This window comes from Lactuca sativa, chromosome 9, assembly GCF_002870075.4.
Source record: "Lactuca sativa cultivar Salinas chromosome 9, Lsat_Salinas_v11, whole genome shotgun sequence".
In the NCBI taxonomy this organism is placed as follows: domain Eukaryota; kingdom Viridiplantae; phylum Streptophyta; class Magnoliopsida; order Asterales; family Asteraceae; genus Lactuca; species Lactuca sativa.
This window is the reverse complement of record NC_056631.2, coordinates 80,425,489-80,497,577: the sequence shown is the minus strand read 5'-3', so window position 1 is coordinate 80,497,577 and position 72,089 is coordinate 80,425,489. Positions and strand designations below refer to the sequence as shown.

The following is a 72,089-nucleotide window of genomic DNA, read 5'->3' as shown; positions in this document are numbered from 1 at the left end:
TTCTCCCGTTGACCGGCGGTGGTTGGGCAAAAGACGCTACTCGATTGTACGGCGATGGCGCTGGAGCTGCTGGTGGTGGATGCGGATGAGGTGGAGCGTAGTGGTGGTTGGAATAAGTAGCATAAGGTTGAGTAGGCAACGGCGGAGGGAGGCTCCGGGGATCAGCGACGCGTGTAATGGCTTGACAGAGGGCGCACCTTATGGCCCTGGCTCCCGCCGGTAACTGTAATGGAGTCCGGCAGTTCGAACAATCAACGAGCATCGACATTTCCTCCACTTGAAATTTATTCCGGCAATTGAAGAATTCCGGTTAGAGAAGGGTTTGTTGATTGTTTGGTGAAGAATTTCAAAAGTGGTGGGAGTTGGTAAAATAAAAGTGTTCTTACGGTATAGATAGACCTCGAGTACGCGATAACGCGAAGGCTGCCATTTAATTTGACCAAGTTTTCTTTGTGAAATTTACACTTTGCCCCCATGTGGTTTGAACATATTACCAAATATGTTTATAACTTTTTCCAACATATTTGTCGACTATTTTGAAGGTTCCGACTTTAGGAGATGCAACATGATGTGGAACAAGTTATTACATCTTTTATGCAAAGCTAAAATCTTTATTTTGGTTTATATAGATTTCTAATAAATAATCTTATCAAAAGAACTAACAAAATTTTGAATAATTTATAAGAATAAAGACCAAAAGACCTTTAGCAACTTGTTTCATGAGTTGGGGGATAGGTATCCATCAGCCAAAAACTGAGGTTTAAATCCTCTTGGGGACGAAAGATATAGATTTAGGAGTAGAGTAGTGGATATGTGTAACTTTAAAAAAAAATGGTAAACCACATCATCTGATGTCTGAACGGACAACATCAACCCGCCACAAGACCAATGTGAGAGGTCAATCAAGGAACACTAACAAGATATTGGGTATGTCAGGGTTTGAACATTAGACTTCATGTGTGAAATTACACTTCTCAACTCCTAGACTCCCATCGCGTGGGTGTACATGTGTAGCTTTATGCTACCAAAGTAACATGTGCATTCAATGAAGAAACGTAACTTTATGCTACCAGAAGGAATCAGGGCATCGTTGGATTAGTTAAGAGTTAGGACAATAATTATATTTTATCATTTTTTTAATCTTTTGTATATTGGATCAAACTGATGGAAATTAATCGATAACTCTAAATCTTTTTAAATATAAAAAATCATTATTAAATTACTAAATTACTTATAAATTGTTGGTAATTTCATGTCCTTGATTTATATTCTCTCTCTATCATATTGATGATACATTACATATTGAAAATTGAGTGATGTTTTTGATGATATATGCATGACAACATTAAATGTACGTGGGGTCATTATGTACATGAAATGAGTGATTCGCACAAATCAAGAGAAAATAATCTTTTAGGTAAGACATGGACCAAACGTGTAACAAAAACAAATGATAGGGAGCAAGTACGTAACAAAAACAAATAATAAGGACTTTTCTAGTTAAAATAATAAGTTAAGAACCAAATATGTAAATTATCTCAAGGACCATTCATGTAATTCACTCTAGAAATATATGCCAACTTACACCCACATTGACTTCGTACATTGTGTCAAATGCCAACGTTGACCTTTAATAGGCGCGTGAAACGAGGAAGGTTAAAACCCTTCACTACATATTCAGAAAAACTAAAACACGTAACATGATGCACACAATAATTTTGAGAACATGGTGTGTAGTTTCATTAAATCTTTGTATTATAAAATATACATTTAAATTGAACATTTAAGGGTCAAAGTTATAGTTGGCTATTTAAAATATAAGGTGATATATTCATCATTGAAATTTTATTTTATTTTGGACAATCAATATCTCCTAATTCTTTAGATTGAAAGTATTAAAGTTTCTTTCGGTAAATTTCCGTCCATGTGTATTAGTTTTCAACATATGGTGAAATTAAAAAAATATTATTAGCAATGATATGATATTAACTTTTTTTTTCAAAATTGTCATAAATAAAAATAGAGAAATGAAAAATCCTCAAACCTTCTATTTATTTTTATCTTCATATTCTTAAATGATAATAAATGTTACATTTAATAAAAATAATAATATTTTAAAATATTTGTCACTATTTGATATGAGTAGAATGATGAATAAGAAAAAAATGTAGAAGAATAATTATTTTTATTTTGTTTGTAGATCTTGAAGATGAAGAAATGAGTAGCAAATCTAACTCCTACCACCACCACCACAATCACCCGCCTCCCACCACCTTCTTCAATTCATCCATTGTCCACCTCCCAAACAGGAGCACTATGAATGGACCAAAATAAACATCAAACAAGAAAAAGGTCAATGCTTCAAAAGAATTCCAAAAAAATAACATAATCTGAAACAAATCTAAAAAACATTATTCGAGTTCTTCATCTTCCTCTGTTCTTTCACTGATGAACATGATGAACACTAAGTTTTCTTGGAGCTTGTGTATGTAAGACAGGTTGGTCCAAAGAAAAATGATTTAAGAGAAACACACACACAATAATCCCTTGACAATTACCTGTAAAAAAAAGCCACCACCATTGTCTCTCCGTTACAACCTACCCTTCACCACCTCACAACCCCTTCACGTCTTTCAAACACCATCAACAACACCCTTCTTTACCCTTTCCTGAACAATTGAATAGACATCCTTATTTTCTCCATACAATCATCATCGCCATTTTCAACCTCTTAAATATTTATACCGAAAAAAGTAGGATTTGATTCCTTGCTACTGAGGATTCACGTATATACACAGAAAATTTATGTAGAAAACGCCATGAAGGATGGTACCTACGATCGATCAGGAAGGAAGAAATGGGGGTTTCATTCTTTAATTGTGTCAAAATTACAAAAACGTGATTTACCCAACATCAACAACTCTTATATCAATTGAAGATTAAGAGTCAGAAGGTTTTCAAGAACATACAACGGAAACCTCACTACAAAACCACTTAATCTATTCTCAATATAGCATACTAAATCCTAATCTACAATATCAACAAGAACATATCAAAATAACATTAACCCTAACTGAAGATATTTTGTGTGATAGATGAGAGAGAACAGAGCTATTTGTATGTTAATTCAGGAATAATTACCAGAAAATGAGCTCCTCCAACAACTTATACTCCAGGTCAATGAGATCCGAAGATCCGTGTGTAAACCCAAAAACATGTACACTTGACCCTTGAAGATTCAACCAACTGCCTACACAACTTGCATAATACAAGAATAGAGAAAATACAGAAACTACCCCATATAACAAAATGTTAGTTTGAACATTAAACTACTTATTATTTTAACAGCCCCCCTCAAACTAAATATTTTAACAAAAACTTATTTTGAGGAAAATGGATCAGACAAACACAATTTCTCACTAAGAATCTCATGTTCAGATGACACAAGAGATTTAGTAAGAATATCAGCAACTTGATTAGAAGCAAAAATTTTTGACAAGTTTAATAATTCCTTTTGAAATTTTCTCCCTAATGAAATGAACATTAATTTCGAAATGCTTTGTTTTATCATGAAAAACAAGATTTAAAGCCAATGTGATTGCTGACTCATTATCACAAAACAACATTTTTAAAACCAATATCATACAAAACTTTTAGTACCCAAATAAATTCACATGACAAGAACCAAGAGCCTTGTATTCCAACTATGTAGAAGATCAAGAAATAGTAGCTTGTTTCTTACTTATCCAAGAAACAGGAGAATCGCTAAAAAAATACAACATGACCACTAACAAATTTTCTAAAAAATAATCTTTTTGCCCAATCTGCATCTGAAAACCCTCTCAGGACAAGAGAATCAGATTCAGACATCAAATAACTAACACCCTTATGTTTCAGATACCTTAACAGCCTTAAAGCATCCTGTAAATGAGCCTTTGTGGGTTTGTGCACATATTGACTTAGTACTTGGACAAAATATGCACTATTTGGCCTAACAATAGTGAGATAGATGAGTTTTCCAATAAGTTTCTGAAAATCTGTTACATTTCAAGTATAGTATCATTATTATTATTATCAAAAATAAGATTTGACCCAATAGGAGTTTTGACTGGCTTGTAATAATCATGAAGTAATTTCAAGTAGTACTTTCTTTAGGACAAGCACACACCATTTGGAATTTCAAAACCTCAATACCCAAAAATATTTCAACTTTTCTAAGTCTATTATAAGAAACTGAGATTTAAGAAAGTTTTTTACTTTACTAATTTCAAATTCACAATTTCCTGTCATTATTATATCATCTACATAGACTAACAAAATTATATCTGGATTTCCAACAATTTTAATAAACATAGAGTAGTCATTAAGACTTGGTTTGAACCCAAAACTAGTTAAAGAAGCACTTAACTTTTCATTCCACTTTCATGGAGCCTGTTTTAAACCATACAATAACTTTAACAACTTACAAACCCTATTATCATTTTTACTGTGATATCCCGGAGGTAAAACCATATAAACATCTTCTTCAAGAGAACCATAAAGAAAAGCGTTATTAATATCAAATTGATACAAATTCCACCAAAATTAACTGCTATAGTAATAATAATACGCACTGTAACAATTTTGGCTACAAGAGCAAAAGTCTCCTCATGGTCAGTCCATTCCCTTTGATTGTAGCATTGGCTACAAGACGGGCTTTATATCTTTATATTTCCCCATTAGCCTTATATTTAATCTTATAAATCCAAATACAACCAATGGGTTTTCTGTTTTTAGGAAAATTAGTTATTATCCAAGTGTTATTCCTATAGAGAGCCTCCATTTCTTGATTCATAGCCTTAACCCATTCAGGATTAAGGATGCCTCATAATAAGATTGAGTTTCAATAGTTTTATCTTGGTTGGAAACAAAACACTTAGAGTCAACACACAAAGAGGAATAGTTAAGAGTTTTTTCAATTCCATATTTATATTTACCTTCTATAATATAATCACTAAATCTAGAAGGAAGACGAGACTCTCTCCTAGCAAGTGTATGAAGGGACTCAGAATTAGACTGACTGGTTTCCTCAACCCACTACTAGAAAACAACCCTTTAATGACGCGCAAATAATAACACGCGCTGATAGAGGACGCGTATTTGTGCGTTCCCTAAAAAATAATGTCAGCTTTGCAAAATTTGAAGGATAAAGGACACGCGTTTTTGTGCGCCCTAAAATTAGTGTCCAACAAAAAAATTAAAAACACAGAGGGCACCTATCCTAAAAAGCGTGTCGTGTTATTGTGTCGCTTTATAATTTTAGTATATGAGCACGCGTTTTCGTTTTTTAATAGCCAAAAAATTAAAAACCCCGCCTGTTGCGTCTCCTCCTTCCACAGGAACGCTCACCTCACCTCATTCCACAGAAACGCTCACGTCATCAGACTCACCACCATCTCTCTCTCTCTCTCTCTCTCTCTCTACAGCTCCCCTCCATGTTACAGACCACCACTATCTTGCACCACCACCATGGTCGTCGCACCTACATCTCACCACCTACAACCTCAACACAATCGACCATCACCACCATTCTTACCATCCATCGCCGCCCTACCATCTTCTCCATCACCACCTCTTTCTTGTTCCATGTGAAACCCTAAAATTAGTACCAACAACTAATAGGGTTTGGAGAAAAAGTTGATCTAAGAAAAATCAAAGCAAACGACTTAGAAGATGCTACCATATACTTGTACAAAGCTACTCAGGTAAGTTATTTACAAAATTTTGTCTTTAATTCTAAAGATATTTCCTTCGATTCTAACACTCTTTCGTTTTGCCCCCCTTTTCCTTCGCAAACACACATGGATTATGAGTTCCTTATATGTTGTTGGGGTTGCAAAGTTATTCATTCATGACTTTGTAAATGTTTGACTTTTGTAAAACCCACTTGCATGTGGTGCTTTAGCCTTTAGACCCATTTGTTAGAGAGTGAGAGAGAGACATGTAAACACCTCTATAAATAGTGGGTTCATACCACTTGTAGAGGTGTGCTTGAGAGATGTAAAAGTGAGTGTGTAAGTGTGTGTTATTTATGTAGTCTAGATCTAGATCCTTTTTGTGTAACACCATATACATTCAATATATCTCTTAAACACCCAAATCACCATGTTCAATTGTGCAAGCTTTAATTCCGCATGCCAAACCATGTTCTTTGTCACTACAATTGGTATCAGAGCGGGTCTTCAAGATCAAGGTGATTTTTGAAGAACGATTCTCGGTTTGGCAATTTTTGTCACAATTTGGAGCAATTTTGGTGAGTCTCTCTCTATGATCTCTCGTAATATTTGGATTCGTGCTTTGCGTTCTTGTTTTTTGATCGTTTTGATTCATTGGATCTAATTCGTTTCAAACCTCATTGTTGATCCAATCAATTTTTGTTTAGATCAAGTCCAAACCAAAAATAAAATCAAAATTTGTTTACTATTCATTGTTCAAATGTCCAAGCCCAATCAAAATGTCGAAGGATACTGTTCATATTGTGATTCAGCCCAAAAAGTGGATCTTACTGTTCATGATTTTTATTTGAGCCCAAATCTTAAATCGGATGAGATAATATTGAGTCCATAAATAAATTTGAATGATCCGATGCTTGTATCAATCTGACTTGTACACAAGCTTTACAAGTTGTACCATTGGATGTTCTGTTCTTCATCGTTCCTTCATAGATTCATCTGCTGCGTTTTAGTTTTTGATTATCGATTTCATTTATTCATCTCTAATCATCTTTTGTGGTTGATTGTCAACCTGAATTTTGAATATCGATTCATAATTGTTGATTTGAAATCGATAGATCGATTCTTGATTTGTCGAAAATCAAACTGGAAAAGTTCAAATTTGTGATCGATTGAGGTCATTGTTGTTGATTGAATCTGTTAGGCTGACCTGAATCGATTTGTAATAATCTATTTTGATTAGAAAGTCGATGTCAACCACAGAGTATTTCTTTTGTTCTTGAGTATCAAACTCGTAACAATGATGTCAAAATTGAAAACGAAATCTTGATATCGATGAATTGCTGAATGAAAGGAGAAGGATCGAAAATCGATTAATGAACAGATGATGAAAAAATTGATTTTGATTTCTAATGTTTCGCTTGATTTGGATGGAAGTTAAGAACAATCAGATGAAGAAATTGAAGGAGGATGCGAAAAGATCAAAAATTGGGTTCGAATTTCTGTGATTGGAGTCGATTTTGGGGTTAGAATTCTAAGGTTAGTTGATCGAATTGGGTTCTTGAATGAAAAGCGAAGTTGATTTTGGAGTCGATTTTGAGACTTGGGGAGTACTGTTCGCAAATTTGGGGTTGTTCTTGACTGAAACGCGAAGCTTGTTACTAAGAATCAATAATCAGGATCGGTTTTGTGCGTGATTATGTTCGCAAGGAGTAAGGAAGCTTGATTTTGGGTTGTTGATTGTAACAATTTTGGATTCGCATACAAAATTTTGGTTCGCATTTTGGAATCAAATTCGCATTTGTGTAACTGCACTGTGCATCTAGTGTTTAGTTCGCATTTGAAGCAGATCACATGTAAAAGAAAAAGGCTTCGCATTTTGGTGATTGAAACATGCGAAGGGATGCGAAGGGTATAAAATGCGAAGCCTGTTATTACCAGTTCAATGAAGAAGAAAGCCAACAGTTTCGCATTTGGTCCCTGCTCTTTTCAAGAAATATCAAAAGCTGACCAACTTCGCAAATTTGAAGATCATGCAAAAATTGTCAAAACGAATACCTGTAGTTTCGCATTTTTGATAGTTTGTACCCAACTTCGCAAATGGGGTCATAAAATGCTGAAATTGCAGAATTTTCAAATCTGGTCCCTGCAGTTTGTGCGAATTTACACATTTTACCCAGTTTCGCAAATGGGAGTATGTTTCGCATATTTGGCTGTTTTTGGCACAACGGGTCACTGCAGAATTTTGAAATTGACGATTTCTACCCATTTTTGAGAAATTTTGTCAAAGGCGATCCGTGAACGAAGCTAAAAATTCAATATTTTTTGGATTTTTCGGATTGAAGCACAATGTTTATGCCACATGTTAAGGGGGATTTTTGACATGAAAAATTCCGAATAGAGCACGTTCTTTTTCCATGGAGTTTTATAATCAAATTTCGATTATAAAAAGGGGGAGAAGTTTTATATGGAAATTCGAACTTGAATTTTTCATATTACGCGGATTTGAAGACCGAAGTGATCTTGGAGTTTTGAAGCCACGAGATGATGCAATTGGAACTTCGGAAGTGATGTATTTGAAATGGGTTTGGTATTATTGAAGATTTTTGGGGTGTGTTTTTATGCGCAACTTTGGGGTGATTATTTGAAGTTAATCATTCGTTGCTGCTCGGATTGTATGGTCTCACATCCTAGAGCCCAAATTGAAGAATCATGGAAGAATTGAAGATTGAAGTTTGTTTCGACATGTGTCACCTTTGAGGCTCGAACCGCGTAGTGCTTGATTTTGGAAGATTTGAAGTGGGTCATTCATTCCTAACTTTGAGGGGGAGAATGTTGGGGTTGCAAAGTTATTCATTCATGACTTTGTAAATGTTTGATTTTTGTAAAACCCACTTGCATGTGGTGCTTTAGCCTTTAGACCTATTTGTTAGAGAGTGAGAGAGAGACATGTAAACACCTCTATAAATAGTGGGTTCATACCACTTGTAGAGGTGTGCTTGAGAGATTTAAAAGTGAGTGTGTAAGTGTGTGTTATTTATGTAGTCTAGATCTAGATCCTTTTTGTGTAACACCATATACATTCAATATATCTCTTAAACACCCAAATCACCATGTTTAATTGTGCAAGCTTTAATTCCGCATGCCAGACCATGTTCTTTGTCACTACATATGTTCCTATGGGGTTCACGAATCGCGGTTTATACATCTATGGTTTTTGAATTTCGAATATTATGCACACAAATGTCAGAAGAAATATGGTCAACCAGCTCAAATATGGTCCGATTCCAATTCTCAAAGCCCTCAACTCCTATTGACGTGTGATCAAGGCTGAACCAGTACCACAATCCTTATTTTTCTATTTGTATATCTTTGTTTCTTTATTTACATAATGTGTGATTATATTATGATTGTACTGTCACAACTATAAATTTTTGTGCCTTGTAACTACAACACTTAAGTCAAATTGTGAATCAAAGACATAAGAGCATGTATGATGCATACTCTATGACAACAAAATTTCAAACAAACACCCCATGCAAGCATTTCAAGTAGTCAACAAGCAATTGGAAACCCTAGGAGTTCTTGTTTAAGTCCATTTTGGACTAGGACTTCCTTATTGGGCCCAATGGACCAATAATCTTCCAATTTGACTATCTTGGGTTTAGAATTCTTAAATGGGCTCTAATTGGACCCACTTCCATGTATTTCAATATTTTGGGCCATATTGGGCCTAGAATGAAATAAATTAATTATATGAACCATTTTGGGCCATGATTAACCTAATTTAGCCCTAAAAGGTCATAAGACTCACATTTATGATTATTTGGACCAAACATCACTTAACATAACTATAATATAGGCTTAGGGGCAAAAAGCCCAAAAATCTTCTCTTTCCCTCTCCATTCTCGGCCCAAGCCCACAAAGAGGAAGAGTTGACTTTGTGTGTGTGCCACCTCACAATTGCCTAAAGGATTTCCATGCATTTCCCATACTTCCATGCAAGCACTCTCTTCTTCTCCCTCTCTCTCTTGCTCTCGGCCGAATCCAAGCACACACACACACATTTCACTCACAATTCTCTCAAGAAACTCTCTCATTTCTCCTCCATATTTTCAAGATCTAAGAAGTGTTCAAGGGACTTCTTCCATAAAAATCATCATCTAAGGTAAGATATTGCTTAGATCCATAAGCTAGCTACTTCATTTCATTCAAAAATCACCTCTTTATTTATTCAAACTTATGATCTAGCACCTAAGAAGCATCCAAGTTCGAGATCTTCCAAGAAAGGTGCTAGGATCGAATTCTTCTCCTCTTTTCCTTCCAAAAACCGAAACCACACCCATGGTGAGCTTCATACCCCCTCTTTTTTGGTTTTTATGAGTTTTTATGGGGGAGAATACAAGCAAATGTGTAGATCTATGAGTAAATGTATGCTTTGTGTGATTTTTATGCTTGTATGTATGATTTTATGTGTTTTGTGATGAATATGTTAGCCAAAAAGTACCTAAAAACCGAGATCTACAACATGAGGAATGAAATAAACATAACTTATACCATTTTTCACTAATCAAGTCAAGAAAAATAATTTATTTGGTTAGGATGAACATTTTTGGACATAAAACCCATTTTTGGGCTCAAATTGTCAAAAATACAAAAACTAAGGGCCCAAAACAACAAATGAAAATTTCTGGAGGTTGAAAATGGTCCAAACAGTTTCTAATATAATTTTTCTGAATATCAACACTTTTGAGGGGCTTAAAATGTAAATTTTGAACATAATGGGCTAAAAATGGGCTTTTCGGCCCAATAAGCCCCAAATTGCGAGATTTTTGAAATAGAGGGGCTGAAAATGCAAGTCTCTGTAAAACAGGGGATTACAAGTGTATTAAAACTATTTTAAAGGTCAAAAATGCTTTTCAAATTCAAAAGGGATCAAAAATGCAAAAAATTTCCATTTTGGGCCAAAACTGTAAAGATTGCGAAAAATGGGGGTTCCAACCGAGAAAACTTCATTTTTGAAGGACTTAAGCTGTTTATTAAGTAAATTTGGGCTAAAAATGTCTTATCAATAAGTTTTGATACTAAAGTGTCAAGAAAAATGGTTTAAGGACTAAAGTGGAAATTCTTTTATATAAGGGATTAAAAGTGTAAATTTTTATCCAAGAAGGGCCATAAATAGGTAAACTCTTACTTATAAACAAATAAATCCTATAAGATAAAATACGAGCACTACGACTACCGGCGAAACGTAATAACAAATACACCTTCAACACCAATATCGTTGCCAAACGATTTGATTCGGTCTCGGATCAATTACAAAACAAAAATCAGTAAACGTTAGTACTTCAATAAACACGCGAAATTTACGAGAAGTCAATATTCAATCTTTGGGCTTGAAAGTTTCAAATCGTGCTTGTTGGGCCTAGCTAGCCCAATAACATGATCTTTAGGCCCGAAGGGAACGCGCTTACATGTTATTGGGCCTTCTATGACCTAATTCCATGTAAGTATTGTGCTGTTGGGCCCAAGGGTCCATTGGTACTGCTAGCAAAGTCGAGAAGTCAAATGCGAGTCGGGCCAAGTGCCTTTCGCATTCACGATAGCCTTGAACGACTTATGGAAATAACGGGGGCTTCGTACCCTCCTTTCTCCTCAGTTGTAGGGCTATGAGAAGTCAGGGTGGTTGGATTAAGTGAGTAGTACGGACGACGCCCAAGGGATCGTCTGTATTTGGTAGTTATAAACTAGTCATTTTCATTAATGCGTGATTATAACAACTCACAACCCATAATTAATCCAATGTCACCTGGGTAATCATAAACAATCGTCGTATCGGTATAACAATAAATAAGACATGTAATTCTATGTATTGGGAAAACATCGGGTTTTCCCGAGAAGTCAACACTTACCTATGAAATGTATACAAGGTTTACCAATTATACACGATTACAAAAAAAAAATCGACAAGCATACTACGGATCTCCACACTTTTTCTTATATACAATACTTGTTTCAGAAAATATCGGATTTTCTGGGTTTTCAAACTTCACAAAAATCATTATTTTTCAAACATGACTTATGAACTCACCAACATTTCATATGTTGACATTTTCCAAAATATTTGTATTCTTAGGTAACAGGTAAATAGAAGAACAGGTATCCAGTGATGTCATGGTGTTTTGTTTAAATTAGTATTGAACGGTTTAAGTTATGGAAATGTAATGTTCAAAACAATGTACTGAATGTAAACAATATCTGTTGTAATATTTCAATGCATGGTGATGAATGATGTTATGATTCATGTATAATTATTGTGATGGTATTCAATTGAGTCACAATAGCCCTCGGACGTTTCCGCCGTCTGGTTTGAGGGTGTGACAGGTTGGTATCAGAGCTCCGTTTATAGTGAACTAGCATATCTAACCACACATTGATATGCAACTATAAACCAAAAATAGGGACTAACACAACTCTGAACAAAACAAGTAAAACACAACAATAAAAACATCCTTGCTTGTGTTAGGAAAAAGAACATAATACCGAACCAAACAAGATAATGCTAGTATCTCGGTTAAGCCAGAACTGTTCTAGTCATATCAAGGGGTGGATGTAGCCTGATCAACTACATTCCCTCCAAGGTATAACTATCACACGTTCTGAGGAGATCGTGATAGCTAGGGAACCTAAGAACATACCTCTTTATCACCAAGAAGAGAACATCTGTTTAGTCTGTACAATAGTTGTAGCATCCTAGGGATAATGTTAGCATATTTACACACTCTCGCAGACAGCATGGCTGGTTTCCATCACCCTAGAAATCCTTACTTCACTAACCAAGGAAATAATGGATGGTTAGACGAAGAGCCTGAGGAAGATCCCGAGGAGGAATCCGACGAGGAACCGGAGGCAGGAGTCGAGGACGAGCCTGCCGAACCAGAAGAAGAACAGGAGGAGGAAGAAGATGAAGGAAGCTTTGAGGAGGAACCCAACGACAGTGAAGGGGTGATTCGGACGCGGAGTCCGAAGTCATCAACCCCCCTTACCCGATTAGGGTGCCTACTTACCGGGTGGGCCCCACTGGTCCTACACCCCCTGGGGTATTGATCTTTGGAGGTGGAGCAGACAACAGGGACAGCGACCCCCGTACGGCATGTCACGCGAGTTCTTTGACCTAAGGCATGGAGGGCTGGCTGATCGAGCCCTTCCGGTTATGGTGAGATGGTTACGGAACACTAGCGACCTTGCTCAGAGCACCGCCGACCAGGTACGCCAGCTGTGGACTAGGGTCGAGCGTGCAGAGCAGGAGACACGGGATGTTCTTCAAGAGTTCCATATGAGGCAGGTGAGGTGGGGGTCACGACTCCAGGACGCAGAACGACAGGTGGCTCGTCTTTAGGGAGCATCCACTTCCTCAGCACCACCCCCAGGGACATCTCACCGCGACTAGAGATAGACTTATCTTACTAGGTCATTAGGATCTATGTTGTGTACCCCGACTCTATGTTTAAGTGACTACACTACTCATAGAGTCGTTATGCTGTCGAACTAGTACCGCTTATGTATGCTCTTTCGAGCAAAATCTTCATGTATCAATGTGCGGATAATAGTAATGAAAGATTTTATATGTTTTATTATGACGTTATAATCTGCTATGTGTTATGTATCCATGATTGTATGCTAAATTGTAGAAGTACTTAAGTTGTGCCACACACCTAGTCTATAGGATCACAACCCCACAGAAACCACATACACTCAACATCTTTCCGTTCTATGACAGAAAGATGCCTCCACGACCCACTCGCGGAAACCCGGGACCAACCCCACCCGAAGTGGACTCAGCTGCATTCCAGGAAGCTGTATCTGCTGCGGTCACCGCAGCAATGGCCCAAAGTCACCAAGGGAACAATGGAGGATTCAACGGACAAGGGGTCGGGAGTTCGAACAACGGGATGAATCAAGGACCCACCAAAACATGTTCTTACAAAGACTTCACCAACGCCAAACCACGAACCTTTAACGGCACTGGAGGAGTAATCACCCTGAAACGATGGATCGAGAAGGTGGAATCGGTGTTCGAGATATGCGACTGCCCTGAAGAAATGAAGGTGAAGTTTGCTGCATGCACTTTTGTTAACCAAGCGCTCACTTGGTGGAACGGACACGTGGAAGCCATGACACTCCCCGTAGCCAATTCAATGCCATGGGCAGAAATAAAGGAAATGCTGATGGCCGAATACTATCATCGTGGTGAAATTCAGAAAATGGAACAAGAGTTGTGGAATCTCACTGTCCGGAACACCGACATAGATGCCTACATATCAAGGTTTAGCGAACTGTCTCTGTTATGTCCTGGCATGATCACCTCAGAAGGAAAGAAAATCGAACGATTCATCTGGGGAGTAACCTCCCCGATCCAAGGACTGGGCATTTCCGTCGAAACTGCCCAAACAACAACAATCCCGGAAATGGAGGAACCGGAAGAGTGCTGACCATGGGTCAGGGGGAGGCTATTCATGATTCCGCTGTTGTTACCGGTACGTTTCCCCTAAACTACACTTATGCATGCATCCTATTTGACACCGGAGCGGAGTGAAGTTTTGTGAGCAATAAGTTTAAACATTTGTTAAAACAACAACCCCAGAGCTCAATGAAACCTTTACGGTGGAAATGGCCAATGGGAAAACCGAATCCACTGGGGAAATCTACATCGGATGTACCCTAACTCTAAATCAACACGTCTTTCGAATAGACTTGATGCCTATTTCCATTAGGAGTTTCGATGTGATTATTGGCATGGACTGGTTAAGCCCCCACCATGCTGAAATTATGTGTCACGAGAAGGCCGTTCGCCTTCACCTTCCTAATCACGAAACCCTAGTTATTTACGGAGACAAACCCAGCACGAACCTTCGCCTCATCTCGTGCGTCCAGGCACAGAAGCATCTACGAAAGAAAATTTTGACGTTCTTGGCTCACATAGTGGATAAAACCAAGGGAGAGGTTAACATTCAAGACATTCCAGTAGCACGTGAATTCCCAGACGTATTTCCTGAGGATCTCCCTGGAGTACCCCCAGAGAGACAAGTTGAGTTCCGAATTGACCTCGTTCCAGGAGCAACCCCTCTCGCTAAATCGCCTTACCGGCTAGCTCCTGCTGAAATGCAGGAATTGTCCAGCCAACTCAGCGAACTCCTGGGCAAGGGATTCATCCGACCCAGCTACTCACCCTGGGGAGCTCCGGTCCTCTTTATCAAAAAGAAGGACGGATCTTTTAGAATGTGCATCTGTAACGCCTGTGTTTCCAGGCTTGCCATTTTTAGCAATGTAATAGTCTAGGTTAACCTTTGTAACCCGTTTTGAAATAATAAGAGTGTATTATTTGAGTATTATGTGTTTTGTGCTTAATTGCTTAATTATGTGGTTTGATTAATTAAGAATATAAATAAGCATCAAAATTTAAGTGTAAAATAAACTTGAAAGATAAAGTTGTAGTAGTTGAAACGAGGTTTCCGAATATATATAGAACACCCAAATCTGACTTCGTATGAGGAAGTTATGATTTATCGAAGTTTCGGCTTAGCAGTATGCAGCCTAAAATACTCGATTTGAGATCGAGCGTTTTTTAGCCGAAACAATCTAAACGAGAAGCGAAGATCTCGTTGTTGGTATCGAAGCGATAAAAAGTTAGGCGAGAACGGACGTCAAACGAAGAAATTATGAATTTATAACGAAAGTTTCTGTCCCGGCCTATTAAAAATAAATAATAAAAAATAAAGTTAAAATTAGCCGACGGAGTCTAAACGAATGTTGTAGAGCGTAGTCTCACCTTCGCGTGGATATAAAGAACGTTGAAAATGGAGTTCGTATGAAGAAGATATGAATTTCCGAAGTTTATTAAAATAATTTGTATTTAAATTAAATCTTTAATTTCGGTATTATCCGAGGACGAGTCATCGGACTCATCCGAAGTACGCCCCGCGTACACCGAGGATGTCGACACTCGCACTCGAGGACTTCGGATGACGAACGCAGTGACGATTTCGGACCAGTACGCCCCGCGTACTCCGAGGCTCCAGCCTCCTATAAATAGGATGCGAGGCCAGCCGACTCCTTTGCTATTTTTCTCTCTTCTCTCTCCCGTTTTGCATCGATTTGTGTGCTAGAAATACCCTGAAGCCCCGGTATTATTCTCGAGCCCCGAAGCAAGTCCCGAGATCCTGAAGATCCCGAGAAGTGCGGTTTCCGAGCCGAAGCTCTGCCCGCGAGAAGTTCGATTTTTGTAGAGATCTTCCAGATCTGCTGAGGATTACTACTTCTGCAAGTCGTAGTGCTGTCCGATCATCTTTTGATCAGGTGAGTGTATACTACCTTTCATAAACACGATAATAATACAAGTATGGTTTGAGTGTATTAAGTATATTGTTGTTTATATGTGTGAATGTGTATTCACTTTCTTCTAACTCATAGATATGATTTATTCTCTATGAGATACGTGTTATGTGTGTGTGTGCCTCATCTGTTATGCGAAATATGTGTTGATTATAGCATGATATACAGGTTTTTAAACTATGTATAAAATGTATATTTTTATCTACTAATATGTTGGGTAGAACATGGGTAGATAGTTGGTGTGTAATAAACAGATGAGAGGCCTCGTTGTTGTTTGATTTAGTCATCTAGCGGAGTTTAGATGACGACCACAGACTTTTCTAGATAGTCTTGTGGAGCATTAGCAGGTTCGCCACCTGTAGGTGTTAATAAACTTGGGTGTTCATTCGCTGTACTCCATCCCCCTCATGGTTGCCTTATTTGACTTGTATTGCTGAGGTACCCCCGAAGCATGTGTTGTCGCCCCGATGAAATATTCTTAGATTAGGTCCCTTATGTTAGTTGTCTTAGGGACATAAAGTGAGAATAACGGGAATGGGTAATTGGGTTATTGTTGGTTGGTGGAAATTAAATATAATTATTTATTGTGGGTTGAAAACCCTATATGCTCACCAGGCTCCCAAGCCTGACCCACTCAGTTTTATTTGTATTACAGGAAGTGGCGCAAGGGCTTAAGATGGATGAACCATCAAGTTGTTTTGTTTACAAGTCTGTATATGTATATATTTGTTGAATGACTTGTAATGTTATCGTTTATGCTTATTGGTCTGTATCGGAACATGACACCCCGAGTTTTGATTATATAATGAAAAATACATTTCTTTTATGAAATGCTTTGGTAAACATTGTTTTATCATGTTTTGTTTTTGGGAACAAATTCCGCAACTCTTTCAAATCAAAAGGATTTACTCTGAAAATATTTTAAACGCATAAATGAAAATCGGTCTTTTCTGGCCGAGATTTTGGGGATGTCACAGCATCGATTACAGAGAGTTAAACAAACTCACTGTCAAGAATCGCTATCCACTCCCACGAATCGACGATCTGTTTAACCAGCTCCAAGGGGCTAGTTACTTCTCTAAGATAGATCTACGGTCCGGGTACCATCAGCTCAAGGTCCGGGAAGAGGATATTCCCAAAACCGCTTTCCGAACTCGTTACGGACATTATGAATTTGTCGTAATGCCCTTCGGTCTAACAAATGCCCCTGCTGCATTTATGGACCTGGTGAACCCAATCTGTCGACCATTCCTCGACAACTTTGTTATCGTCTTCATTGACGACATTCTAGTCTATTCCCGAAGCAAAGAAGAGCATGGCCAACATCTCCGACAAATCCTGGAAACCCTGCGAACAGAAAAGCTATACGCAAAACTCTCCAAGTGTGAGTTCTGGCTCCGTAGCATGAACTTCCTAGGTCATGTTGTTAGTCGGGAAGGAATTCATGTGGATCCTTCTAAGGTTCAAAGCCGTCGAAGGATGGGGAGTCCCGACGACACCCATTGAAATTCGCCAATTCTTAGGCCTAGCAAGCTACTATAGGAGGTTCATTCAAAGCTTCTCTAAGATCGCCAAGCCACTTACATCGCTTACACAAGAGGGCGTACCATTCAAATGGACGGACAAACAAGAAATTGCATTCCGAACCCTGAAGCAAGCCCTCTGCAGTGCCCCGGTACTATCTCTACCAAAGGGAACGGAAGATTTTGTGGTCTACTGTGACGCGTCAAATCAGGGTTTAGGTTGCGTTCTCATGCAACGTGGAAGAGTGATAGCTTACGCATCCCGCCAACTAAAGACACACGAAGTGAATTATACAACACACGATCTGGAATTGGGAGCAGTGGTCTTTGCTCTGAAGATTTGGAGGCATTACCTTTATGGTACAAAGTGCACCATCTTCACGGACCATAAAAGTCTCCAGCACATCTTAAATCAGAAAGAGTTGAATATGAGGCAATGAAGATGGGTTGAACTATTAAACGATTACGAGTGTGAAATCAAATACCACCCAGGCAAGGCCAACGTGGTAGCTGATGCCTTGAGCCGGAAGGAGTACTCTAATCGTCGTGTGAAAACTCTCTCAATAACCATCAAATCTCACCTAACCACTCAGATCGGGGTAACCCAGTCAGATGCCATGAAAACGGAAAACAGAGCAAGCGAAGCATTACATGGAATGGAGAAGAATCTGGAGGTAAAGGAGAACGGAGTATACTATTTCATGAACCATATTTGGGTCCCTAAACTCGGAGGATTTAGGGAGGTAGTCATGAATGAAGCTCACAAGACGCGATACTCCATCCATCTAGGTTCGGACAAGATGTACTTGGATATTAAACAACATTATTGGTGGCCTAACATGAAGGCAGAAATTGCCACCTATGTCAGCAAATGTCTCACTTGCGCCAAATTAAAGGTGGAGTACTAGAAGCCCTCGGGGTTATTACAACAACCGATGATCCCTGAGTGGAAATGGGAAGGGATTTCCATGGACTTTGTGACCAAGCTACCCAAGACATCGGACGGATTAGACACTATATGGGTAATAGTTGACCAACTGACGAAATCCGCCCATTTCCTGCCAATAAAAGAATCCTACAAGATAGAGAGACTGACACGATTATACATTCGAGAAATCGTGAGACTTCACGGAGTACCAGTGTCTATAATCTCAGATAGAGACAGTAGATTCACTTCATGTTTTTGGCAATCACTTCAGAAAGCACTTGGAACCCATCTCGACATGAGCACCGCTTATCACCCACAAACGGACGGTCAAAGCGAGCGAACCATCCAGACACTCGAATACATGCTTCGCGCATGTGTGATAGACTTTGGGAAGTCTTGGGATACCCACTTACCCTTAGTTGAATTCTCGTATAACAACAGTTATCATTCGAGCATCAAAGTCGCTCCTTTCGAAGCACTATATGGACGTAAGTGTAGATCACCGTTGTGTTGGGCTGAGGTGGGCGACACACAGCTAGCAAAGAAACTGGCATCGGACAAGGCGTTAACGGGGCCGGAGATCATTCGTGAAACCACGGAAAAGATAGTTCAAATCAGAGCTCGACTAAAGCATCGCGCGACTGACAAAAGAGCTACGCTGATAAATGGCGAAAGCCCTTAGAGTTTCAGTTCGGGGATCGAGTACTGTTAAAAGTTTCACCCTGGAAAGAGGTCATTCGTTTCGGAAAATGGGGAAAACTGAACCCACGATACATTGGACCATTCGAGATCGTTGCCCGAATAGGTCCAGTGGCGTACAAACTGCAACTACCCGTTGAGCTCAGCAGTGTACACCCCGTGTTCCATGTTTCCAATCTAAAGAAGTGCCTATCGGATGAAACTCTCATCATTCCCCTTGACGAGATTGAAATCAACAAGAATCTCCTGTTCGTTGAGGAACCAGTCGAAATCATGGACAGGGAGGTGAAGCGTACTAAACAAAGTTGCATCCCGATCGTGAAAGTACGGTGGAACGCGAAGCGTGGACCAGAATTCACGTGGGAGCACGAAGACCAAATGAAGCAAAAGTACCCTCACCTGTTCTAGCATTCTCAAATCTAGCTTTCAAAAGAATTTCGGGACGAAATTCCCTCTAACGGGGGGATGATGTCACAACTAGAAATTTTTGTGCCTTGTAACTACAACACTTAAGTCAAATTGTGAATCAAAGACATAAGAGCATGTATTATGCATACTCTATGACAACAAAATTTCAAACAAACACCCCATGCAAGCATTTCAAGTAGTCAACAAGCAATTGGAAATCCTAGGAGTTCTTGTTTAAGTCCATTTTGGACTAGGACTTCCTTATTGGGCCCAATGGACCAATAATCTTCCAATGTGACTATCTTGGGTTTAGAACTCTTAAATAGGCTCTAATTGGACCCACTTCCATGTATTTCAATATTTTGGGCCATATTGGGCCTAGAATGAAATAAATTAATTATATGAACCATTTTGGGCTATGATTAACCTAATTTAGCCCTAATAGGTCATAAGACTCACATTTATGATTATTTGGACCAAACATCACTTAACATAACTATAATATAAGCTTAGGGGCAAAAAGCCCAAAAATCTTCTCTTTCCCTCTCCATTCTCGGCCCAAGCCCACAAAGAGGAAGAGTTGACTTTGTGTGTGTGCCACCTCACAATTTCCTAAAGGATTTCCATGCATTTCCCATACTTCCATGCAAGCACTCTCTTCTTCTCCCTCTCTCTCTTGCTCTCGGCCGAATCCAAGCACACACACACACACATTTCACTCACAATTCTCTCAAGAAACTCTCTCATTTCTCCTCCATATTTTCAAGATCTAAGAAGTGTTCAAGGGACTTCTTCCATAAAAATCATCATCTAAGGTAAGATATTGCTTAGATCCATAAGCTAGCTACTTCATTTCATTCAAAAATCACCTCTTTATTTATTCAAACTTATGATCTAACACCTAAGAAGCATCCAAGTTCGAGATCTTCCAAGAAAGGTGCTAGGATCGAATTCTTCTCCTCTTTTCCTTCCAAAAACCGAAACCACACCCATGGTGAGCTTCATACCCCCTCTTTTTTGGTTTTTATGAGTTTTTATGGGGGAGAATACAAGCAAATGTGTAGATCTATGAGTAAATGTATGCTTTGTGTGATTTTTATGCTTGTATGTATGATTTTATGTGTTTTGTGATGAGTATGTTAGCCAAAAAGTACCTAAAAACCGAGATCTACAACATGAGGAATGAAATAAACATAACTTATACCATTTTTCACTAATCAAGTCAAGAAAAATAATTTATTTGGTTAGGATGAACATTTTTGGACATAAAACCCATTTTTGGGCTCAAATTGTCAAAAATACAAAAACTAAGGGCCCAAAACGACAAATGAAAATTTATGGAGGTTGAAAATGGTCCAAACAGTTTCTAATATAATTTTTCTGAATATCAACACTTTTGAGGGGTTTAAAATGTAAATTTTGAACTTAATGGGCTAAAAATGGGCTTTTCGGCCCAATAAGCCCCAAATTGCGAGATTTTTGAAATAGAGGGGCTGAAAATGCAAGTTTCTGTAAAACAGGGGATTACAAGTGTATTAAAACTATTTTAAAGGTCAAAAATGCTTTTCAAATTCAAAAGGGATCAAAAATGCAAAAAATTTCCATTTTGGGCCAAAACTGTAAAGATTGCGAAAAATGGGGGTTCCAACCGAAAAAACTTCATTTTTGAAGGACTTAAGCTGTTTATTAAGTAAATTTGGGCTGAAAATGTCTTATCAATAAGTTTTGATACTAAAGTGTCAAGAAAAATGGTTTAAGGACTAAAGTGGAAATTCTTTTATATAAGGGATTAAAAGTGTAAATTTTTATCCAAGAAGGGTCATAAATAGGTAAACTCTTACTTATAAACAAATAAATCCTATAAGATAAAATATGAGCACTACGACTACCGGCGAAACGTAATAACAAATACACCTTCAACACCAATATCGTTGCCAAACGATTTGATTCGGTCTCGGATCAATTACAAAACAAAAATCAATAAACGTTAGTACTTCAATAAACACGCGAAATTTACGAGAAGTCAATATTCAATCTTTGGGCTTGAAAGTTTCAAATCGTGCTTGTTGGGCCTAGCTAGCCCAATAACATGATCTTTAGGCCTGAAGGGAACGCGCTTACATGTTATTGGGCCTTCTATGACCTAATTCCATGTAAAAGGACTTTCAATAGCTTTATTGTGCTGTTGGGCCCAAGGGTCCATTGGTACTGCTAGCAAAGTCGAGAAGTCAAATGCGAGTCGGGCCAAGTGCCTTTCGCATTCACGATAGCCTTGAACGACTTATGGAAATAACGGGGGCTTCGTACCCTCCTTTCTCCTCAGTTGTGGGGCTATGAGAAGTCAGGGTGGTTGGATTAAGTGAGTAGTACGGACGACGCCCAAGGGATCGTCTGTATTTGGTAGTTATAAACTAGTCATTTTCATTAATGCGTGATTATAACAACTCACAACCCATAATTAATCCAATGTCACCTGGGTAATCATAAACAATCGTCGTATCGGTATAACAATAAATAAGACATGTAATTCTATGTATTGGGAAAACATCGGGTTTTCCCGGGAAGTCAACACTTACCTAGAAATGTATACAAGGTTTACCAATTATACACGATTACAAAAAAAATCGACAAGCATACTACGGATCTCCACATTTTTTCTTATATACAATACTTGTTTCAGAAAATATCGGATTTTCTGGGTTTTCAAACTTCACAAAAATCATTATTTTTCAAACATGACTTATGAACTCACCAACATTTCATATGTTGACGTTTTCCAAAATACTTGTATTCTCAGGTAACAGGTAAATCGAAGAATAGGTATCCAGTGATGTCATGGTGTTTTGTTTAAATTAGTATCGAACGGTTTAAGTTATGGAAATGTAATGTTCAAAACAATGTACTGAATGTAAACAATATCTGTTGTAATATTTCAATGCATGGTGATGAATGATGTTATGATTCATGTATAATCATTATGATGGTATTCAATTGAGTCACAATAGCCCTCGGACGTTTCCGCCGTCTGGTTCGGGGGTGTGACATGTACGGACCTGCTTGGACAAAGTTTAGTCTGTATGATGTATGATTGTAATAGTTGTTTATAAACTGATGTTTGATGAACAATACAGGTTTGTATTAGAAAACAAAAATGTTGGGATCATGTTTGTTTAATTTAAGGTTGGAAAGTTGGATCCACCAAGAGAGGAAGTCGGAGAGGTTTCTAAGAAAGGAATTAACTAGAATGATGCTAACAATTGGGTTGTAGAGGTTCAGAATATTTATGTGTTTGCTAAATTTCTTGTTTTTGAAGGATTTCAAGAAAACAGATGACAATAATTGTGATCAACAACCATGGGGGTGCGATTTAAGACAACTTTCATGTCAAACATCAAATCATGCTTTATCACTATTTCACAGCTATCAGTTCTCAGTTCAATTAAAGTTCATAAACTGGAGTTTTTTCAGTTGAGGTCAGTTTTTACTAAAAAAAATGGATCAATAAAGATTTATTATAAATTTATAGTGTACAATTTATCATGTTATGACAGAATTCAACTTTGTGCTCCATTCACAACTCCTGTTGTTAATGATAATTCCACATATTATAGAGAAGTATTTGTACTAACTTTGTATCTTGAAGATGGAAGTACTGGAATTGGAGAGGTAAATTTTATCTTTTCTATTTAAAGTTATTCATCATTTTATTTATTTATTGTTCACAATGACAGGTTGTCCAAATGGTAACTTAACTCCTCTCATTGATTACAATTTTTTCTCAAATGGAAAATTATTAAGTAAATAAATAATGATATGTTTTGTGTGTTTTACTACAGAGGATTCCTATATGGTGGAGATGGTATTATTGGGCTAATCCAGTGGCTGCCTGACAGTTCGAGCAATTTAAAATCATCGAATTACTACTAGAAAAACAGCCTTTTACGACGCTCATTGCGTGTCGTAAAAGGCTCAGATGATGCGCAAATGCGCGTCAAGGAAGGCCCTGTCATAAAGAGAGACGACGCGCTTTTGCACGTCGTCTATAGACGACGCGCATTTACGACGCTCATTTACGACGCGCAATTACGACGCGCGTTTACGACACGCAATGCGTATCAAGGAAGGCCCTGTCATAAAGAAAGACAACATGCATTCACATGTCGTAACCTTACGACGCGCGTGTTAATGACACGCAATGTGTATCATGAAAGCCCCTGTCAAGAAAGGCAATGTCATAAATGAAGATGACACACATTTTTGCGTATCATAATTTTAAATGTTTAAAAAAAATATTATTTATAGATTTACTTATTTTCAAATTAAATTTTCATTTAATGTTTCATAATAGAAAATAAAATATCATATACAAAAAATAGAATCAATTGCATAAATTTAATGTCATACAAATAATCGTTCTATGGAAAGATAAAACAAATCAATAGAAGTTGTAACAAAAATTTACAAACAAATTCGATACAAAAAATACAATCCATTGCCCCTTTGCTTATTCAAGATCAACCTGCAAGTAGCTAACTAATGTGTACAAATTCACCCTTGTTTCTAATCATTATCTGAAATACTTTACAAACGTAATTCATCCATAGTACCTGAACTATAGTTAGTTGCAGCCTTGTTTCTTCTTCTTCTGAACTCATCTCTTGCAACCATTGCTCTAAGCCTACTCTGAATAGATACAACAACTCCTTGTCAAAACATGTACAACCGGTTTCAATCAACACACTTAATCAATCTAAAACTTCAACAATTAATTTATTTCCTTATTAAAGTTAGTTCTTTTACAGCTATATGTTTGAAGATATAAAGAAAAAAAATGTTAAAGGAGAATAAGGAAATACTGAATGGTAGAACCTCATTACTGTTATGCACACAATTATTCAAACCAGACTGCCAAATTCTAACAACTTCTCCAACTGTTCTGTTTTCAATCCTGTCAAGCACAATTTTTTCACAATTAAGGCAGAAGCATGGAAATAAATAAAAGTGGGCTTCTTGAATTATCCTTCATTTTGATAAATATACAAAGTTATATGATGTGTGTGTACCTAATGGGGCCATATCTTGGTCCACGACGGAGTACAACAATGAAACGTGATCCCTCTTCATAACCTCGAATTCCAGTCCTTCAAATTTCCGGAGTGCCATCTTCCTCCTTCAAAACAAGAAATATGGTGTCTTCCTTCTCAATTTGAACAGGAAATGACCATTTTGTGCCTTCATCACGGATCTATTAGATAAACAATATGTAAGGAAAATATCACTATAATAAATAGATAAAAATTGTATAATGAAAGAAATACACACACACACACACGAAGGACCCCTAATCACCTGTAGCTTGCTAGGTTGGTCAGTCTCACGGTAAACAAAGAAGACTCATACATCAGATGCTCGCAACATTCTCAGTTCATCTTCGCTGCCTAGCTTCAAATATATATCTTGACCAAGTCAATTGGCGAATGTCATAAATGGACGCACACTGATTACCTAAAGTTGACAATGAAAAAGTTTAAGTTCTAGACAAAAATATAAACACATAGGAGACAAATGAAGATCATAAGTTCTGATTACCTAAATTGTTTTACATTCTTGAAATCTGCTTAGAAAACACAATAAATTGTTTGTCCAAAAACATCTTAAGAATAAAGAATAGAGGAAACAAACAGCAGAGGTATTTTCATCCAACAATAGTGTAAAAATCTACTTAGAAAACACAAAATGAAGCAAAACCCCAAACGTTTTACACTTGGACAGGTAAATTCATGAAATAATCACAATATCACATAGATACAGTAGGAAAATTCGTATGATCACATTCCATGGCTGTTGAATTACTTTAATAATAAAAAGCAGTAATAGTTATTTCACCTCCAGGATAGCCAGATCCAAACTCCCTATGAATGTTTCCAGCAGTTTCATTAAAGACCCAAGTTCTCAATGCTCGTTCCCTTGTCACATGTATCATCAAATGGGTGATACTGTAATAACAGTGAGATCTAATTTGAAACACAACAAGTCGTCATTGAGTAATTGGAAATAAAATTCATATACCTTCGCGGCTTATGGGCACAACAACAACCAAGTTCCAGAAATTTTTGCAATCTAAGTGGGACACGTGATACCCAAATAAGGAATTCTCTCAAAGCCATGCACATGCAATCGCTTTTTCCAATACATTGCAAGCTAATCACATTATTTTTTTTTGGTAATAATATATTCAAGTTCCAAAAATTTTTACCCAGGCCCCTTGTATGGTCATCACTTAGACATAATATTTTGATGTCCTTAATTAACGGCTTAAAATATTTTTAATTGATTTTGTGAAAATTAGAAAAACTCTGTATTGCAAAGATCATAATTAAACATCCTGCTCCATAGATGTTAGTATTGCAAAGCTCACAGTATCAGCAGCTACAAGATTCAGCCCAACACCCCCTGCTCTGCTGGAAATCATGAAGACAAATGCAGAGTCGGAATCAGCTTCGGAATTGGAATTTCCAATTCCAGACTTTCGGCTAAAACTCCGTATTGCAGCAAACCGCTCTTCAGCTCTGATGGATCCATCAAGCCGCTCATAAGGGTATTTTCTCAACTCCATATAGTCCTGTATTTCAAAATTTTCCAAAAAAGTTTAAGTTTAAATAATAACAGATGGATATACATAAGCACAGCTGACAGCTGGCAGTTTTTTTATGAAAAGATAAGGAAGTAAACCTGTAAGACATCAAGTGTATGTGTCATCTGTGCAAACAGAAGAACACGGTGTCCAGACGTATGTAGCTTCTAAAGTAGTTGGTCTAAGACTAGCAGTTTGCCACTTGCCTGAAAGAAATCATAAAGATTTCAAATTTATTACTAACATTTTGTATGATTTTATAAATAAATAGAGATGATATTTTTTTTATACATGAACCAAGTGTTCACCCTCTTCATATGGTTCTGGCTCTATACCAGCAAAGAGGTGAGGATGACTACCTGCTTTACGTAGTTGTATTACCTGCATTAACACAAGCAATCAAATACTACTTCTCAAGTAATTTATATTTTTGGTCCCTGTACTATATTGTGTTCTTGAATACGGTCCAAAAGGAATCTTTTTTTTTTCATTTTAAGTCCCTAATGCAATGATTTATAACACTTTTTGTCCAGTCATCAAATTTATGAAAAATGTCTAATTTACCCTTGTCTAATTTTGGTAAAAAAAACTAACAAGCCATGACAAAATGTTTACCTGCTAAATGTTCATGATAGTAAGCATAGAAGGAGAGATGTTGGCTTACAATATTCTCCAAGGATTGATGACTACAAGTTCCAAAAGACAATGTTAGAAGCTTAGGAAGCTCTCTTCTTAGTATTGACATATACACTTTCTTCTACAAGGTCACCAATGGAGCCATCCTGATAAAACAAAATGGAATTTGTTAAAAAAAAATTATCTAAAGTAATAATAAGGGTATTTCGGTCTTTCAATAAAAAGGAGGAATGGAATTGACAACGAAACAAACACGCACCATAACTGAATTAAAAGGTATATGAGAAAAGGTCGAACAATCCCCTGCTGATGGTGGGCTGAACTTTTTTGCAGGTGCACCAAGTTTCCGATCAAATTCAGGTATGCCAGGGACAACAGTGTCCGGAAAATTTAGATCAGGGGTGTTATGGTCATTTACTGGTTTTCCATGTTCAACAACTAAGTATTACAATTTAAGTATCACTATCATCTAAGATTGTAGAATCCAGTGTTTATGATATGTGTATACTAACTGGATCGTGCTTTTTTATAGCAAACATGGAGTCCCAACGACCTGTTGTATTAGTTCTAAGTGGAAAATCAAAAAGCGAGAAGGAATTTGCAAGGTCTTTAAAAGAAAGTTCATCCCTTAAAATCACAGATGATGTAAAGTTCCAGACCTATTTGCATTCTGAGATGGAAAAGCAATCGGAAAAAGATGAATTCAACATTGATACTTACATGGATCCTGAAATCACTAAAGAAGGGCATTGGTCCTTCAGAAAAAGATGAAAAAGCCAACTACTGAAGAAGGGCTTCGTGAAGAAAATTGCAATCAAGCCCTAAATTGAATAGTTCTCCATTTAAAGAAAACACAGTATAGGGCTAGAGTTGATAATTTAGAAGAAAAAAGACGAAGAACAGAAGAATATGAGGTCAAAGTAACAGAATGGAATAAATAAAGGAAAATTCTTACCTTTTTCTTCGAACGGAGGGTCAATTAACTTTCAATTTTCGGTGTTAGGGCTTAGCGATTGTAAGAGGAAGAAGACAGACGTACTCTCATAGATGATGGTTGTATGCGCTTGATTTTGCAAAGACGAGTTAAAGGAAAGAACTAGGGTTTTCTTGTTGTAAGTCAGGGGAGAAGCCGAGAAAGTAATTAGAGGAGAAGGGGGAATCGCTCAAGAAGAAAAATATGATGTCTTCGTAAGATGGAAGGGAAAATTGGTTTAGAAGCTGGTCAAACGTAATGAAATGTTGAAACGTTTGGAAACAACTTCTCCCAAATGGTTGGAGAAGATGGTCGGAGACAGTTGGCAGTGCGAGATCGGAGGTTGGGTGGTGGTGCGATGCTGCTATGAAGACCAACGCCCTAGGGCTTTTTCTTGCTAATCGGAAGAGGCAGGGGGGGGGGTTTAATTTTTGGGATCCAATATAGGCCGGTGAAATCCCGCTTAAAACGCGTGTTTCATTAAAAAATTATAAAGCGACACTCTTAGACGACACACGTTTTATGAAATGTGCCCTCCGCTTTTTCTTTTTTTTTCTTTTCTGACACTAATTTTAGGGCACGCACAAATGTGGTGCCCTCTATCCTTCATATTTTGCAAAACTGACATTATTTTTTAGGGCACGCACAAATGCGTATCGTCTATCAGCGCGTGTCATTGTTTGCGCGTCATTAAATGGCTTTTTTCTAGTAGTAGCTTGGAGTTTATATGGGCTGCTGAAATCACAATACAAAGATGTGAATGAACTTTTGAAACTTGCTGATGGGTCCCATTCAATTCCATTGAAACAGTTTCTTGAAGATTAATTTGGTTACAAACATCAATTTGGTTACATACATGAAATCAATTTGGTTATAGTCTATTATTACCTATCTCAATATTTTAATCTTTACATTAATTAAAAAATTACAGAATTGCCCCTTTGAACATATGATATTTACTCAACATTTTACAGGTGAGATTAAGATGTGGATCAAAAGTTGAAGTTGTTGATATAGATCAACCTAGCCGTTGCGAGTAACCCCCCCCCCCCCCCCCAAAAAAAAAAATAATAATAATAATAATATATTTATTTTTATTGTGAATTGTGAATAAAAATTTTATCTATTTCTTTTCGGTAGACGAGCCAGTGTACTTCAGGGTTATAGTAACATGGACACCAAATTCCATGATAAATAATTCATGTTTTGATTTTATGCAAATCATTGCCAAATCTCTAATCTATTTCTTTTCATTAGTGTCATATCATAACATAACATCTATGATCCATGTATAAAATATACATACGATTCACACAAGACTAGATATTAGATGCCTTATTTATTTATTGGAGCTTATATAAGTTGTTTTCATCCCATAAAATTAACCTATATCTACAATATGTCCACTAGTTTAGACTTTAGATTCATTGTATTGACAGTAACATTGTTTTGCATATACATCTTCTCAGAGGTCTCAGTAAGCTCATAAAATGGTTTTTGGTGTCACTTGATGCAGTTATCCTGCTTAATTTGTATAACTTATTTTTTATTTGATTTCATAATGCATCACAGTGTCTTTGATTCTTATCTGGTTGGCTTGGTGTATAGATGCTTCATGAAGGATTATGCATTTGTATGGCTAGTATGATCTTTTCCTTCAATGTTGATAGAAACCTTCAAGGGAATAACAAAGAAGTCTTCAATATCCAGGTGCTTGTTGTATAGATCTTTCACTGAACTTTTTTTTATAACTCATTTGAAATCTTCTATATCCAGGTGGTGTTGGTGGCAGGAGCAAAGGTGAAGATGTCATTCACCCCTTAAAATTTCCCATGAATATCTCCTTAATGGTACTTCCCATAAAGTCATGTATATATAGATTATAGAATCACTTTTTTAATGTTTTAAGCCTGACACTGTTACCGGTGATATTAATTTGTAATTTTTTTTATTTAAAATGATACTTATCATAAGTATCTCACATTTTTTTTGGTTCTTTGAAGGGTGATTGTACAGGAACTAGTATCTTAAAATTTGGTTGCCAGGTACTTTCAACCTCATATTTAACCTCATTACCCCATTCTTAAAGTTATTTTTGTTTTTTTTTGACTTATTTTTACATATTGATATTTGTTGGTTTATGTGAATCTAATGGTTGCGTTATTCAAATTTGTAGGTCTTGATGTGCATAGTGTCAAGCAAAGTAGCTCGGATGTTGTGAAGGTGGGCAACAAGTTCTTGTAGTTCAACTATTATTTGTTGATGACTTTCACTCTTTCACATTTAATGTATTACATTTGTCTACTATTGGAATGATTATTTGTATGACATTAACTTTTGTGAAATGGATTGTATTTTTTGTATATGGAATCTTATTTTCTATTACGAGACATGAAATGCAAATTTAATTTGAAAATAGTAAATCTATAAATAATTTTTTTTAAAATTTAAAATTACGATACGTAAAAGTGTGTGTCATCTTCATTTATGATATGGCCTGTCTTGACAGCGGATTTAATGATACACATTGCGTGTCATAAATGTGCGTCGTAAATGCGCTTCGTCTATAGACGACGCGTAAAAGCGTGTCGTCTCTCGTTATAACATGGCCTTCCTTGACATGCATTTGCGCGTCCTCTGAGCGTTTTATAACACGCATTGCACGTCATAAAATGTTGTTTTCTAGTAGTGACCATAACAAGAAAATCAGGACCATACCCAACAGATAAAGGCACAAATGACTCCACTAAACTAAAGGTAGTATCTAAACTATCATGAGTAGTATTTGTTCTATTTAGATCAAGAGGAGAACTAGCATAATCGAACTAATGATCTAGTCTCTTGTTATTATTTAAAAAAAATTATCATCAGAAGATAACTCAGATTGAACAGGCTCATCATAGGAAAACGGATCAACCCCACAAGAGTTCTCATTAGTCTTGCCAAAAACATGACTTTCATTTTGAAAGGAAATACAGACTCATAAAATTTGACATCCCTGGAAATAAAAACAGAATTTGAGTCAAGGCTTAAAACTTTATAACCTTTCTTTTCCAAAGAATATCCTATAAAAAACACATTTTTCAGCTCTAAGCATAAAACTTATCATTATTATTTAAGTTTATAGAAAAACACAAACATTCAAAAACACGAAGATATCAAAGTTAAGACATCTTTTATAAACTATTTCATAAGGAGACAATCCTTTTCAAACAGATGAAGGAGTCCTGTTAATTAGAAACATTGAGGTAAGAATAGCATCACCTCGGTATTTCAAATTAAAGGAATTCCTGACTGAAGAATAAGGGACCTAACAACATTTAAGATGTGTCTATGTTTTCTCTCTAAAGTTTCGTTTTGTTGTGGAGTGTAAACATAAGAAGTCTGTTGAATAATTCCATTTTTTTTCATTAAATGTTTTTACACGAAAGTTTGAAAACTCAACCCATTATCAGACCTTATAGTTTTAATGTTAACTTGAAATTGATTTTTCAACATTTCAAAAAAGTAACACAAAAGATTCATCAGTTGGACCAGCCATAATCAGATACAATCAAGTAAAACAAGCAACACAAACAAAAACAGACAACTGTAATGACAAAGTCCAGATGATATCCACGGTATGTTGGGATCCAAGACAGTCAAGATAGAGTCGACAAAAGAAAGCGCAAAGAAAGCAAGTAACAGATAGGAAAAATCAATTGTTAACTGGTGTACTCGAGACAACTAGGATCTCCCACATTTACAGCTAAGAACAAGAGGTATAAAGGAACAATATATGCTTACAGCAGGTCCTATTAGTCACTTTTGAAGTGAAGATTTTACAAATTGACTCCCTTAATTTCGTTCATTCTAGCTTTAATCGGTGATGAACTCCATTCTCTAGAGAGTTATTTCAAATTATAGCAGGGATTGATTGATTAAAGAAACACTTCAAATATTCACCAAAAGAAACCCAATCTCTAGTTAGTCAATAACATCAAAATTTCAACAGATCTATATTAGTACAAAAACTACTTGCAGCAACCAAGATCTTAACAGAAAAAAAAAGTTTCGATTAAGTGAAATCGAAGAGAAAACTCTAGATCGAAACAGAAAAAACCTTAGATCTTCACAGTTTGAGTCAATAGTCATTATCATATCATATAATACTATATTATAAAGGAAGCATTTTTCCTTTCAACACATTCATTTGAAACTCCCATGACTTTTTAATTTCTTTCTAATAATAATAATTATAAGTTGGTTAATAAGGTTAAATAAATATCAAACCTAAAGTGTAATCGTATATAGGTTAAATTTCAATATTAAAATAATATCTTTACTTCTACTTATAAAGTTATGTTTTTTTAATTTTTAACATATTATAATTAATTTATTAGATCTAATATGTTTTTGCATGTAAACCATTATCATTCTAAATATACAATTTTGGAACAATTTTTATAAAATACTTAAATGATTAATTTAAATATAACATTACATGGTCAACTTAAATATAAAATTTAGTTTAACTTAAACAACCCAAAAAATATTTTGTAAATAGTTAAATGTGATAAATTATAGTGTCTTTCTAAAAATGATTATAAGTTGGTTAATAAGGTTAAATAAATATATAAAATAATTAAATGATTAATTTAAATATAACATTACAAGGTCAACTTAAATATTAATTTTAGTTTAACTTAAACAACCCAAAAAATATTTTGTAAATAGTTAAAAGTGATAAATTGTAGTGTCTTTCTAATAATGATTATAAGTTGGTTAATAAGGTTAAATAAATATTAAACCGAAAGTGTAATCATAAATAAATTAAATTTTAATTTTAAAATAATATCTTTACTTCTACTTATAAAGTTATGTCTTTAACTTTTAGCATATTATACTTAATTTATTAGATTTAAAATGTTGTTGTATGTAAACCATTATCAGTTTAAAGATACAACTTTGGAACAATTTGGACAAAATACTTAAATTGTTAATTTAAATATAAAATTACAGTGTCAACTTAAATATAAATTTCAATTCCACTTAAAGAACCAAAGAATATTTTGTAAATAGTTAAAAGTGATAAATTATAGTGATAAATGCAAAAACTAAATTGTAATCTCAATTTAACTAAAATATTTCCTAAAGATATTTTTACAATCGTTAAAAATTTTCAAATAAGTAGTTTAAATAACTTACAATAACAATAATTAAAAATAACTTTATATAAATGATTATATTGTTACCTTTAAAATCAAAAAACAATGTTTGATGTTTTAAATTATTATAATGATAGAAATTGAAACATTAATAAATTTAAAAAATTAATTAACAATAACAACAACTATAAATAACATTAAACCATATATTATATTTAATTTTATTCATGTGTAACTTGCGGGTAGAAGTCATTCAAACGATTGAGATTATGCAGTTATAGTATATATATATATATATATATATATATATATATATATATATATATATATATATATATATATATATATATAATTAAAAAGAATCAATATATTATATCGATTTAGGATAACAATTATTATATCAAATTTAACAACAACGTTATTGTTATATTTAAAAAAAACATATATTTATAAAGACTTCAGCTATATAGGTGTTTCCGTGCAACGCACGGGCATTCGTCTAGTATAATTATAAAGGAAGCATTTTTCCTTTCACCACATTCATTTGAAACTTCCATTCTTTTTTCCTTTCACCACATTCATTTGAAACTCCCATCACTTTTCAATTTCTTTCTAATAATGATTATAAGTTGGTTAATAAGGTTAAATAAATATCAAACCTAAAGTGTAATCATATATAAACTAAATTTCAATATTAAAATAATATAATTTCTTATACTTATAAATGTATGTTTTTAACTTTTAACATATTATACTTAATTTATTAGGTTTAACATGTTGTTCTACGTAAACCGTTATCATTTTAGAGCTACAACTTTTGAAAAATTTATATAAAATACTTAAATTGTTAATTTAAATACAACCTTACAAGATCAACTAAAATATAAATTTTAGATTAACTTAAACAACCCAAAGAATATTTTGTAAATAATTAAAAGTGATAAATTGTAGTGTGTTTCTAATAATGATTATAAGTTGGTTAATAATGTTAACTAAGTATCAAACCTAAAGTGTAATCATAAATAAACTAAATTTCAATATTAAAATAATATTTTTACTAATACTTATAAAGCTATGTCTTTAACTTTTAACATATTATACTTAATTTATTAAATTTAATATGTTGTTGTATGTAAACCATTATCAGTTTAAAGCTATAACTTTTGAACAATTTTGACAAAATACTTAAATTGTTAATTTAAATATAACATTATAGGGTCAATTTCAATATAAATTTCAATTCAACTTAAAAAACCCAAAGAATATTTTATGAATAGTTAAAATTGATAAATTATAGTGCTAAATACAAAAACTAAATTGTAATATCAATTTAACTAAAATATTTCTTAAAGATATTTTTATATTCATTAAAAGTTTTAAAATAAGTAGCTTAAATAATTTACAATAACAATAGTTGAAAATAATCTATATATAAATGATTATATTGTTACCTTTAAAATAAAAAAAAAACAATTATTAGATGTTTTAAATAATTACAATGATAGAAATTAAAATATTAAGCAAATAAATTTTAAAAAATTTGTTAACAATAACAACAAATATAAATAACATTAAATCATATATTATATTTAATTTTATTCATGAGCAACCCGCGGGTAGAGGTCATTCAATAGATTGAGATTATGCAGTTTTAATAGATTTATATATTATCATATAATTCAAAATAATCAATATCTTATATCAACTTAGTATATGAATTATTATATCAAATTTAACAACATAATTGTCATATTTAAAAAAACATATATTTATAAAGATTTAGGCTATATAGATGCTTATGCGCAACGAGCAGGCAGTTTTATAATAAAACCAAACATGAGTAAGACTGTGAAGAAGACAAGGATAGAAGAAAACTAAATCAAAAGAAAACAAAGAATTGATTGTACCTATTGATTCAGACGAACAATCGAAGCACGGTTGATGATCGAAAAATCAAATCGAAGCACCAACGCTCTGATACCATATCAAAATTATAGAAACGTGCATGATTTACCCAAATCAACAACTCTTATATTAATTGAGGATTAAGAGTCAGAAAGTTTTCAAGAACATACAACGGAAACCTCACTACAAAACCACCTAATCTACTCTCAATACAACACACTCAATCCTAATCTACAATATCAACAAGAACAAATCAAAATAACACAAACCCTAACTGAAGACATTTTAAGTGAGGGATGAGAGAGAACAAAGTTATTCATATGTTGATTCAGCAATAATGACCAGGAAATGAGCTCCTCCAACAACTTATACTCCGGGCCAATGAGACCCGAAAATCTGCGTGTAAACCCAAAAACATTTACACTCTAACCCTCGAAGATTCAATCAATTACCTACACAACCTGCATAAAACAAGAATATAGAAAATACAGAAACTACCCAAATAACAAAATGTTAGTTTGAACATTAAACTACTTATTATTTTAACAAATTAAGACATAAAAGCAATAAAAGTCCTTGTTGCTGAGGATTCATTCACATACATAGGAAATTTATGAAGAATATGCAATGAGGGAGGGTACATATGATCGATTGGGAATGAAGAAATGAGGGTTTCGTTCTTTGATTGAGATATAAAATCAATATCGGAAGTTGTGATCGATAGAAGGAGACGAAATAATGGGGTCGATCTCAATTTTGCTAGGGGTAAAGGATACAAATCAAGAAGCAAGCACAATCGTTGGTTGATTTTTGTGGTGATGGGAACTGGGAAGAAGAAGTACTCTTGTTGTGGATTCCTGTTTGTGAGGTGGAAGAATTTGAGGTAAGGAAGGAGTTCACACTCAAGGAGGAGTAAGAGTTTTTATTTAGGGGAAAAAGAAAAGCCATGTATATTGAAGATTTGATTTTTTGTATTTTCAAAAATTGAAAAAAGCCACATGGGCCAAATGTAACCGGTGAAACCATAGAAGTAACTTACAATATTTCCCTATTTAACAAGTAAAATGACACTCTAGAGATCTATTGCGCAAAAAAAAAGTGACCTGATCAGAAAAATACCAAAAGTTTATTGTGTTGCAATGATATTTTCCCGTAGTATATTAGTTAAATTTGAAAAAATTGTTTAACCAATTTTCAAAAATGCTTTTTATTCTATTTTGAACACGAATTCCAGACCATAAACATTATTAAAATTGACAAATGGTTATATGTTTTTGTTATCCTCCATGATACCTTCGTTTTGATATATCTGAAATGGAATGAATATGAATTAGAAATTAACTTTAAAGTGAGGTAGTTGGAATAATTAAGAAAATAGGTTAAGTCGGTTTTTAGCTATCGTGTATAGTTGGGAGAAGGAAAATGAAGTGAGTTTATAAGTAGAAAAGATTCTAAGCCTTATAAGATTTATAGAACCAATGATGGGTTCATTGAACTTGTGTGTGGGAAAATGTCCGATAGGTATAAATGCACAATCGGTCCACCAAAAAAGTGCAGAACCTTTTTTTCAAAATATTTTTTGTAGAATGCCCACACAATGGGTTGTGATAGCATCCTAGACCAGCATCACGTGCATGTGTAGATTTGCAACCCCACGTGTGGTCTAGCGTGATGGGTTCACTAGTAGCTAGTTAGTAGAATAGAAAAAAGTTAGACTGTTGTGCTATCACTACTAGAAAAAAGGCCTTTAATGACGCGCACGGATTTACGATACGCAGAAGTGTGTGATGTAAAAATAATGTCATCTCTCCAAAATTTTGAAGGATTTAGGATGCACATTTTTGCGCGCCCTATAATTTGTGTCAGAAAAAAATAAAAATAAAAACACAGAAGACACCCATCATAAGCGCGTGTCCTGTGCACCATGTCGCTTTATAATTTTTAAACGTGCGTTCCTATTACAAAATGGGGACCAAAAATAGGGTTTTTTTCCCAAGAACGTCACAAGGACTATCATTCTCTCATATCTCACATCCTTCATCTCTGCCCTAACCCACCACCACCGCCTCCAACACTCACTGTCTCTTTTGGCCTCACACAACGGCGGCGCATCGACCCTATCGACGAACGCTTCATCCACCACCATTCTTCCAGTCATACGAGCCAGTATAAAGCAGATAGAAGGTTTTCAAATTCGAGAGTTATGGTATCGGGAACATCGATAGGGTTGAACCTTCATGTCTACACTTGTATCGGGAATGTCTCTTCCACCTCTACATACCACGAGTGACTGTCCTGCCTACAATCTGCTATTAGGTTTCTTCTTCTTCACCCTAATTTTCTCCATTTTTTTCCTGCTTCATTGCTATTCTGGTATAGAAAGACAATTCAGAGGAGCATGTTTTACCTTCTCAAGCTCACTTGATTTGATTAAATGGACAATAATGCCCTTCCTTCTAAATTCCAGTACATCTCAAGATCACATGAACCTCACGTTGATTTACTTTCGGAGCCTCCTACTACTTAAAAATCACAACACAGGCTCCTAAATTAACAGATAAAAACTTGACAAGAAGGCCAGCAGAGGAAAGAAACTGTAATGAATCCACTTAAAAAACAAGATAAAAAACAACAAGAACTGAAATTGCAATGCTTTTCTAAAATTCCAAGTTTCTGACAGAAGTTGCAAAAGTTATATTTGCACTTGCTATTCTTCTAATACATATATGTTCTTCATTTCTTAATTTTATTATATTTATCTTCTGCTTTTGTTTTAGAGAACTTTTGTGTGGCCTAAGCTTATCTTTCATCTGTTTACACCTGAATATATGATGCTAACTTGTTGGCTTGGTTATTAGGTATTTTGCTCTCATTATTTGCATGTTATTTTAATTGGTTTTTAAGTTGTGAACTTAGTGTAGTACTTTATTCCCTTATTCCTTACAAGTTGCTAAATTCTTTGTTAATTTTTAGGCTGGAAATCAGAAGATTGAAGAGAAGCTACTTCTTTCTATCTCCATCTTTGTACAGGTAAAGTTGCCACATTTCCTTTTTGAGTCAACATATTATGCAATGGTTAGGCTTCTTCCAACAACAAAGTACTCATTGTATTCTTAATGATTCTAAATTCTACTTTATGCTAGATATAGAAAGGAAATTGTCAAAGGAGATTGTCAAAGGAGAATTTAGTCATGGGTTTCTTTTAATGTTGTACATGTTTTGTTTTCTATAATAAATATTATGCAATATTAGCAATGTGTTACATTTACTTACTATTGGAATGATTATTTGTATTTGACATATTAGTGCAATGAATTATCTTTTATTGTTTATGGTATTTTATTTTTTATTATGAGACTTTTAATGTGTTATTTAATTTGAAAATTAGTAAATCTATCAAAAATATTTAAGTTTAAAAAAATTTAAAATTATGACACGCAAAACTGTGTGTCGTCTTCCTTTATGACAGGGGCTTCCCGATATGCATTGTGTGTCATACACGCGCGTCGTAAGGTTATGACACGAAAATGTGTGTCGTCTTCCTTTATGACAGGGCCTTCCTTAATACGCATTGCGTGTCATAACTGCACGTCGTAAAAGCGTATAAATGCGTGTCGTAAATGCGCGTCGTTTCTCGTTATGACAGGGTCTTCCTTGACACGCATTTGCGCGTCGTATGAGCGTTTTACGACGCGCATTGTGCATCGCAAAATGTTGTTTTTCTAGTAGTGTATGTGCTAACTATTTATAAGCTTAAATTTTGTTAACCATCGTTGAGAGATTTTGTCTATGAGATTGATTTGGGTTCGGATTTAGAAGCATTTGCACTGCATCATTTAATTCTCTTTGTGTTTGTTTTATGGAATAATTAAAGGTATTTTGGCAATGTTACTTTTGGTTAAAGGTTCTTCCCTTAACTATATTCGTAACCTTGGTTTTGAAAATTATTATTTTGAGGTTTGACTTTGATGTTGGTTAATCGTCATTATCTTAAACTCTTAAAGAGCAACCTCGGGTATGCTTGCTAGGTTTTCAAACCTAACACAAGTAATTTTGACATATGATTAGATTAGATGAGTATAAAGAATATTTGATAAAGGATATCAAATATTTTTAGAAGGCCACGTCTATATAGTGGTCTCACTTTTGAACTATGTTATGACAACAATTGTAACTCCCTTGCATTTCGAACAAACTGCTTTTATTTTGGTCTTTGGGACCTTAATCTTCATTTTCAAACATTTGATTAATTATGAGTTTTAAAAACCCAGTTTATAAAATATTTTTAAACCACTCATGCGAGGAGTGTTTCATTAATGAATTCATATTCATTGTAGGTCTCGGTTATAAAGCAAGTTCATGGTATGGAAGAAGGTCTTGGTGTGAATGCTCAAAGGTTAAAGTTCCCCTATATTTGGTCGAACTAATGTGGTAAAAGATTCAGTTTTGACCCTTTTGTTTAAAAATTTATGGGAAACGGATCCATCACTAGGTTTGGGATGAAAATGACATGGTGAAGTCCCTTTTGGCAAAGATTTCTTAGACTCTACGCTCTAGAAAATGAGAAAAATGTTTTGATCACCAATATATCAATAGTGTTTGGCGTGGAGTTTGTATACCTCGAAACATAAGTTACTTCATGCTTTCCAAACACAACTTTAGTCATCTTTTCATTATTTTCTCGAATAATCAAAATTTTTCAAACAACAAAATACTTTTTTTTAATGACTAACACACACATTTTAAATCTTACTCCTGTACTACTCATTTTGTCTATTACGGAACCTTCAACCACTTAGGAAAAAGACATTTTTTAAAACACTTTGATAACGTTAGGCTAAAAGTTTTTTGGTAACACCAAAATACTTGATTATCAAATTGTTATCAATTCAAAACATCCAAAACTTATTTCCTACAAATTGTATGATTCTAATTATTTATCATCATATAATTACTTAAGAACTCGTGCCCAAACACCATTTTTGTCAACAAAAAATACCATCTTACCAAAAACATTTAATAAACTTAACGAATTAAGGTTTCTATGTTTCTTTGGTGTTGAAGTTGCAACTATCACACACTTTTATGCTTTGTACTATTTAATATAAAAATAAAACATTGCAAGTGTTGTTAGAGACGTGTGGAACCATTTTAAACCACCGGTTTTCAGATATTAAACGATTATTTGTAACAAAACGACATTTGGTCTAGCGGTATCAATGTATTGAAAATGTGTCATTTTCCTAAAGGACTGAAAGTTCAAGTCCCGTGATGAATAAAATGAATAAGGTTTAGTGGGTGTGTTAGTCATTTAAAGAAAATGATCAAATATGAAGCCTAATATCTTATTAATTCTCATAATTTAATTTTTATTCATTTCAGCCATCTTTAATTATAACGATAAAAATGTGCGACTCTTAGCCTCAAAGGACAAGTCAAAAACTTTCCATGTGCATGTACGACACTTGCTTGTTAAAGTTGTCAATTTGGGTGTTTAAGGGCAATTGGTCGGTCCGTTTTTAGTTTTTAGAAGATAAGTTATGATGAAACGAGTGTTACTACAAAATAATGACGAACACGAGTTAAATAAGCAATATTATAGACAATCAATCAGTTCAATGATCAACAGTATTTTTAATTCTATCTATAACTTTGTTCCATAATTTTAACATGTTCTTAATTTTCATATGATGTTGGGTTTGAAAACAATTAAGATATTATGCAACATTGCAACCCACCCACGTCAAATCTCAAATCCAGGGGTCATTAAGTTTTAATTGTATTCGGTAGGTTACTAATTTTAATTTTTAACCGTATTTAATAGGTCACTAGTTCTTTTTTTTTTTTTTTTTCCAGGGTTCTCATTACATGATTAAAGTGCATTTCAATTTCTCAAATCTAGGGGTCATTAAGTTTTAATTGTATTTAGGTTACTAATTTTAATTGTATTCAATAGGCCACTAGTTTTTTTTAAGGGTTCTCATTACATGATTAAAGTGCATTTCAATTTGTCCTAAATGAAAAAATTCTCCATATTAAAAGGTCACTAGTCACTACATTGGTTTCAATACGGGTTTATATATTTTAAATCTATCTAAATGGTTTGAATACATTTAAAAAGATAAATGAGGTAAAGAACAAACTATATATTATTGATGGGAAATCTTCGGAAAAGTCCTGATATTTCACCATAATTTACGAAAAAGTTCCAAAGTAAAATTGGTTTATGAAAAAGTCCCGATTACCGGAAAAAATGATGACTTAATCCTTTTTTTCCGGTTTATCGGTTTCAATACTTACCTGGTTTCATTAAAGTCCTATTACTTTATCATAATTTTTATTAAAGTCTCATTATTTTACCATAATTCGTAAGTTATGGTAAAATAATGAGACTTTATTAAAATCGAGTAAGTAATGAAACCAGAAAAATAGGATCATATCGTCATTTTTACTGGTAATAGAGACTTTTTCATAAATAAATTTTAGTTTGGGACTTTTCCGTAAATTAGGGTAAAATATTGGGACTTTTCCGGAGATTTCCATGATTGTTATTTTATAATATACATATTTAATTCGTAAAAATAAAATCCTAATTCAAACTCAAAGAGAAAGTCAACGTTATTTGAGCTATTGATTTATATTTGTAGTTGCATTTTTTCCAACTTTGAACAAATATCTTGCTACTCATTCAAGTAAATGTAAATTTTATTCTAACTTATTATACCACTGATAATATAAGATTTTAAAAGGTGAGCACAGATTCAATTTATTTTAACATGTAAGATTATTTTAAGAAATCTCAAACAACAGACTGAGTTGAGATTTTCAACACGTAAAATTAAACAGGTGAATCAGTTACTAGAATTGTTAAAAACAAAACCACAAAATAATTTTAAAAAAAAAAAAAAAAAAGGCGCAAGATTACTATTTGGCAAAAATCTCTCATATCATCTGTTGAACTATTATAACAAACACTAATAAAATCTTTTAACCACCCTTTCTTTGGCTATGTAGATGATGATGTAAAATATCAAAGTACATCACAAGTTTTTGGCGAAAATAATAATACATGAAAGACATAACAAAAAAAAAAATGTCTATTATAATAATTCCACTCCACGTCATCAATCAATATGGTCTGTACCACATTGGCCTCCTAGCCCTCGGAATCCTTCTGCAACATAACATTAACAGCATATTCATTATTTACTTATTTGGATTTTCGTTACGTTTAATCATCTATTTTCATAAATAAAATTAAATGTTCTTTACTTATAATTTTTTGGGGGAGAAATTTGTAAAATTATTTTACAAATTTCTCCCCAAAAAAAAAAAATGATACATACCCGTAGCCATATGGAGGAAACATTGGTGGGCCAGCCATGTAAGGCCTTCGTGAACGGAATCCAAGGTAAGGACTGGGGCGCCTCCCTCTGAATTGTTTCATCCCAGGAACATTTGTTCTTTTAGCAGCAACCTGTGCACATTTAAAAAAAAAAATTAATAAAAACAATTTGAACCCTAAAACATGTATTTTTATATGTTGAAATGGAAAACCAGAAAGACAATTAGGATTTTTAGGACCTTGAGTTGACGCCCATGCAATTCTGATTCATTCAACAGCAAAGAATTCTGAACAGATTCAAGTTCAACAAATTCCACGTATGCAAAACCTTTTGGTTGACCGAATTTGTCTGTTAAAATTGTCACCCTGTTGACTGTTCCACATGACTGAAAATGCTGCTGAACTTCCTCTGGTGTACATGCATAGTCTACCTGAAAAGTTTTGAAGGATAGTAGTAGTTGTGTAAAATAGTAAAATATAATAATATTGTTATCATATATTTTATAAGTTATAAAAAAAAGTTTTGAAGGATTATAAATCTCACATTACCGACGTATATCGAACGAGCATCAGCTTCTTCCTTCTCAGCTTGTGTAGCAGTTGCACCAGAAGGATCTTCTGAAAATTCCCATGATTACATATTGTTAACACAAAGTAATGTCAAATTGTCAATCAAATGATAGAAATAGTAGTGATGTGTTGGGTGATATTAGAATTTAGAAGATGTATGGAGGTGTTTTTGTAGACTGGTTTCAAAAAAGAATGTTAAAACAGTATGTGGAAGAGGGATTTTAGGGTTTAAAAAGTACACAAAGTCACATAACTTTTTCAGATCATCTATTGAAGGTGTAAATTTGTTTATTGCCTCCTCCTTAGTCTATTGTATTGCAATGCCAAAGAAAAACTACTTAAGGCTTCAAAGACTTTTTTATTGAACCAATGGATTCTTTAGTCAACATACACTGAAATTTTGTTTCTAAATCTTTGTAAAACTGGTATGTCTAAGTTAACAAAGTCATTAAGGGTTTATACATTAGAATTGTTCTGGTGAAGTATCTTTCCTGATTTCAGGTAAAATAGGTGGAAATTGATTCACTGTTTGTTTGTTTTTGTATTGAGCAAAGAAACCATAGAGAACTTGCATACTTCTTTGGGATGATAGCAATAGCAATATTAACTTGAATAGCCCCACATATGATTCTAAGATCGATATTAAACATGACCTATGCTGATTATAAGTTGGCAAACAGCAAACTTAAATGTAATCCATTCTTCCTACAACAAGCCCTAGATAAAACTACTTAATACAATTTAATCAATGTATCACCCTTCCAAAGCACAAATCTGATATCTAAAAACGCAACGCCTTGAAGATATTACAAAGCAAATGTCAAAATTAGAGAGAATACCTTGAACTGAGCCCATCTCTTTCTCAACTTTGGCCTGCATTTCACGAAGCGCCCCTGCCTCTTCTTCAATTTCCTTCAGTCTCTTCTTCATATCCTCCAAATCCTAAATTAAGAAAGCAAAACAAAAAAAACTAACTTTAACCTTAAAATCAAGGCTCAACTGTAGTTCACATGCATAAAACTAATCCCCAAACAACCAAAAAAACGCATAACAGAAACATAAGTTATACCTTGGAGCTATTGTTGTCAACGTCCTCCGCTTCGTCTCTCGACATCTCGAAATCAGTGTCCATCTCTCCTTCATCCGGTATCTCTCCGCCGTAGACTTCGTGCTCTTGATCTTGCTCCGCCGTGTGATCCATAACTTGTAATCTCTCTATACAAGATCACACGGAACTGAGATTTTGCGATTGAACACACACGATTTTGCGTTGTGTATTCGGAACTAGCAGTGAAAATAGGGTTTTATCTGCGCCCAATGAAAGATTATACAAGTGCGGGAGTTTGGGGTGAATGAAACGTAAACCTTGTTATTTTGGTATTTTGTTGAGGGTATTTTGGGGATTACAGAAAATATAGACAGGCTCCGCACTTTGGCAGGGTTATGGGGGTGAAAGAGTAAGCCCAAGTTTAAGTTCAAGTCCAACTCCAACCATTGTACTATTTTTAGTTTTACTCCCAAAATTAAAAATAAAATACGAACATACTTAAACTTGTTTGGTTTCATAAACTCTGAGTAGATTAACTGATTTGTGTATATGTTTAAAACTCCTTTTCTATATAAAACATGATTAAATCTGACAATTTTATATAATGTTTTGTATATATTTGTGATTGTATAAAAGAATTAAAATCATCCAAAAAGGTAATACTCTTTTTCAATATCTCTCATTATCGAAAATCGATTGAAAAAGTTTTCAACTCCCGTCTCATCTAGTTCTACCGTTGTTTAGTCATGTAATGTCTAACAAACACAAACAAGATGACCATTATATATATATATATATATATATATATATATATATATATATATATATATATATATATATATATATACACACACACACACACATACATCATCATCGGTATTTTAGCAATGGTTCGGCATTTTTACAATGGTTTGTGTGACAGCTTAAATTTTCAAACAATTTTATTTTTTCATTTTTAAATACTCAAAACATAGTTCATGAACCCATGCCAGCATGTAATTGTCAAATACAAAATACCATGAAACAAAGTCAAGTATCCCATAATCCACATAAACTCTAATCATCAAGGTGTGTACAATCATGTTGACGTCTTTCCGTGATCCTGTGATGTACCTGAAACACATTTAATTAACATTGTAATAACAAAGTTTAGTGAGTTCCCTAAATTTCATATACACAAATAATTAGTCTCTCGTGGCTAAACCTCGATAAGGACCCTCCGGTCTCACGTCTCGGCATGGACCATCCGGTCATAGCTTAATAGATACACAGAATAACATAACAGCATAAGTCACAAAGACAAAATGCATGATAACACATAAACAAATAAGACCCTTCGGTCCATAACATCAATAAGACCCTCCTATCACACAAAAGTTACCACACATGTAAGTATAGTGAGAAGATTCACCTCTCGCTGGAAAGCAGTCAATCTCGCACCCGAACTACCGGTCTAGACTCCACCTAATTATGTCACATTCATCTCTAATTAATAAATAATAATAATAACCTCAAAATGCTAAACCGAGTCTCTCTACAAAATCTCGAGAAAGTGAAAAGACCGTTTTGCCCCTCCTTGGCCAAAAGTCCACAAATTGACCAAAAGCTCAAAAGTCAACGAAATTCAACACCTAGCGAGTACGTTGGTCGTACGACCCTCTACACTGGGCATACAACCAACCATGCATGTATCGGGGGGTCTCAGCGCTACGCTGCGCGTAGCTGGGAGTACGCACGGCGTACTCCTCATATTTCCACTCCTCACTTCACTTGGTCTTAATTTGTTAAGACAAATGCTATAACTACATATCTGAGCTGAATAAGGCCTATTACTTCATAAAGTCGTGGAATTTAAGCCTTAGCTTGGTTGAACAAGTGCCAAACTCACAAACTCTAACCTTCTCAAGACAAAAGTCCACATAACTCATGCATGGAGAGGTTTAGACGATCAAGTTCTCATTTTTATGAATCTAGACAACTAAATACACTTAAAATGACGTGAGATATGCTTTGGAGTCCACCAAACTCACAAAGCTCCAAACGTGGGACATAAAACCCTAAAAATGGACCCAAAACATGAATTAACATAATAATGAGCAAGTTTTGAGCATGATACCTCTGGAAGATGCACCAACAAGAATAGAACTTGATACCTCTAGAAGAAGCACAAGCTTCACAAGAACACTCAATTGAGCCACAAACACTCACACAAGCTAGGAATACAAAATTAGGGTCTGAGGGAGGTTGGAGGCTGGAAATGGTGGTTGGAAATGAGGTCATCATGTTCCTTAAATAGGGACACAAAAGGGCATTAAGGTTTTACTCTGAGCCTAATACGCCCAACGTACCATCTGGTACGCCCAACGTACAAGGTGACCTCCGTGATCATGCAACGTGCATGAGTATGCTATGCGTACACATGCGTACGCCCCACGTACTCAATTGCCACATTTTATCAATAAAGACTAGTCTTGATAAATACATAAAAGATTAAGGTCAGAGAACTATACCTATTTTTAGGATATTACAGTTTGGCCTTTTCACGATGGTTCAGTCTTTCAAAGATGGTTCGGCCTTTTTGTTGGGTTTTTAGGTTACAAAGACAAGGTACTTATGGAATTTCACTTAACACTTAAGGGTACATGCAACCTAAATTGGATCTATGACTTTTCTCAATTAATAGCAACATACTTATGAAACAAAACTACAAACCCTGTGAATCAAATTCATGAATGGAACTACATACATCTTGCTTGACTTAAAACAAGCTAATCAAATACCCTTTGTAGTCTCCTTGAAAAACTAGCTCCAAAAGTATGACAGCCTCTAATGGTTCACACCAAAAACCCAAGAAAGCCTATGATCGAAGGAAAGATGGGATATTAGGAGGAGAATTTCATTATCCGCCTTATAGGTATGAGAAGCCACAAAATTAGGTGCCCTGATGGACCTATCTATGATTTAGGTAACTTGCAGACAAAGCCATATTTGACTAATTAAATAATAAATTTAATCCTTAACTTAAATATTTTCATTATCTAATACCAAGAGGCTTCTAGAAACCCTAAAGAGACTCCTAAGACCGTCTATGCCTTGGTATGTTCTAGAATTGTCTCTTTGGTTTAACTATTGAACAATTACAATTGACTGGTCGTATATTTAATTAATTCCAATTAACCCTGAGTTAAATCCAAATTAATTCCGATTAATAACTAATCATTTCTAACTATGTTTAATTAATTCATAATTAACTATTAACTATTTCTAATTAATTTATTAATCATACAATAAATTAACAAATGATTTATCTCTCTCATTTGATAAATCCAAGCCATTTCTTGGTTATGAGGACAACCCAAAAAGGACTTCGCTTTTATTCATCAATATTATATCAATTTAGGTAGGACCTTAGACATCTTAATCCAACACTTTTTATGATGGTTCAACCTTTTCACGACGGTTCGACCTTTTAGCGATGATTCAACCTTTTCGCGATGGTTCGGTCTTTTTGCTATGGTTCGGTCTTCGGTAGTATTTCTTTCTCCTTCCCAAGACAAAAAGTACTCTTGTCACCTCAAGTACAACTCTCATATTTACCTTCATAATGTAGAACTATTAGTTTCTTCTCCTAGATAAAGATACTATTGATTGTAAATATCTCTCAACACACATCATAACGGTAATGTGAAATCCAAAACGAAATGACGAGTGTGGAATTAGAATCAGATTCATGAATCAAACACATAAATTTGAAAGTAATCTTGGTAAAAGCTTTTGTATCTTATTGATTGTGAAAAGGAACATACAAAGAGCTTTGGTTTTCTCAACCTAACTGATGTTGATACAGAAAGGGAGTATTTGTGGGAAGCTTACCAAACAAGCTAAGCTAAAGGCTAAATATATAGTGGTTAAATACATCACATGCCAAATTAAACAAAGAAACCACTAAGCAAAAGATTCTTCATGAAACGTCTTCAATCATAGCCTTCACAAACGCCTTTACAAATGCCAACATCAGTTTCAATATTTTCAATACTCAACAGGTAAGCTCAAAATCTGTCTCATATGCATCACACATACATACGATCGGGTTGCTTTCGCTCAAAAGACCCAACCTACATTTCGTATCGATACTAACTTGATCGTCGGAGGTCGCTCCCGGGATGCAAGTCTTGGGGCAACTCTAACGAATCTCGTTTATGAGTGTATTAGAAGTCATATCGAGACTCATTAGCGACATCGAAGCACCTATCCGAGATCTCGACTCGATCAGATCAACCATGTGTCAATTTTCCGCGTTACATCAACCAGATGAGTAAAATGAAAAATATATGAGAATATTTTGTTTAGTTGAAGAACATATTTGTAACTCTATATGCACCACTCTGATCACAAACTAAAATATTTTTTTGACACATATCCATTTGCTTTAATTTTTGTTATCTTTATAATAATTACATATCCAAAAGACTCTGCCACATTTTGAACTTACTTCATTTAATTTTTATGAGTGTTGAACACCTAATGAATAAAATTACATACTTGGTCAGTTTGAAAATTATCCGACAAAAATTTAACACATAAGAACCTAAGTATATATACCTAACCATTTTGAAAATTCGTCATATGAGATATATGAATAAAGATATGAGATATAAAAATTTGTTCAAGGTAATTAAGATATAAGAATCCATGTTTCTACAATTAAGAATATTCGCCTTTGTGATTTGAAAGTATGAATCAATACAATATTAATTCAAATGAATGAATATGTGCGTCGATTTGAAAGTATGAATCATGAAGTTATAAAATCGTGTCAAAGTGAGATTTTATATATCGTTTAATTGAAAATATCAATTATTTTGAAAGCATGAATTATTTGTTGATCGAAAGTATCACTAGTTACTTTGAAAGTATGAATTATTTGTTGATTGAAAGTATGATTCATATAACGTGATAAATGAGATTTTACATGTCGTTTAATTAAAAGTATCAATTATTTTGGTTGTGGGTAAGAAATGACATTGGAGGTTTTAAAAAAAAAAATGAGCTTTTTTTGTTTCAAATACTAAAAATAAAAATAATAGGCTACCATTAGATTGATAGTACATTGGAAAGGTGTGACTCTTTCTTCAACACACGATTTCATCGTGTATATAGTAGTTCATTCAAACATCTCATTTTATTTTGTATACATTTCATCTCTTCACCATTGATTTGACTTCATAATTTGCATAACTAATAATAATATTCGAACTTTATGGATGAGGAATGTCAAATGTACAATCGGAGACTCTCACTAGCTCTTATTCTTTCAAGAGTGTGAAAAGATGTCTTTTTGATATTTTAATTTCGGAGTCACGGTCGCGTCAAGCAACGGCCAACGGCGTCCCAATCCGAATCCTAAACCCGGCCCGATATGCCCCACCAAATCAAGAATTTACTATTCCCAGGTAAAGTCTTACAGCTTTGAAGACTTGTACCTTTTGAATAATTAGTTGTACGACTTCCACTTCTTTGGTTCTTCCTTATTTTAGCATATCAAAATATACCCACCATATCCCTTTCTCCGTCGATGCAGAAACCCTTGTTTCCAAAATGCCTTCTCTCTCCAAATCCACCTCATCTTCCGTCGCTTCCCCGCCTCCGTCCACCGACGCATTCGATGGTGACGCGGCTGAACGCCGCCTCCGAGAGGCGGAGGATCGTTTACGGGAGGCCATTGAGGAATTGCAACGCCGGCAACGACGTGCTAAGATGCTACATCCACCTTGCGATCACGCTGATGAGTCATGTGTAGCTAACGCTATTGGTAATCTCTGCCAAAGTTTCCTTTTGTCGTATGGTGTTCGTGTCGGCATTGGAATTTTGCTCCGTGCATTTAAGCTCGCTCGGAGAAAATCCTATTCGTCTCTTCTCGATCTTAAGGTTTGAAATTGTTTTTAATGTTTGAATTTAACTGATTTTATTTGCTTGTTTTTGGTTTATGGATTTTGCTAGTTTGAATTGAAGTCAATTTCATGTGGTATGTTAATCATTCGAATTCGTTGCGTGTTTGGAGTTGTATTCGATTCGAACATGAGCACAGGATTCTGATCCTGAATTGGAATGGAAGTAAAATCAGTTCAAAATTCGAACTATTTAAGCTCCATTTTGCTTTCTAAACCTCGATGTATATCATCCAAATTCATTTATTGCTAGTAAATCAGTAATCTTTGATCTTTCTGCAATCCCTTCTGTAATCTCTGCTAACGAATTACTTAGACACACACATACACACTCAAGCGAGTTAAACATGCTACATAAGTTCAACGGCATAAAAGATGATATAATTGCTTTCATTTCCTCGATTTTCATCTTCTTTAGGCACATTTTCATTCTCTACCAATTCATTTATATTGAGCTTTATTTGAATCATATTCATTGTTATAACTAACCAAGTTCTATGCAGCAACTTGTATCAGAGAAGGACTTGATAGTGAGAGAGGAGGCATGTCGGGTTGGTTTACTTTTTGGAGGATTTACTGGCTCATACCATGCTCTTAGATGCTTATTGAGGAAGTGGAGAAAGAAAGAAACACCATTCAATGCGTAAGTTACTGTGCAATAAATATAGATCTTTCCAATAACAAGATTTATATCCCTCAATTAAAGTATACAGTAATACAGTATCATATCTAGTTCACATATATAACTTTCTTAAAGGTGATGATGGAGCAGAATTTTAGCAGGTTCAATTGCTGGTCTTTCTATTCTAGCATTAGATGATTCCAATCGAAGGCGTACACTTGCTTTATATCTTCTTGCAAGGCTTGCTCAGGTAAATAATTAACTTAGTATCCACTCAATGTTTTATATCATATAACAAAAAACCCCTCAAACTTCATTTTTTTCTGTTCAACAGTGTGCTTATAATTCTGCAAAATCAAAGAACAAGTTCCACCTTTGGGGAAGCTCATGGAGACATGGTGATTCATTACTCTTTGCTTTATCATGTGCTCAGGTACATATTGATGCTTAAAGAGTTAAAGTTTACATCTTTTTTCCTTCTAATAATAATCTTGCATCTTGTTCAACAATTTCAGGTCATGTATGCTTTTGTAATGCGACCCGAAAGCTTACCAAAATCATACCAAGATTTTATTCAAAAAACAGGCCCTGTTGCTAAACCTGTATACAAAGCTGTAAGGGAATGCTGTAGAGGTTCTCCAGTAGATATCGCATCACTCTCTTCTTACCTATCAACCATAAAAGGCTCCGAATTTATCGATTTACAAGAATACCCTTCCATCATCCCCTGTTCAATAATCCACCCATCCACAAAATCATGTTTGGCTCACAACGCTTACGCCACGTCAGCAACATTCCGGAAAACATTCCCACTTTATTTCTCTCTGACTTTTGTACCCTTCGTTGTCCTTCGTCTTCAAAAGTTTATGGAAGCACCATTTAAGACCAGCTGGCATGCAGTGATTGGAGCTGTTCGGTCAACCGCTTTTCTGTCTTCATTTGTTGGAATCTTTCAGGTATAGCTCTATAAGTACTCACATGTATTTAATATTTATATATATAAATTTTTTTTTTTGGGAATGTAAGGGGGCGATTTGCATGCATAGACAAGTGGCATCAAAAGACCACAAGCTTGTATACTGGTTTGCAGGTGGATTAGCTGCATTATCAGTGGTTTTGGAGAAAAAAGGAAGAAGAGGGGAACTTGGATTGTATGTTCTTCCACGTGCTGGAGAGTCTTTGTGGTATATATTAGTAAACCGCCGTGTTCTTCCCGATATCAAAAATGCTGAGGTACTAAACTAAATTCCACGTTTTACCCAAAAATATTGAGAAATTACGTTTTTGGTCCCTGATTATACCTGGACAACCTAACATGTTATGTCGTGTCATAATATGTGATCTGACATTTGGTTGGAATTTTTTAAAGGTGGCTCTGTTTTGTGCGTGTATGGGTGGAATGATGTACTACTTGGAACACGAACCAGACACCATGTCTCCGTTTTTAAGAAGCTTAATTCGCCGGTTTCTTGCAAGCAAAATTAGTAATCCGGCCCCACCAGCAAATCGGAATCCGTCTTACAATTATTTACAAACTCCCGCAATTGAGAAACCACCGATTTCACACAACCAAATCCAAGAACCACATGAATCAAAAGCCTCTGAAAAATACAATCTTGAATCCATACCTGGGCTCTAAGTAATAACCATACGATTACTATTTATTGTTATTATTATTATATTATTATATTATAAGGACAATGAGATTAATTAATGCGTAATATTAATCACCAAATGAGAGACGATATTGAATTGTCATAAAAGGGTCAAGTGATGTGACCCATCTTCATCCAACTTCTGTAGTTGTAAAATGAACTCTCTTTTAATTTTCTTTTGTAAATATTAGATGTTTTTCAGTTCTTTTGGTTTGGACTAATTTTTGAGTTTTGGATTTATGTTTGTGTTTTATGCTTTTTGATTGTTCATGTTGGTGGTAACGCTGCAGAAAATGCATTTTGCAGTGATGTTTGATGTAAGAGAATTATAGAATCCATAATGTTTATGGAAAATTTCAAAGGTTAATAAAATCTCTTATGTACGTATGTATGTATGATGTTGATTCATGATTGGGTGCTTTGTTAGGCCATCAGGTTATATATAGCATGAAGCCTTTTGTGGTCTAGGTGGCGATGACTACTAACCATGAACAACATTGCCTGTGTTTAGTGGTTGGTAGTGGTCGTGGTGTATTGTTGTGTATATCACATTCAATTACATTCTTTCTCTCTCTCTCTCTATCTCTCTATGTCTCTCTCTACCTATTTCTACAATAATAAAAATATATATTTTATATAAAAATAAAAAATAAGAGAAATATAATGGAGTAAAAATGAGGTAAATAGTGTTTCATCTCCAACCCTATTTCATTTTTTAACTCATTTTTACCCCAAAAAATGTATTCCATTCTTCTAACTTATATGAATTTTCAAATACACTCTTTCTGTTAGTTTGGTTTTAACAAATATATAATCTATATATTTTTTTCATTACAGTATTATTAAAAAATAAGATTATATTTATAATACGTAATTATAAGCTTTTGTAAAATACGTTATTGTGTTTTAAAATTTCAATATGTATTTAAATTTTAATATGAATTTGATAAACAATATATATATATATATATATATATATATATATATATATATATATATATATATATATATAATATAATTTAATATATAACACAATATTATAAGTATCAAATATTACATTTAAATAATAATTAGTAGATAAAAAAACCAGAAATATATAAATATATAAAACGAGAGACTAAAACCGACAACTCAAAGTTCATCCCTATTGTGGGGGAAATGAATAGTATAACACCATATTTGGTGTTATACTATTCATTTACCCCAAAATGGGGGAATAAATGGGGTAAGGTTGAGAGGAATGCGAGAAGAAATAGGAGAAATAATGGAGAATGAGAGTGAGTTGGAAATGCTAAAAGGGAAAATAAGGGGAAAGAAGGTATAGAAGGGAAGGGGTTAGGATAAGGTAGGTGGGGTGAGTTTTATTTTATTTTATTTTATTTTATTTTGTATATTATAAATAGAGTAAATTACGCGAATGGTCCCTATGGTTTGGGGTAATTTGCATGCTTGGTCCATAATTTATTTTTTTAACTCGGAAAGTCCATGCTGTTTGTTTTTGTTATGCGCTTGGTCCCTACTTTTTGTTTTTGTTAGTCCCTATCTTACCTAAAAAACTATTATTTAAATTGGAAAAAATGGTAGGATAGGTAAAGTAAGGTAATGGGGGTTGGGGTTGGGGTGTGTTTATTTAAATATTTAAAAAAATCAAGGGCAAAATAGTTTTTTAGGTAAGACAGGGACCAAGCGTGTAACAAAAACAAACAGTAGAGACCTTTCGAGTTAAAAAAATAAATTAGGGACCAAACGTGCAAATTATCCTAAACCATAGGGACCATTCGTGTAATTTACTCTTATAAATAATTGTAAGAAAAATAAAATAAATAAAAAAAAATGGCAGAATACTCATTTCATGTATCGCAATGGATGAAACGTGTAAATTTAAACTAATAAGGGATGACATGTACAACTTTTAATCAAACAAAGGACGATCCGAGTTAATTTTTGAAAATTAGAATTGAATATGCCTTTTGACACCTGCACAAGGAACAAAGACGATTCGATTTACTCTAATGTTGTTAACTTTATAAAATTGATAAATTTACTTTATTTATTTATTTAATATTTTTTAAGAAAAAATGAGTAACGTAGTCACGCTCCTTATTGATTTGCGAAAATTTCATCTCATTCTAATTTCTAGACATTTCATTCATTTTATGTCAAAAGTATATTTTGAAATCTCTGTCAAACTCTAAATCCAAACTCCAATTTGACTTCAAATTTTATAGCATACAAGTACTATTTCTAAATCCATTTTCATATGTTGTAACAATATAGAGAAAATATTTGCTGAATTTTTAAATTAAGAGTAAATTACACGAATGGTCCCTATGGTTTAGGGTAATTTGCACGTTTGGTCTATAACTTATTTTTTTAACTTGGAAGGTCCCTACTGTTTGTTTTTATTACACGTTTGGTCCCGCGTAACAAAAACAAATAGTAGAGACCTTCCGAGTTAAAAAAGTAAATTAGAGACTAAATGCGCAAATTACCCTAACCCACACAGACCATTCGTGTAATTTACTCTTAAATTAAAGCTCATAAATGCATCATTATATAGTTTGTGAAACCTTGAAGTTCACCATGTGCCAAACCTTCAATTTCTTAGTATGCTGAACCATATGCTCCTACATGCTAACAGTCTATCAAATATAGTTTTTTTTTTTATTTTTTTTATTTTTTTTATTTTTTTTTATTTTTTTTTATTTAGCTGTAAGCCAACGTTTTACATTTTACATTAATAAAACTGCACAAATGGTCCCTGTGGTTTGTCAAAAATTGTCATTTTGGTTTAAAAAGGTTTGGACTAGCACCAGAGTTCCAAACTTTTCATTTTTTTTGCGAGTTTGATCCAATTTACTATTAACTTTTTTATAATGACGATTTTGCCCTTACTTTTTTCTTTTTCAATTTTTTATTATTTAAAGATTTTTTCAGATTAAAAGAAAAAAGAAAAATTTTCTTTTCTATTTAATTTATATAATTTTTATAACAGAAAAATAAAAAAGAAACTCTCTCTCTCTCTCTCTCTCTCTCTCTCTCTCTCTCTCTCTCTCTCCTCTCTCTCTCTCTCTCTCTCTCTCTCTCCTCTCTCTCTCTCTCTCTCTCTCTCGGGTGAAACCTGCCATCAGAGATGGAGTCTTCGGTCACCAAAGAAGAGGCAATTTCCCTTCACTGTCGATTAGCAAACCCCAAACCCCTCTTTTGTTTTATGTGATCCCCTTTGATCTCTACAACCCCCGTCGTAGATGACCAAAGCGGAGATGAAGGCCACCGAAAAAGGCACAACCCTAATCCTCATTATTTTTCCTTTCTTTCTGCTCATCGATACCTGCCAAACACCCAACGGTCGACTGCTGATACGACTTGATTCTTTTGATTTGTTAGTCGTCGTCGATGAGGAGTAAAACCGCAAAGGAATTCGTTGGAGACCGGTTGTCCCCTTCACTCTTTCTCACTATTTCAGACTCGGAAACCATCATCTCCACATGCCACCTGCTGTGTTTCCTCGAATTTGATTCACCCTCTCCCTCGAATTTGTTCAAAGTTGATCTGCAGGTGAGAGGAAGGAGGGGACAGAGCCGATCTAGCACCTTGTCGCCGCTAAGATACCCACTTTGTCGGACATTATCCGATACCAATTCAACTGTTCGGAAAACCTACCATATTGGCTCTAGCGTCTTCAAATCAAAGTGAGAGTCCACAATTCAAGGTTCGTTGTTGTGTTTCATCATTCCTAATTTGGGGATCTTTCAGGTCTTGATCTAGATCACTCTATGCTTTTCTAATTGAAGTTTATTTAAGCTTTTTAAACTAACAAAAAACATAGAAAATGACGAATGAAGAAGGGAGATCAAATTGAAGTGAGTATTGGGTGGATTATGTGTATTGTTTAAGTTGCAGATGAAATGAAAAGAGACAAGGAAGAAGAGAATGAGGGTGTTTGGGGTGATTTTCTTCTCACATGTACACACACACAGAGAGAGAGAGAGAGAGAGAGAGAGAGAGAGAGAGAGAGAGAGAGAGAGAGAGAGAGAGAGAGAGAGAGAGAGAGAGAGAGAGAGAGAGAGAGAGAGAGAGAGAGAGAGAGAGAGAGAGAGAGAGAGAGAGAGAGAGAGAGAGAGAGAGAGAGAGAGAGAGAGAGAGAGAGAGAGATTTTCTTTTTCTTTTTTATTTTTTATGATATAAAAATTAAATAAAAAAGAAAAATTTTTCTTTTTTCCTTTTTCTTTTTTTCTTTAATCTGAAAAAATCTTTAAATAATAAAAAATGAAAAAGAAAAAAGTAAGAGCAAGATTGTCGTTATGAAAAAGTTAATAGTAAATTGGACCAAACTCGCAAAAAAACAAAAAGTTTGGACCTCTGGTGCTAGTCCAAACCTTATCGGACCAAAGTGACAATTTTTGACAAACCACAGGGACCATTTATGCAGTTTTGTCTATTACATTTTGTATTGTTGAATTTTTGAGTTTTATAGTCCGTGAAACCATATGCTGATACGTTCTTCATTTCAGATTCCTCATTCCTCAATTCACATTCCTTATTCTTTAATTCATATTCCTTAGTTTGGATTTCACATTTCACTATGCTGAAGTATGGTTTTGAATTATCAGTTGCAGGTTTTTGGGTATGAGTTGCCATCTAACTAAGAAGAAAATCTATGTAGATTGGAAGCATGATTCAGTGCGTTTCCAAATCACAAAGTGAACAATGTTAAAGAAGTATTCATGTTTTGAAACCATAGTGCATATTGCTAAACTATCTAAAGTGGAGATATCGAAGGAGATCCACAAACAATCTAGTCCATGGAAGTGTTGGGTTAATGGAGCCATAAACAAAAATGTAAAGTTTTTCTAGTTATGTTAAGAACTTTATAGTTTAGGGACCATAAGTGTAACTTCACAATTCAACTGAATTGTTGGCAGGGGAGGATTGCTTTACATGATATTTTAGCATGCTATATTTTTAAAATTACATGTAAGAGCATAAATGCCCCCATTGGTTCCTTGGCCAAACTTGCATGGGACCTTCACTTGGCTTGTGTTAGTGTCTTCATTTTCCAACTATTTTCAAATGAACCTTTTCAATTTAACTTGTTTGTGACCCTAATAGTTTTACAACATGATATTGAATTCATAACATCAAGTTAAGCTAAATTTATTTCATATTTATGCTAGCCCTAATTTGGATCCCAAAAATTTAGAATCATAATTTTTAAATATTAAAACATACACTTCTTCTTCTTCTTCTTCCTTTTTTTTTTTTCTATATTTTCCAAACTCGAGCAATTTCTTTTTTATTAACTTTTAATCGAAAAGTAGATCATATGATCCGGTTACATACTCGTCCAAAGTATTGTCTCACAGTTTTTCCAAGTCACCATACAAGAATTTCACATAGCAACTTAACACGCCAGATAACAAAACCAAGGTTTATATTATTTCTTGAAACGATTACATAAATGTTCAAGTTCACCCTACACTATGCCTCTTACATTAGGCTACACTGCATGATACTATATTGCTACTTTATTTATCCTTACTTCTAATCAGTTGTGTTGTCACCTGCTTCATCAAGGATCATCTGGAATGCTCTCGCCTTTGGCTTCGGCGGCGCATTTTGCCTTGCAGCTTTGTTCTTCTTTGGACAGTTCTTCGAAATATGCTTACCATCTCCACATTCGTAACACTTCCTATTGTCGAATGTACAATCTCTGGAATAGTGACCAATCCTACGACACTTATAGCAAGTCACTTCTCCATCTTATCTTCCAAAGTGCTTCTTCTTGCACTTCTCACACCACTTGGTTCCACCACTACCTCCATACTTTTGGTCGTCCAAGTTGGACTTCGTGAATCATCCTTTCTTATCAGATCTAGAGGATACCTCCATCTTCCACCACAACCTTTTTATAAAACGAAGTACTCTGATTTTCATAAAGCATAAACAAAATCGGTCTTTTCTGGCCGTGATTTTGGGGATGTCACAGTTGGTATCAGAGCATTAGTTTAAGCGAACTAGGAATATGGATTTATTTCTAGACTTAAACTTAGAATGCTAAGCGATGATTGTGAGGTGTGAGCACTAGCTTATTTTAGGAATGATGCCTAAATTGCTTTTATGTGCTAAATGCTTTGTGCATGATATGTTGTTAATTGTTCGGATCTATGGTCTGTTGCCGACCAGATCTGGAAACCTTATGTGTTTAGGATTCTAAACGTATGACTACGATATTAGAACTAGCATGTAAACGTTTCGGGATGATAAGGATGATTTAAGACGTCAATCCTAAATTAAGATCTAGATTCACCTTATTCGGTGTATAGATCGAGATGGTAAGGACCCGTAGTGGAAACGTAAACGCAAATGGGAACAGGAACCAACCCCCAGTGGTTCAGCAAATACCTGTTGTTGAAGAAGTTGCACCTGAGCCAGTCACCATGGCTGGAGTTCAAGCCATGATTCGGACTATGTTGGTTGAACAAAGGGAAGAAATGAGAAGGATGTTGAATAGGGACGAACCTACCGTACGTGTTGAACCGACGGAGCCAGTTCCCGAGCAATCTGAGGAAGGGAACTACAGCCGCCAAGTGAGTCAAGTAGGGACTCAAGGTGAGCAAAGGGATGGCCTAGAAGGGAGAAACAACAAGGATGGGCGGATATACAAGAATTTCTTGGGTGCGAAACCCCCAAGTCTCTCAGGAAGCCCAAAGCCGGTTGAGATTATGGATTGGATCTCTGAGATGGAGATGGTGTTTGAAAGCTGCAGTTGTAACGAGAAACAGAAGACTATCTTCGCAGTAAGACAGTTGAAAACTGGAGTCTTGAGCTGGTGGAAGCTATTGGCAGATACGATGCCCCGAGGAGAAGCCTTAAGGATGTCGTGGGAAGAGTTTTTGGAACAGTTGAAAATGCAGTACTGCTCGGAGATAGATCTGATAGACCTAAACAACGAGTTTCAGAACCTGAAGAAAGGGAAGATGAGTGTTGATGAGTATGCCACCGCATTCACCGAGAGGATGAAGCTATTCCCCTACTTGGTGCCTACTGAACTCTCCAAGATTGATAGGTTTGCTAACGGACTGCCCACTGACTTTGGCCCAATGGTCAAAATGGCAACTACCTTGAAAGCAGCTGTTAGGGCAGCTAAGAACGTAGAGGCACAGATAAGAGAAAAAGGTCTAGAAAAAGATAAGGCAAGAGAGAAGCGGAAATTTGAAGGATCTTCGAGGTCGAACAAGGAAAGCAAATTCTCAAAGCTTGGAGGAGGAGATGGAGGTGAAGCAAGATGGTGTGATAGATGCAAGAAGAAGCATGGTGGGAAGTGCAATGAAGAAGTGACTTGTTACAAGTGTGGGAGGACTGTCACTATTCCAAAGACTGCATACATGATGATAAAGTATGCTACGGATGTGGAGGCAAGGGGCATATGTCCAGAGACTGCCCAAAGAAAAATAAAGCAGTAAGACCAGAAACGCCACCAAGGCCAAGGGCATTTCACATGATCCTCGACGAAGCAGAAAACCGTGCGAGGAATCAAGGATGAGGACTTCATATCAGAAGATCAAGTTATGTAGTAGCCATAGTATTTTATGATGTAGCCTATTAGAGACATAGTCTAGGGTGAACTTGAACACCTATGTAATAGTTTCAAGAAATAATAAAATCTTCGTTTTGTTATCTGGTGTGTTAAATTGTTGTGTGATTTGCTGCATAGTGACTTGGGAAACTGCGAGACAAGACTTGGGACGAGTATGAGTAGGTGTGAATGGTAGTAGAGGCCTATACTACCGGAAGCACAGGACTCACACTTGGATCAGGGAAAGTCACAAGGTTACCAAGAAGCTAGTAATTGATTTCGTTTTATTCAAGTGTGTTGTCACCATCGTTTCGGTAATGACTAAGAAGATTGTTGATATTCCGACCCTTGTGGTCATATCGAATCGAGTCCGACTACGATGAGTATGTTGTGTGGTTCAGAGAAACAAGTTTGATGTAGCGTCCGACTTAAACCAAACGGTTGAAATCAAAGCGATCAATAGAAGTATCGCACTCGTTGTTAAAGAAGTTGGTAGCTAGAAATGCCTAATGTTAAAGTGTGATTATATCACATTACAACATGGAGGAAGGCATAGTCTATTTTAGAATTTAACTCTAAGAGACCTAAGTATAAGTGTTGCAACATACGATGATAGGTCATTAGAATATAACATATCGATCTATAGTAGTAATAAAAGAACTTATCTCAAGTCTGTATCCAGCAAGGATCGAGATTGTGACTTGAAGGTCATAATTTGGAGTCTACCCTGAGGTAGAGAGCAGGTGCACGATCGAGTACTCTTACAATCAATGAGTTTAAGAGATAGAATTGAAGGAATGTAGAAGTTATAATTATCACCTAGGATGTAGAGATGATGTATGGAGTCATTATACGACCCTGTTTCGTTGATGATTCCGGGACGTAATCATCCTAAGGGGGAGATAATTGTAACGCCCGTAGATCCGGGCTAGTCAATTTAGAGGCAATAGGGGTCGAAAACGACTTTTCGACAAAAGGTTATTTAAAATAAATAATCTTAACCAAGTTGTAGATTATGTCACAAGGTTTCCGTACATATAAAGAACGCCAAAATCCGAGTTATAACGAAGAAGTTATGGCCCGTCGAAGTTTTACGGCAAAACCGGCACGGCACCAGGAAGCGTAAATAGTGAATTTATGATAGAGCGAGATTTAGACTTAGAAATCTAAACGAAAGTTGTAGAATATGTTAAAATAAGAGCGTCGATAAAAAGAACGCCCAAATCTGACTTCGTATGAGGAAGTTATGATTTTTCTAAGATTCGGCTTAGCAGTGCACGGCCCGAAACTCGAATTTTAGTTCGAGCGGTTTTTGGCTTACGCGACCTAAATGAGAGTTGAAGATCTCATTAATAGGAACTCAACGGTAAAAAGATGGACGAAAACGGAGTTCGTATGAAGGAGTTACGAATTCTTCGCGGTCATTTAACAGTCTAAACTCCTCCTACTATTAAATTTGAGATCGGTCGAGAATTAGCCAACGGAGTGTAAACGAAAGTTGTAGATCTTGATTTTACCTACGCGTGGATATAAAGAACGTCGAAAACGGAGCTCGTATGCGAAAGTTATGATTTTTCTAAGTTCAAAGGCTGATACGCGATAGGGGGTGACGTGGCACCACCAGAATTGGACACGTGGCACCACCAGAAGGTTGCCACATGCACCAACTCGGCGAGTCATGACTCAGACTCGGCGAGTCCATCAGATTTCTCCCCTATAAATAGAGGTGTCGGGTTCCCTCATTTTCTCACCCCTCAACCTTCTTCTTTCTCTCTCTATACTCTCTCTCTAAGCTCCCTAACCCCCCTAAAAGCCTAGGTAAACCCCCAAGCACCCGAAGGAAGCCCCGAGGCTCCTGGAGTCCCGAGAAAAGAGCCTTTCGGCTCGGGAACACTGCTCCAGCGAAGCCCGGTTTTGCGAAAAACCCGCTGTAAGTGAGCTGTACCTACCCTATCTTTAGTATAGCTTATGTTTTAATATAGTAACATTATTAGGAACTTATAATGAGTATTTGGGCTATTATTATGAGTTATATTGAGTGTTATTTAATGCTTATATAATAATAATAATAGTCAGACTATTAGTTTGTCGCGGTTATCGTTAGACTAAACCCTAGTGGTATTGATACTAGGTTTTATCGAAGGAAATTGTTTTGAGAGTATCGAAGCGCTGTTCGAGTGTTGAGCCACCACCTACTCAGGTGAGTGCATAGTCCCTTTCATCTTACACATAGATATGAAGTATTTTATATAAACTACGTGCTATGTGTGCATATTATCTGAATACTTGTTGTCTATGCTGGATGAACGTTTTATACATGTTTTAAAGAATTTAAACTGTATACGTATTTTATATATAAGAATATGTGGGTATGAGATGGGTAGATGAATGATGAGAGATAGAAGATGATGTGAGTATACATTGGCAGCTATAGACTTAGTGCCTATGGGACAAACACCGGTAGCTATGGACTTAGTACCTGTTAGACGTTGGTAGCTATGGATTTAGTACCTGTTGGGAATTGGTAGCTATGGACTTAGTACCTATTAGTTAGACGCTGGTAGCTAAGGATTTAGTACCTGTAGGAATTGGTAGCTATGGACTTAGTACCTGTTGAACATTGGTAGCTATGGACTTAGTACCTATTAGATAAAGATTGGTAGCTATGGATTTAGTACCCGATGAATAGACTATAGCAGCTATGGAATTAGTGCTTTATGAACGAACATTGGCAGCTATGGATTTAGTGCCAGTCCTATAACCCTGGAAGTAAGGGAATTCGGAATAAACGAATGCAGGATAGACGACTCTTAGGTTAAATCCTTAAGAGTAAAGAAGATAACGGGGATGGGTAATTGGGTTAATTGTTTGATGATTGAACATAACAATTATATTATTGTGGGTTGAAAACCCTATGTACTCACCAGGTTTCCCAACCTGACCCACTCAGTTTATGTATATCACATGTGACGAAGTGAAGTGACATTACACTGAGAGATTTAAAGAGATGTAGATCACTAGTGTAAATCATTATAAGTTCTGTTTATGCTTATGTTTCGGTATTAACGATGACATCCCAAACGTTTTAAAATGAAATAAATACGTTTCCTCGAAAATGTTTTAATAACGTATTTTCCATGTTTTTCTGAGAACAAATTCCGCAACCTTTTTATAAAACGAAGTACTCTGATTTTCATAAAGCATAAACAAAATCGGTCTTTTCTGGCCGTGATTTTGGGGATGTCACATCTCATCACCCATCGCTACCCAATACATATTTATAAGTATGAAAATACATATACAGTTTAAATCAAGTAGAACATGTATATTTTGTTCATCCAATATAGATTTCAAGAACACAAATAATATGCACACATAGCACATAATTTATATTAAAGACTTCATATCTATGTGTAAGATGAAAGTAACTATGCACTCACTTGTTAAAGTGATGATACCAAACTTGGGCAGCGCTTCGCTTCTAACAATTCGATTTTCCTTTGATGAAACCTAGTATCATTACCACTAGATTTTAGTCTAATATTTATTGCGACTATTTACGAGCGATATCGTTTTATAAGTGTTAAACAATACTTTTCATCCACTACGTACAGACAGGGGCCAAACATAAAACACTGGAGGGCAGGACCATTTTGGCATTATAGCACTTCTAAAATCCGACAACCCTATACGGCCCTTCAAACCAGATTCCCCGTACCACGAGTAGTTAAAAGATATTATAATAACACTTTGTATATTATATTCTATAGTATATCTATTGCTTATAAGTTCTTAATAACGATATTGAACTTAAAAATAAGTTATACTTAAAGTAGAGTAAGCATAACTCACTTACCGAGAGGTTTGGCTAGGAACTGGGATCTGCGGGGGCAGAACTTCCAAGATGAAACCTCTTCTTCTTGGAGCCTTCTGGCGCTCCGGGACTCACCTCTTAGAAGTTAAAACTTGGGAAGTACTAAGGGTTGGGAGAGGTTTAGAGAGAAGTTAGAGAGAGAGAGGAAGAGAGAGGGAGGGAGAGAGAGAGAGAGAGAGAGAGAAAGAAAGAAGGTTTAAGGTGTGAAGAATTGGAGTGAGCTTCGCATGGTATTTATAGGGACTGATCTTCAGTTACGTTAGGCGTTCCTTGGAGTTACGCTGCACGTACTTCGGTACGCAGGGCTTACGAGCGTACACTGCACGTACGAGGGGGCACGTGGCAAACTTCAGATAAGGCGACGTTGGATCTTCTGGGCCGCGTATGCAAGACCGCGGGCGTACAAATTGGCTACGTGGGGCATACATGAAGGCCACTTGTCAGCATCCGAATGCGAGACTTTGGAGAACAAGCAAGGGCTAGGATTTTGCCACATCACCCTTCTCGCAACAGCATAGTCAACTTCTAAATTCCGTAACTTTCACATACGAGCTCCATTTTTGACGTTCTTTATATCCACATGTAGGTGGAAATGTACTCTACAACTTTCATTCAGACTCTGTTGGCCAAAAACCGGTCGATCTAAAAGTCGAATTCTGGGATGTGCACTATTAAATCTTGGAAAAATCATAACTTCCTCATACGAAGTCAGATTTAGACGTTCTTTTTTATGCACGCTCTCGGTTTAACGTCTACTATGACTTTCGTTTAGACCGCTAAGGATAAAAAATATTTTATCACCAACTCACTTTTTACGATTCCCGGTGTCGTGCCGGTTTTGCCACAAAGCTTCGACATGCCATAAGTTCTTCGTTATAAGTCAGATTTTGACGTTCTTTATATGTATGGAACCCTTGTGACATAAAATACAACTTAGTTAAGATTATTTATTATAAATAGTCTTTTATCAAAAAGTCATTTTTTACGCTTATTGTCTCTAAATTGACTAACACAAATCTGCGGGCGTTACAAGTAGGTTGCTGGAGATTCTTCTTAATTTTCCGGATTCTTTCCATGGTATTTGTTGAAGATTCAAGGGGGAGTGTTGATTTTTCAAAAAGGAGTTCATATTTTTCAGATTTGATTTCTCTCTTTGAAAACCCCATGTTCTGATGAGTCTCACAATTTAGGGGGAGAAATGCCAAGAAGATTGGAAATCGTGATCTTCATAAGTTTGAACATCTAGGGGGAAATTGTTGAGTATTTGAGATATTGAATCTGATTTGGCATTTCTGTTAATTATTGAAGACTTTTAGTCTTGATATGGTTTTGTATTTTTGGCAAATGTTTTATTTTCCCTATATATAGTCATTAGCTTAACTTGTTAGGTAAGATTTTTCTCAAAATTATTTCTTTGTATGTTTAATTTCAAAATCAATGAAATACAAAAACTTTGACAAATTACTTGCAACTTTATGGTGATTGATTAATGATTGTTCTTCAAATTCCGCACTCGTCATCTCATTTTTCGTCCTAACCGTTGGAATTGATGATGTTATGTTACAAGCCTAAAACTCCTTTACCAGTTGGGGTCCCTTTGATGAATCCTTTGATGCCAAGCTTCGAATTATAAAAAATGCAATCAAGAATTAGAGTCGATCCAAATACAAAAAGGAGATGAAAATGATTGATGTTCTAAAAAAAAGGATTCGTGAGCATTGCAGAATCATGTACCCTATCAAATCCAGAAATAAACCAATGGCAGGATGGGAAGAAGAAATTGATTGAGATGGAAAATATAAAACAAATTGATTTAAAACAAAAATTTAAAAGTAAAATTGATTGCTGAAAGTGAAGAGAATAGTAAATTTTTCAACGGTGTGATCAAGAGAAAGAATCGACAAATAATTATTGGTCTTATAATAAGTGGTACCTGGCAAGCAGAGTGAAACCGATACAATAAGAGGCGTGACAATTATTCAAGTCTAAAATTCAAAATTCAAGCGTATTAGCCTTGAAGAATGTATTGACCTTGAAAAATCATTTAGATTAGGGGAGATCGAAGCAACGATTTGGTGTTGTGGGAGAGAGAAGGCAATGAGGCCCGATGGATTTAGATTCAAATTCCTAAAAAAGTATTGGACCATGGGGAAGGACGACATCATACTATTCTTGAAACATTTGGTGGCAAACAGTTGATTTGGGAAGTGCCGTAATTCCTCGTTTATTACATTCTCTCCCAAAATAAAATACCCATTGACCTTGATCAACTACCGACCGATAAGCCTTATCGGATCTATGAAAAAAATAATTGTGAAAGCCCTAATCTCTCAAATCAAGAAAGTAATTGGTTCAATTATTTATGAGACCTAAACATTGTTCATAAAAAGAAGAAATATCCTTGACGAACGTTTAATCATCAATGAAGTTTGTTCCTGGGGGAAAGAAAACTAAAAGTAAAATGTTCCTATTTAAGATCAATTTTGACAAGGCTTTCAACTTGGTCAACTAGGGTTACCTTGACTCGATTATGGAACAAATGGGGTTCAAAAGTAAATGGAGTCCCTGGATCTTGGGGTGCCTAGCATCAACCCGAGCCTCGGTTTTGAAGAATTAAAACATACCAAAAATCATAACGAAAATTTTCATTTTTAATAATTAAATCAAACCATAGTTATTAAAACATTTCATCAAAACATCCAATCATGTTCATAAATCAGAGTATCCATATCAAAACATCAGAGTAAAACATCCAGGCTAAACATCATGGTGTGTGCACTGCAGTCGTCCCGAGCTCTTCCCTTTGCTAGCAGAAGTACCTGAAACCAAAACTGAAAACTATAAGAATGGAACTTAGTGAGTCTCCCCAAACTACCACATACCATACACATAAGCACATAATCACATATAAACATATCATGGGCCCCGCCCGACATCGGATAAAGTCCGGCATTGGGTGTGACATCCCCATTTTCATGACAGAAAAGACCGATTTTGTTTATGCTTATTTAAAAATCAGAGTAACATTTTAAAGAAAAGTGTTGCAGAATTTGTTCCCAAAAGAAAATATGATAAAGATTTATCAAAACATTTCCGAGGAATTGTATTTCATTAAAAACCTTGGGATGTCATGTTCGATACAAATCAAAAGCATAAATAATACAATATAAGCCTTACAACATTTATTCATATCTACAGGCCTATAATCCGTAATCCCTCATCCAAACATCACATCTATGCTCGAGTGCCACTACGTGTAATACAAGAAACTGAGTGGGTTAGGCTTGGGAGCCTGGTGAGCACATAGGGTTTTCAACCCACAATAAATAAGTTTATTAGTTTCATCAACCAACAATAACCTGATTACTCGTTCCCGTTATCCTCGCTTTACGTCCCTAAAACACCTATCATATCATAAGGGACCTAGCTTAAGGATCATCATCGCGATGGACACTACTGCTAAGGGGGTTCCTCAGCAATAAATATCCTTAAGGCAACCGTGAGGAGGATGGAGTACACCGGTGAACACATCGTTCATAAACACCTATAGGTTGCGATCCTGCTAGCATTACACTGGACTGTCTAGAATAGTCTGTGGTCGTCATCTATACTCCGCTAGATGACTGGATCATCGTCAACATTGAGGCCTCTCATCATTTTATCACACATCGTCTATTTCATCTACCCGTGTTTTACCCCAACATTTTTATAGATATAAAATACATATACCGTTTAAATCATTCAAAAATTGTATAAAAATGTTCATCCAACATAGATATCAAGTAAACAGATAATATGCACACATAGCACGTAATTTATATAAAATACTTCATATCTATGTGTAAGATGAAAGTAACTATGCACTCACTTGTTAAGGTGGTGACTCTGTACTCGGACAGTGCTTCGTTTACTTAGAAACAATTTCCATTGACAAAACCTAGTATCATTACCACTAGAGTTTAGTCTAATATTCTCAGAGACTAATTAATCCTCTTAGCATTATTACTATTATATAAGTGTTAAAACAATACTTTTCACCCACTATGTATAGATACAGGCCAGACATGAAACATTGAGGGCAAGACCATTTTGACATTATAACACTTCTAAAATCCAACAACCCATGCGACCCTTCAAACCAGATTCCCCGTACCGTGAGTGGTTAAAAAGATATTATAACGACCCTTATATAACTCATAATAATAGCTCAAATATTTATTATAAGGTCCTAATAACATTACTATATTTAAACATAAGCTATACTTAAGGTAGGGTAAGTGTATCTCACTTACATCAGTTTTTTCTCAAAACCGGGCTTCACTGAAGTAGAGTTTCCGAGCTGAAAGCTCTTCTTCTCGGAGCTGCCGGGCGCTCCGGGGCTTCCTTCTCGTGCTAGGGAGGTACCCTAGGCTTTTTTTTTTTTGGGGGGGGGGGTGTATTAGAGAGAAGAAAGAATGGGAAAGATGTGAAGAATGAAAGGGATTTACGTCTCTATTTATAGGATTCCTGGGGCCATTCCACGTCGTGGACTTGCGTGGGCACCAAGGCGAAGCTTGGTGCTAACACGTGGCACAGAACACAGGTAAAACAACCAATCTTTAAAAATTCATAATATTCGCATACGAGCTCCGTTTTTGACGTTCTTTATATCCACGCGTAGGTAATTACAAGATCTACAACTTTTCTTTAGACTCCATTGGCTAATTCTCCATTGATTTTAAATTTAACAGTATGATAAGATTGCACTCTTAAATGATTGTGTAAAATTCACAACTTCTAGATACAAATTCCGTTTTCGTCTGTCCTTTTATCTTTGAGCTCCTATTAATGAGATATTCAATTCTCATTTAGGTTGCGTTGGCCAAAAATTGATCGATCTAAATTTCAAATTCCGGGCTGTGCACTGCTATGCCAAATCTTAGGGAGTTCTTTTTATGCACGCTCTCGGTTTAATGTATACTACAACTTTCATTTAGATATATAAGGCTAAAAGTTACTCTATCGTAAATTCACTATTTACGTTACACAGTGTCGTGCCGGTTTTGTCGCAAAACTTCGACAGACCATAACTTCTTCGTTATAACTCGGATTTCGGCGTTCTTTATATGTCCGGAATCCTTGTCACGACTACTACAACTTCATTCATCGATATCAGGTTTATATAAAAATTTATTTTTGACGCTTATTTTTATTATCTCTTTATAAACAAGTATATAAGCACATAAAATCACATAATTCACATAATATTCGAGTAATTCATCTTTATTAATTCAAAATGAGTTACAATGGTTGATATTGACTGTTACATCATTATACTAATGCGTAGTCCAGAAACAAAGGTGTTACATTAGGCCCCGCCCGCCATCAGACATAGTCCGGCATCGGGCCTCGCCCGACATCGAGCAAAGCTCGGTGTACTGAATTATATATCAACAATACACATAAAGTATTCACATAGCATAAACATAAACATATAAATATTCCTCAGGCCCCGCACGACATCAGATCGAAATCCGGAAACATACTAACATTCCTCGGGCATTGCCCAACATCAACGTAATCCGGAAACATACACATACAGACACATACAAGAGTCACGAAGAGATCAAGCATACACACATTCCTCGGGCATCGCCCAACATTGGACTGTAGTCCAGAAAAAACATATAAAAATTCATAGGGCACCCGAAATCGGATAAAATCCAGAACATATAATCATACATACGGTCCGACATTGGTGCCTTAGACCCGTTCCTACAGGAGAAAACTCACCTCAAATGTCTGATGATAGCTGAAATGTCTTTGTCCCGGAATCAACTTTACTCACTCCCCGTATCAAAACAATCCCTTAGCTGCCATTTCATACTCATAACTCTTAGGGTCAACCATAGTCAAAGTCAAGTATAAGTCAAGGTCAAAGTCAAAGTCAACGCTCCGAGTTGACTCAACTCGTCGAGTTTACCCTTCAACTCGCCGAGTTCTCAAAATCACAAAACTGTTTATCACGATCCAACTCGTCGAGTTTTCCTTCAACTCGCCGAGTTCTTCCCTTTAGCAGAATCGAGATTCCTCGACCCAACTCGTCGAGTTCCTCCATGGCCATAAAGTTGGCACCTTCATGCCATGAAAACCCCTCAAGACCTTAGATCTGAAGTGTAAATCCAATTGGGACGTCCAAGTCCCAAGAATCATATCATTTGAACCAAAACAAGCAAAATAACCCCCAAAAGGAGATCTAATCAACTATAAAGCAAGGTTCAAGCTTTATACCAACAGAATGTCATGGATGAAGCAAGGGTTATGGATCTATAAACCCCTTCTTGTGTTCTTAAACTTCTCGTTCTTCCAATGGCTTCAAAACACATGCTAACACACTTGAAAAAGCTCACAAATACTCATAATAGCATTAGGGTTTCGAGATCTAGGGTTTGGGACTTGGAGGCTAGAAATGAGGCCAACATGGAAGGTTTAAGGTGGTTAAATAGGGTGCAAACCACGGAAATTAGGGTTTCACCTCTGCCAACCTACTCGTCGAGTTGAGGCCTCTCAACTCGTCGAGTAAGTCAGTTAAATTACGCGACCCATATAATATCTACTCGACGAGTTTGGGCCTTCCAACTCGTCGAGTTACTCTTATAAACTGAATAATTAATAGATTAAATACATACCAGAACCAGGCGCTACAACACTGGTTCCCCCACTAAGGAATTTTCTCTTTCCAAAGGGGTTCGACAAGGTGGTCAACTTTCCCCATTTCCATTTATTATTTTAATGGAAGGACTCAACATTGTCATTCAAGACAATTGTGAAAAATCCTTTTTGCACAACATTCACATCCCAAAGAGTGACTCTTACCTCTCTCATCTTCTTTACGCCAATGATGCGCTCTTTATAGGCGATTGGTCACGGAGCAACCTCAAAAACTTAGCAAGAATACTTCGGTTCTTCCACGTGGCCTCCGCTTTAAAGTTAAGTTTTATAAATTGAAGGTGTTTTGTATTGGTGTCTACGAGAGAATATTGGCTTGTAATGCTAGGATACTTGCGTGTGATGTAGGATCCTTTCCTTTCAATTACCTTGGGGTCCCGGTGGGAGCAAATATGAATCTCATTAAAAATTGGAAGCTCACAGTTTAAGCTAGGTTCTCTTCTTGGAAAGTTAAAACGTTATCGATTGGTGGCTGGAAGCCTACCTCTATACTATTTGTCAATCTTCAAGGCTCATATTAGTGTTATTGAGTCCCTTGAAAAAATTTGTAGGAGATTTCATTGGGGTGGAATCGACGAGAAAAGAAAAATACTTTGGGTCGCTTGGCCTAAAGTATTAACTAAAAAGGAAAATGGAGGTCTCGGTGTTGGTTCATTGCGTGCACTCAACATTGCACTATTGGTCAAATGAATTTGGAGACTAAAGGATGGTAAAAAATCTACAGGGAATAACATTATCACATGCATACACAACCTACACAATAAAATTGCTGTCAAACGGATCATTAAATGGCGTATGGAAAACCATTGTAAAGGCAAACTCAGAACTTGAGATGATGGGAGTCGTCCCAGATAACATCTTTTTTTTGTGATTCCAGGAAACGATGAGGATACCAACTTCTGAATGAAGTTTAGCAAGGTACATATTCCTTCTTCACGCAATTCCTGAACATATATGCATTAGAGAAGTGTAAATCGGCGTACATTTTGTAATTTATATTTTTTTTGATGTCGTATTTTCCCTTAATCTCTCTACTCTAAAAATGGTCTCTTTTGGTTGGTGTCTTGCTTGGCGATTTGCTAAGCTTGGCCTTAATAAATTCTCGTCGGCACCAAATAACAAAATAAAAATGTTAATTTTCTGATGGTTCGCATAAAGACACGTACATATGACATTTATTAACACAAACAAAAGCTCAGGAGTTCATACTCAATTAAGAACAATCCAAATAATTTAGATAATACTATCGAGAAAACCCTGTAGGTGAGTGTAAATGGCTATACATGATATCACATAGTCATAAATATTAATGACAGCCTTGAAAAAATGTCTCAAATTAAGTTGTTTGATTGAATTGGTAAAATGTAGTAAGTAGTTAAACGAAAAGTTTTTTGGAAGGTTCTTTCATTATCAAAAGTTAAAAGTTGTTTCGATGAGTGAAATCTTTAATCCGTTATATAGTCATAGAATAAGAAAATAATGTGTTAGTATTTTTTACTAATCCGTTATAGATAACAATCTGAAATGAATATTTCATTGTTATGTATTTAGAATGATACAAAACTTCAAAAACGTTTTTTAATGGAATTGTAGTTTTTCTGTTCTAGAGCACTAATGATCCTTTGGGTTACTACTTTTCAACCCCAAAGTAATATCATTATCTTAAGATTTCATAGCAGTCGAAAATACAAATACAACCATAATGGCTCATATCACTTGAGAGCTCGCAAATTCCATTGCCCTTGTGTTTTTGATAACATTGCTCACGACAATCACCAAGAGTA

At 35.4% G+C, this 72,089-nt stretch overlaps 3 protein-coding genes across 3 annotated transcripts in view; 1 reads left to right on the top strand and 2 right to left on the bottom strand.

The window, feature by feature from the left end:
• The window catches only part of LOC111895034 (metacaspase-1), a 2,906-nt gene extending 2,501 nt beyond the window's left edge, over window positions 1–405 (bottom strand). The window contains exon 1 of the mRNA XM_023891120.3: window positions 1–405. This exon is cut by the window's left edge and continues 138 nt beyond it. Coding sequence (XP_023746888.1) covers window positions 1–268 — 268 coding nt within the window. The 5' untranslated portion in view covers window positions 269–405.
• Window positions 406–41,881: 41,476 nt separating this feature from the next.
• Window positions 41,882–44,217, bottom strand: LOC111895036 (polyadenylate-binding protein 2). The gene is made up of 6 exons (XM_023891125.3): window positions 43,941–44,217; window positions 43,711–43,813; window positions 42,846–42,919; window positions 42,541–42,732; window positions 42,303–42,433; window positions 41,882–42,130 (listed from the first exon to the last, which is right to left on the bottom strand). The coding sequence occupies exons 1-6, from the start codon at window positions 44,070–44,072 to the stop codon at window positions 42,085–42,087; spliced, it is 678 nt and encodes a 225-aa protein (XP_023746893.1). The 5' UTR covers window positions 44,073–44,217; the 3' UTR covers window positions 41,882–42,084.
• A 5,250-nt stretch (window positions 44,218–49,467) lies between these two features.
• LOC111895032 (uncharacterized) lies at window positions 49,468–52,349 on the top strand. Its single transcript, XM_023891119.3, has 7 exons — window positions 49,468–49,847; window positions 50,371–50,510; window positions 50,640–50,739; window positions 50,824–50,922; window positions 51,005–51,445; window positions 51,516–51,722; window positions 51,859–52,349. Exons 1-7 carry the CDS (start codon window positions 49,518–49,520, stop codon window positions 52,126–52,128), a joined length of 1,587 nt encoding a protein of 528 aa, XP_023746887.2. The 5' UTR covers window positions 49,468–49,517; the 3' UTR covers window positions 52,129–52,349.
• The last annotated feature ends 19,740 nt before the right edge of the window (window positions 52,350–72,089 follow it).

Bases quoted from the DNA above. Each gene is read 5' to 3' on its own strand.
- LOC111895032 (XM_023891119.3), top strand. From the start codon at position 49,518: ATGCCTTCTCTCTCCAAATCCACCTCATCTTCCGTCGCTTCCCCGCCT. The intron at 50,923-51,004 runs GTACATATTGAT...CAACAATTTCAG, and splicing joins TTGCTTTATCATGTGCTCAG to GTCATGTATGCTTTTGTAAT. The intron at 51,723-51,858 runs GTACTAAACTAA...AATTTTTTAAAG, and splicing joins CCGATATCAAAAATGCTGAG to GTGGCTCTGTTTTGTGCGTG.
- LOC111895036 (XM_023891125.3), bottom strand. From the start codon at position 44,072: ATGGATCACACGGCGGAGCAAGATCAAGAGCACGAAGTCTACGGCGGA. The intron at 42,920-43,710 runs GTATTCTCTCTA...GGGAATTTTCAG, and splicing joins AGAGATGGGCTCAGTTCAAG to AAGATCCTTCTGGTGCAACT. The intron at 42,434-42,540 runs GTCCTAAAAATC...AAATGTGCACAG, and splicing joins TGCATGGGCGTCAACTCAAG to GTTGCTGCTAAAAGAACAAA.